We start from the raw sequence: 72,089 nt of genomic DNA, 5'->3' as shown, positions 1-72,089 counted from the left end.
TGATGGTGCATTGAACAAAAGCAACTTATATGGTGGTTGTTTTTTTTTAAAGATGTTGGATTTCTTGGGACTTATCACTTTATAACTTGGAAATTAAAAAAAAAGCAGGTGAGAATTCATCAGTTTTTCTCATATAGCAAAAGAACACATTCACCACAACCCGGCATTTTATAGATCTTAAAATCTTTGTGCTAAATTGATTCTGATAATAGAAGCTATGGATTTGGAATGGTGATTTTTCAAATAAATATCATTTCTAAAAAAGCAACCTTTACCTTTTTGTTTAAATTTGAGATTTTTTATATGTCTATCCAGAAGTAAATACCATTAGACCTAGTTGGATTTGTTCTCTGATCATTAGGCATATGATTGTAGCCATAGGTAAATCTAGCCCTGCTAAATTGTTATTCCCAATTAATGTAGCAAAATAGAAATGGAAAGATGAAATGGTTTTGTCAATAGTAAAAGTTTCTGAATTCAAACAATCATTAAAACACAAGGCACTAGGAGTTATTGTTTTCAATTCCTCCCATTTTATTGCTCAGATTTGGGTGTGATGCACAAATTGTAAAAGTTCATGATTTTTTCCCCTAATGTACCTACAGATATAGAAATTCTGCCCTTTATAACATAATCACAATTGAAGCCTGTCCTTCCCTCAATACTAAATATCTTTGCAAAGAAGGATAGGACAGAGTAGATCACAATAACAAATAATCAGGATATCAAAAACTACAGGAAACCACACTTGACTTGGTCCCTGGATGGTAAAAAAACATCCCTGCTATGACAGAGGTGCAAATTCAAACAGTCTTCTGATTTAAAGCTACAAAATCTGGACTCCACTAACTTCTGGATTTCAGCAAAGATTTACGGTTTTCTATACCGTACTTACTTGCTGTCACCAGCTGCATTTCTGAAGCCAAGATCTGATGGTCATACTCTGATCACTGATATATCCATCAGAACTAAGAAGAAAGTTTACTCAAGAATGTACACACCATTGTTAAAAGCAAGCCAGGATATACAAGCCCTTTCATCTAATTTAGCTCCTGATTTAATTAGGCCTCTAACTAAAAACAGGCCAATGTGGATTAAGAGGCAACATTATAAATGATTGGATATCATTCAATCTAGGGACCTTCCTAGAGCTATAACAAATACTGTGCATCTGACTGACAAATAAATAGATCTGTCTGAATGCATTTTCAGCAGTCCTGTTGATTTTATTAAATGTATTTTTTGTCTCAGATGCATCACCCACTGCTTTGTAAGTAGTACAAACAAAACACATACATATTTGCTAGTAGCTAATATAAGGAAAAAAAGGAAAACAAATTGTTTACCATGCAAGCAGATATGATTGTGTCAGCACAGTAATAATTTCTTAATGCAGAGGGGTTCCTACTACCGGTTCGGCCCGGTTCGACTGAACCGGTAGTGGTGGCGGTGGCGGTAGCTGGAACCAGCAGCGATCCAAGCCTGCCACACCCCCGAAGTGGTTCTCTGGTCAGCGCCATTGGCACTGCCATTTTGTTTTTAAGTTCTGAGCATGCATAGAACAATTTTAATTGAACTGTGCATGTACGCACACAGTACGCATCCAGCATGCTTCCAGAATGCATCCAGAACGCATCCAGCACACACACAAGCGAAACAACAGTAAAGCCAGCCAGAACCGACTCCTGGTGTAGTGTATCATAGAACCATGGCAGTATTGCTGTTAGGTGAAGAAGGGCAGAATACCAGGCAGAGTACCAATCATCATAATGATTCTCTTAGTCACTGTGAAAGAACACTTTTGAAGAAGCCGAATATAAAGGATATTGAAGCTATGGAATATTGGTACTAGAGAAGACTCTTCAGAATACTCTGAATAGCAATAAAACCAAATAGATCATAAACAATCAGAATTCTCACTCAGGTCACTCAACAAGGAAAGGTGGAAGGAAAGGAAGGAAGAAGCTGTCCAGAAAGTAGGTAAATATACCTTTTTACCTCAGAAATGGGAGATCTAAAGAGCCAGACTAGGAATAATTTATCATAGAAAAGATCTTTGAATGTGATTGCCAAGAGTGAATATTTTTATTATTGACAATGACACTTGATCAATCAGTCTTGACTGGTATAGGAGATTGGACAAGCCTTCATATAGTTGCAGTTATTTCTCTGAATAGGTCCTTCAAGTGAACCACAAGTTTAGAGATTATCTTCATCATCATCAAGCCATTGCCTAGGGACTGTAATAAAATTTATTATTTAAATAAAAAAAAGAGAGAGAAAACTATGATTATATGAATGAGCATTGAACGAGAGGGCAAATGGCTCCTCTCCAAAAATCAGATGCATTGCTATTTCCCCCATTTAAACAATGACTCTGCATTTTTAAAAGTTCGAAATTCAGAAATTAAAAATGTATTTCTGCCTCTCTCAAAGGAAATCATATTTTCTTTTGACATTTCTTACTACTTTGATAGCATTATTAAATGATCTGGGTACTATGGAAAAAGTTTTTTGTGGAACAGTAAATGAAGGGACAAATGCAAAAAACATCCAGTAGCCAATTACAATATTAAATCTTGATTATTATTTTATTGTGTTTGCTATTGTATCACAGATATATACAGGTAGTCCTCTACTTACAACCACAATTGAGCTCAAAATTCATGTTGCTAAGTGAGAAATTTATTAAGGGACTTTTACCCCATTTTCTGACTTTTCTTGCCACAGTTGTTAAGTGAATCTGCTTTCCCACTGACTTTGCTTATCAGAAGGTCGCAAAAGGTGACCATACAATCCCGGGACATTGCAACTGTCATAAATGTGAGTCAGTTGTCAAGAACCTGAATGTGAATCACATGACCATGGGGATGCTGCAACAATCGTAAGAGTGAAAAATGGTCACTTTTTTCACTGCCATTATAACTTGAAACAGTCACTAAGTGAACTGTTGTAAATTGAGGACTAGCTGTGCTACGTACATTTACAAAGATCATGTAGGAAAACCACCTATTGCTTTTGCTTTCCCCCACTAGGAATAGTAGAGAGATCATGCTCCAGTCCTCTTGTTCTCTTGTTGTAATCTTGTTGGGCGCTGGAGTTGTGCCTTCTCAGTGGCAGCGTCTGCCTTGTGGAACAGCATCCTCTGAGAGAACTGGGTAATCTGTTCCTGCTAGCCTTTCACAAGGCATTGAAGACATGGCTGATCCAGAGGTGAGGTCCGGTTCGGTTGAATAGATAGCAATTCCAGTGGACACATGACCGTACCGGTTCTATGATCGGTGGCACCATCTTTATTTTCTGTTCTGCACATGCGCAGAACAATCTTCATTTTTATTAGTCTTTTAGTGTTGTGTTCATGCACAGATTGTTTTAAATGAAAATGCGCACACAGAGGGTGTTTTGAATATTGTAATCTGCCCAAAGTAATTTGGCAGGTTATATGATTATATAATAATATAACATCACATATACATTTTTATCTAAATAATTTAAATAAATAAATAAAATCAGAATGAGCACTTATGGATAGAAAATACCAAAATACCACCAATAAGAATCATGGTGCAGTGGGGTTTGAATGCAATATTGCCGGCTAATTCAGCTCACTGCCAGAAGTTCAATCTTCACTGACTCAAGGTTGACTCAGCCTTCCATCCTTTTGAGGTCGATAAAATGAGGATCCAGATTGTTGGGGGCTCTGTTGACTCTGTAAACCGTTTAGAGAAGGTTGTAAAGCACTATGAAGTGGTATATAAATTGAAGTGCTCTTGCTTTTGCTGTTATAATCCTCATGGCAAAAGGGCAATTATAATCCTCATGGCAAAAGTCTAGTCACAATAAATATATACTTGTCAGACCAATCATTATTGTAAAGATGTATGTTACAAGGTTATGTCCTTGGAAAAAGTGCTCTGCAGTTTCATGGGATAGGGTGGAGGGAAAAGTCTAGATGACAGTCATGATTATGTGATTGAAGCTCCATCTGTTTTTCATGTGTGTGTTTTTATATGCAAACACATAAAACCAGCCAAAACGTCAATCACATCATTGCAGCTCCCATCTTAATTTTTTTTATGCCACACCCTGTGGATAGCCTTGGAAGACTATTGCTAGTTACACAAGGAGAGCTATTATTTTTCTCCCACATTTTATAGAGTCAAATTCTATTGCATATGGTTCTGATTCCAAAGTTATTTGGTGATATGAGAATGATAAACCAGCCTCCTAATAGAATGGAAAAAAGGAGAACAATGGAATTTCTCAAAATAATTTTAATTTTAAACATTTGCAGCCTTTGGAGCTGTCCTATTCATTTATCATTGAATTATGTGAAACATTTGTATGTAACAATCAGTTGGGGGAGAAAAATGTGAATATAAAAATACTGAAATCCATGAGGCAGAAAATAAAGCAGGAAATGAAAAGACTTTCAGGATTGGCAGTTGCAAATGCCTGAATAATCTGCTGATACGTAGAGCAAAACTCTTGAAGCTTAAAGAAAAAAGTCTATGTGCACTATTTAGATACATAGCAATCAAAATGTTCATCTGGAGTAAGAAATTGCAAGGTTGGATGCCTAGCTGAATCTGTGTATTTACTCATGAAAGAAAGGTACAATCACTCTAGTGATTGCATACATGTGTGCACACCCATGGATTTGTATTCATGTAGATGAGCAGCAGATATTCTTCAAACTTCATGCTCAACAGCAGGGATGACAGTGTAGCCAGACAGCAGGAACCAACCAGAGGGGACAGCTCCAGTCTATAAAAACCCAGACCCAAGCAACAGAGTCTATTTGAGCAGCCTGAGTCAATTCATCAGCATAAAGATTTAACACCTGACTTCTGCCTGCGTCCAAAAAGAGATCCACCTCCTTCGATTTTGCATTTATAGTCCGATGCTTATTTTAGGTCAATTTATACTTATTCTTTGCATTTTAAATATTTATTTTTTATAAAGAGTTAATAATAAGGATTAGAGAAAAAGAATTCTGCACTGAGACATGGAGAAATGAGAAGTCAGTATGGAATTAATGAAGAAGTAAAGAAAGGGAGAAAGGAGAAGCACTATTATTTCAAGAAGAAGCTTATCTTAAAGGATGGGTACAGAAGTGAAAAATGAAAATTAGTTAATCAAGCCATTTTGTATAGTCTGAATATTTGGAGGAGATCTGTAGTTTTTCTAGAACCATGAACATGCTGTTTAGAAATAATTGTACTGCTAATTACATCTGAATAAATAACAGAGCCAAATATTAACAGCATGGTCACTAAAAAAGAAAAAAATGGACCAAGATTGGGAAGTTAATCAGATCTATGCAGTTTAGCTCAAAATGCTCTATTGCTATTATACTACCAGTTTGTTCTAATTTTAAGAAAGAGAAAAATAGCTTCTCAGCTGCATAGAGTGTGTTCTGACACACTTCTGAAAAATCATCAAATATATAAGAACCTTAATCAATGGAGAGGAATACTACATATTTTAGGAGCTTCTTGGAGGGCTCTCTGCTGGAAAACATCAAGCCACTGAGTCGGGACCTCAACCAGTCTATCCTCCACACCCGAGATGAAGACCTTGCTAAGGTTGAGATTGGGATTCTGGCTGCCATCTTGATGGTGACTGTGGTGGGAAACCTGGGTATCCTTCTGGCCATATATCGCCTTCGGAAGAAGATGAGCCGGATGCACCTTTTCATTCTTCACCTGGGACTGACAGACCTTGGGGTGGCCCTCTTCCAGGTATTTCCCCAGATGATTTGGGAAATGACCTATCGTTTCCAGGGTCCTGATCTACTCTGCAAGGTTGTCAAGTACCTGCAGGTGCTAAGCATGTTTGCCTCCACATATATGCTCATTGCCATGACGCTGGATCGCTACATGGCTGTGTGCTACCCACTGCGTACTCTACGGCAGCCAACTTGCCAGGCATATCTGATGATTGGAGTCACTTGGTTACTAAGTTGCTTGCTTAGCATACCTCAGCTCTTCATCTTCTCAGTAAAGGAGATCCGCCAAGGTTCTGGTCTGCTGGATTGCTGGGCAGAGTTCAAATACCCTTGGGGTGCAAAGGTGTACATTACATGGATGACTTTGTGTGTCTTTGTACTGCCGGTGGTCATCCTCTCAGTTTGTTATGGCCTGATCTGTCATAAGATCTGCAAGAATCTTAGAGGAAAGACCCAAAGATGTGGTCTCTCTGCAGCAGATGCTATCTCATACACAGCCACTGATCAGAATGGAGCAGAAGGGTACCATTCTGGCTCCCGGGTTAGCAGTGTGCATACCATCTCCCGTGCCAAGATCCGCACTGTAAAGATGACTTTTGTCATAGTGATGGCCTATATTGCTTGTTGGGCACCTTTCTTCAGTGTACAGATGTGGTCAGTGTGGGATAACAATGCACCCAATGATGGTGAGTCACTTTTAATTGGAGGGACCGGGTACCAGTTTGAGAAGTTCAGTCTGCTGCCAGATTTATAGATTGGGTTTATAGGCAGTGCAATTACTGGATTTCGGCCAGGATTTCAGATGGAACAAATATGATTTTTATTTCAATTCCATCTAAGTAAAAAAGGAAATTGTGAACATATTTTTTAAAAAAATACAATATATGCAATGATGCTCTATTGCACTTGCTATTATATAACCTTTATCCATCTACTCTATGTTTATAAGCTGATGGAGAAATCTATCACCATTCACCATGCCTTGGCAAAAACGAAAGAGAAGTAGATATTCTAGAATCTATCTAGATATCTTGCATTATCTTGGTACTGTAAATACTGAGTGCTTCAGCTGCCACAAACACCCATACAGTAATATGTATTTTAATGTTTGCACTGCTCTACATGTGAAATTACTTTGAAATGAAAGAAAATTTGAGGTAAGTTGATTTTGTTCCTTTGGGGTATTTTTTTTAAAAAATGACATATTTTAATATTATTACAAAATACGCCTGCACCTAAATTATTCCTTTGAAATAATTACAGGCTGGAGAAAAAAGTGTTGTTTGTAACCTAGTTGAGAACATCTATCTGTTACAAATATGTGTAAATATGTATCTACAATTGTACATACAGGTAATCCTCAACTTACAACCACATTTAGATCAGAATTCATTTCTAAACAAGGAGTTGTTAAGTGAGGCATGCCTAATTGCTTATACTTTTTTGCCATGTTAGTTAAGCGAATGCCATGTTCAGTTAACAACTGCAGTTGTTAACTGAATCATTTGATTGTTAAATGAATCCAACTTCCCCCACTGGCTTTACTTATCAGAAGCCAGCTAGGATGCTGCATCCATCATAAATATATGCTGGTTACCAAATGTCCACATTTTGATCATGTAACTGGGCAATGTTGAAGTGGTCATAAGTGTGAGGACCAGTTGTAAGTTACTTTTTAGTGCCACTGTATCTTCAAACGGTCACTAAATTAATGGCTGTAGATCAAGGACCTGTATTAAATTTTTATTACATTCTTTGTAGAACTGCATTCAAACTAGCTATGTTACCTATAATCCTTTGTCACATACTTATTTTTTAATTACATTCGCAATATTGGAATTTATACTTAGAAGTAATAAAACTTTAAAAAACCATAATTACCTGCTGAAGATTTTAAATTAAAACTCAAAATAACAAGATCTACCAAGTTGCAAAGTGTGGGAACTGAGAAGTAATTGTTTCAGTGCTTATAATGCTAGCTTTAGATCTCCAAAGGCTCAAATTCTAATCCTTTTCTAAACATGCAAACAAGGCACCAAGTTAGCATTATATTCTAAATGCATATGTGAAACACACTTGATCTATTTACGTACATATCAAAATTCAAGCTAATCCCTGCTGCTGGTGCTCATGCTTCTAAGTTATAGAGTGAATTTTCTATTATGCATATATGATACATCTAAAACAGCCCTGTTTTCACAGTTCTTGCCAATGTGCATAGGAAGGACAAAGGACTGTTAAAGGAAATCTGTGTACCTCTTCTATCCAATATCCTATTCAGCTTTCTCTTTCTGGTTCAGTTCAAATTACATAATTTTTTTGAATTCATATAATTCAGTATTTTTCAAACATGCCACCTTATGATTTGTGTCATGCTGGTTGGGAAATTCTGGGTGTTGAAGTCCACATATCTCAGAGTTATCAAATTTGAAAAATATTGCTATAATTGGATTTTGCAGATCAGGGAGTGTCGCTGAAAACATCAGGCATCAAAAACTAGCCTCCTAATTTCTGGACACTCCTGGTGGATTGTGACTGCATATAAATTGACAGGTTGCAGTGGAAAGAGCACTGTTTTTTTAATACGGAGTTTAGTCTCCAGAATGATAGTTGTTGACTGCCTTTACATAAACCTATTATTATATGGAGATGGTCTTATTTATTGATGTAAATCATTTTATAGCTATTTCAAAAAATTATGGGTGAAACTGCTGGAGTCTGATGCATGTTTATATAGGTTTAAAGATAGTTTCTATCCTTGAGCTGTCAGACTTTTAAATACAACCACAATCACTCCATGCACATGCTAGTTTTTTTTCTTTTTCTTTGAGTTTTAACATGATTTAGACATTAAGAGGACAAACCCTTGTTTCTGTGATACAGAGTCATAACTCTTAGATGTCTGCAAACAATTTAAGCAGCAACAATCTCTTTGCTGACATCTAGTGGCATTTTGTCTGTATAATCTAGATTGCATCTGAGTAATTTGCCAGGCAAAAATCCAGATAATCACTGGATGGCACATTCAGAAAACTCTGATAGCCTAGAAATAAAGAATAAATAGATCAGGGGTATCCAAACTTGGCAACTTTAAGACTTGTGGACTTCAATTCTCAGAATTCTCCAGCCACAAATCTTAAAAGTTGCCAAATTTGAAGACCTCTGATATAGATTATTGGGGCAATTCTAACCTCTATGTTCATTGTTAGAGATACTGAGACAATTTGTATCTTGCCAAAGACAAATCAGTTGGACAGAAGTAATTAAGTGTAAAATGTAATCAACATTGGTATGGCATATATATTTGTATACTATTATTATTCACCCCTTCTGTATTTTGGGCATTTAAGACAGTTAACTGTAATTTAAAAAACATTAAAAATCATAATTATAAACTAGTTCAATTTGAAAGTGCTTGTCTAAGAGAGAAAAGACTTGTCACTCTTCCTAAAAACAGAAGAGCGAGAGTTGAGCACAGATCTGGAGGGAGGGAATGCCATGCTTTGGGAACAGGATCATTTTCATGTATTTTTTTGGAAAAGAATCGTGTTTACATGTGATCATGACTACATTATCCTTAACACAAGTGTATTTTTGCTAGTGGTGAAATTCAACCTTTTTTACTACCGGTTCTGTGGGTGTGGCTTGGTGGGGGTGGCAGGGGAAGAATACTGCAAAATCTCCATTCCCATCCCACTCTGGGGCTAGCCAGACGTCATATTTGCCAGTTCTCCAAACTACTCAAAATTTCTGCTATGAGTTCTCCAGAACCTGTCAGAACCTGCTGAATCTCCCCTATGATTTTTACTCTACACACGTGCCAAGATGCAATAACTGTATCCATGATATGCATACAGTGAGGAACTGTATAGGTACATCTGATCATTACACCTAGAAGTTCACCCCACTGTTCTTATTATGGTTGATACAGATCTGGAAGAAAAAAAAAACGTTTCACTTTACTTCTCTCTTTGCTCCAGAGTCAAGCGATGTGACTTTTACCATCACCATGTTGCTGGCCAGCCTTAGCAGCTGCTGTAATCCCTGGATTTACATGTTTTTCAGTGGGCATTTCTTTTATGGTGTCCCCCACTTTTTCTCCTGCTGCGGGAGTCTCCGGTCCAATCTCAGAAGGCAGCTGTCCAATGGCAGCCTCTGCAGCCATAAAACTACCATCTTGAGCCACAGTCCTCAAGGCACCCCAGATCCAAATGCTGCTGGGATCCAGATGCAAGTGGGAAATATGAAAGAATTCTACCAGCCTTATGAAGATACAGTGATTGATTCAGGAATACTTTAAAATAATGGAGCAGTGTAATGCCAATGAATGATACTGTAATATGATAATCTGTTATTTTGAAATAAGCAGAAATAGTAGAATAATGTAGTAGCCCTATAGGATATGCTTTGTGGCTATGAAACATAGCACACAGTATATAACATAAATCAGGCCTGATTCATTTTTTTAAAGACTGTTCTGAATTGTAGTCTTGTCTCTATTACAAGCAGTGCTACCTTGTTATTGATCGTACTAAACAGTTTATATGTTTTAAATTACATTTTATGGGTCACCTTATTTCAGATATATAACCCTAATTTCAAATATATGAATGAATACAGCATATGAAGGTAAGAATTACTTTTCAAGTCTTTCCTTTCTTCAATTATTTTTAAAACCTTAGCTTTCTTCTTGCTCACAAGACCCTATCTATACCTATACTAAAAAGATGTATTGATTAGTAGCAATTTAACTTACCTTTCTCATCTAATTAAGAAGAAAATAGTTAGCTTTGCTTCAGACTTCTGAAAATTGTATCAGAAATGCTTCAGCTCCTATCATATAAGTTAATGGTATTAATAAATGTATGCCATGCAACTAAAATGGTTTAAAACTGATATCAGTATTCCTTGAGGTACACTATTACCTAAGTAATAATTGTTAACTCTTCTTAATGTTAGAAATATCCTTGATCTCAGTTTGGAACAATAAACACTAAGCATGAAATGACATGTTGGCAGCAAAAGTTATTGGCTATAAAAGCACCTTGAGTATGAAAGGTAATTATTAGGTCTAAAAAGACCGTTATCTGCCACTGAGCACTGTCAAATTGCATGCACTCATTATGAATTAATGAACTCTCAAATATCATTGCTTTTACTCACAGGCTATTAACTAAGCCAATTATCAGCCATAAAGGCTACTGATAGCATCTAATTTCTGACATTCATTTTAATGAGCTGGAAGCTCGGCTGCTACTGGCTAGTAGTACCAACTCACACCTCAGCTAAATCTGATTGAACAATGTTTTCTTTAAGAAGCTGTACATCACTCAAATACTTTGGCCACCTAATGAGAAGGAAGGACTCACTGGAGAAGAGCCTAATGCTGGGAAAGATTGAGGGCAAAAGAAGAAGGAGACAACAGAATGAGGTGGCCGGATGAAGTCACTGAAGCAGTGGGAGTGAGCTTAAATGGACTCCAGAGGATGGTAGAGGACAGGAAGGCCTGGAGGAATGTTGTCCATGGGGTCGCAATGGAAAGTCCCATGGGTACTTCCTATCTTCTTTACCATAGAGAATAGAAGAACCTGGGATGGTGAGGAACAGAAAAAGGGCGTGCTGAAGATAATGATAACTTAACACCTTCAGATGAAACAGATAATTAATATGGTCTTTGTAGTCCCTTACCCTATCTTACTTCAGTCACTATTTCCAGTCTGTGAAATAGCTTCTAAATTGTGGAGATATCCCAAGGAAAAGATATTGTAATGTAGCTATCGCTCTTCCATCTATTGACATTTCCTGATTGTCATACTTTCAACTTAGTGTTATGTGTGAACTCTGCCAATTGTGGCTTATTTAACAAACCACAATTAACCAAAACTAACTTAAAGAGTAAACTTGATATGTTTCTGTACCTACTCAAACAAAAGAGAAGCAACATTCAAGGTATATGCACAGTGATTTAAGAACCAATGGACTGTCCAATTATTAAATACTTAACTTTACAGTTGACATTTTAAAGCCATTCACTTATAGCTGATTTTTTTAAAATAAAAAGGCAGCAAAACCAGTTTCCAATTAAAAAAGGAAAGAATTAAGTGTTTGTGTTTGTTTATGACATGTTTAAATGATAAGGACATAATAAAATTGCATTTCTGTGGAAACTAGGAAAATATAAGATGTTAGACAAACATCAAAGGACATTGAGTAAGTGAAGACTTTTGACATTTCTTTCTCCAACATGAAAATAAATAAGTAAATTTAAGATGAATCTTAAAATGTAAATGCTTGCAATTTCTAGATAAGGAAATATGATAAAATCAAGATTCTGCCTGTTTTTAAATGAGTTTTTACATGCAACATAAATAAAAAAGAGCAGCAATCACACTGTTGAAATCATCATCTTTACTTTAAAAAAAAAACCTTAAGTTTCCCCTTAATATGGAATGTTTTTGGCACAGATGGACTGGTGATTGAGAAGACAAAATCTTGTAATCTAACTACCAGTAGATTGGGAAGGCTTTGTTAATGCTTCTTTTTTCAGGACATTGTCAACTTTTAGAATGATCTTTGCCGGAATATGAACAATACGCTTCTCTGAGTCATTCAAACAGGTGTGTTTTTTGAACCCTGAGGCTCCTTGCAAAGCACACTATATATGTATGTGTTTCTGAGCAGACACAACTGAGAACAGCTTCGGAGGCAGCTACGGAAGCTTTGGAAACCTCGTACTACATTAAAATCATTTCTTTCTAGCACTGTGCACAAAACGGAATCTTAGCACCAAAGATTCTGTTGCATAAAATATAAAAAATTGTCTCCCATATTTTCTGTAACTAAGGGTTCTTTTTTTTTGTTCCTATTTAATTAAACTGTTTCTCCCTTTTTTCCACATTTTCATTCTTGAAGCCAGTCTCTCGAAAGCCCTTCACATAACAGGATTTCAAATAAATTATGTTCGATATTAACCAATAGAAAAGACTAGACATCTTATTGGGACTCTTTAGGACTAAGCACCCTCTATGTTACAGCAGATATTCTATGTTTTTTAAGCCTGAAGAGTTCAATAAACAGGAAATCAGTCATGTAGTGCCTCCTACTGCTCAGTTGCTAATATAACATCTAAAGCTATATATAAAACACCCCACCACACCCTTAAGGGAGGCAATCTTGAGACCTCTAACATGAGGCCCAGACCAACGAAAATTAGAGAACTGTGTCATATGACAAAACAGAAGACAGGGAGTTATACTTGCATAGCTTCCATGCAACTACTATGTCCAACTACATGCACATTCAAATTGTGGACAAGCCACTCATCCACTAAGTCTGCAGGATATAAACATGGGATCAATGTTCCCTCTAAGCTGCGCAGCTGCGCGGCTTCACACATGGCAACAAAACACTAGCAGGCAATAGACAATTACAAAAAGGAAAGCCAACTTTCTGAATTCTGTTTCTTTGCACTTAGTGACTTATAAATAGACTAAGGTTCTGAAAACCTGACTTAAATTACTATATATTTTAAATAGCTGTAAAGCTATGCTGAAAAAGTTGTTCTCAACGTATTGTGATAAATTCAATAAAAAGAAGGGAATTATTGATGAACTTAAGGAGAAATGAGAGTATTGGATATTAAATGGACAAATAAAATTACCAATCAAAGAGAATATTTGCACCTCAGGGTTGAAATGAGATGTTCTCTCTTATCTTTCCTCTTCCTTTCTTCTCTCTCTTCTCTCTCATCCTCTTTCTCTTTGTCTCTCTTCTCTTTCTCCTTCTTTGCCATTCTTCCTTCACTTTCTATCTCCTTCTCCCTTTTCTCTCCTCTTTGTCTCTTTCTGTCTCTCATCCTCTTTCTCTTTGTCTCTCTCTTCTCTTTCTTTCTCCTTTTCCATTCTTCTATCACTTTCTCTCTCCTCCCTTCTCTCTCCTCTTTGTCTGTTTCTGTCTCTCTCACCCTCTTTGTCTCTCTTTCTCTCTCCTTCTTTCCCACTCTACTGTCACTTTCTCTCTCCTTCTCTGTCTCTGTCTCTCCCCTCTTTTTTCTTCTTCTCTTCCTCTCTCCCACTCTTTTATCACTTTCTCTCTACCGCCCAACCTGTCCCCATACTTATCTTGGACTGATCATGTTTGCAATAATTTACCTTTTCTAAATAGGCGCAGTCCCTTTACCGGATCCCTCGCTCAGTCAAACACACACACACACACACACACACACACACACAAAACCATTTTTCTCCATTCCAATTCGGATCCTATAAATCAATTGCTCTGTGAAACATCTGTGAAAAAAATTCAGGTGCTCAGGAATGAAAATGTGCCACTCAAACACTATACTTTTCCGCACACACTGAAAAAAAATTAGAGGGAACATTGCACGGGATGTATTGAGATGAAAGGGAAACAGCATTAATTTGCTGATCAAACCAATTTAACAAAAGGAATTTGGGCTTTCCTTTATTCATGGAAGAAATAATTTACTCCATAGTATTTCATTCTTTAAAAGGATTGCTAATTAGGATTGAAATTATGCATACATTGTTATCAGCTTCTGTGTGCACTTGTTCAACCGGTAGGATCCCACCCCTGGTTACTTCCATCTACCTTCAGCTCTTTTTCACATTAACTTCTTCTGCTATGAAATCCTATCATTGCTCTGAGTTTATTGAAGTCCACTTTTTAAAATCTTAGATGTTGAGACTTTGGAAAAAGTGCAAAGAAGAGCAACTAAGATAATTAAGGGCCTGAAGACAAAAACATTTGAAGGAATTGGATATGGCCAGTCTAGAGAAAAGAAAGACTAGGGATGACATGATAGCAATATTCTAGTATTGAGGGGCTGCCATGAAGAAGAGATAAACTTATTTTTTAAAGCACCAGAAGGCAAGACAAAAAATAATGGATAAAAATCAAGGAAAGAAGCAACTTGGAATTAAGGAGAAACTTCCTAACAATGAAGACAATTAACCAGTGGAACAGCTTGCCTTTTTGGACAACCATCTATCTGAAATGGTACAGGGTCTCCTCAGAGGTGGTATTCAGTAGGTTCTGACCAGTTCTGGAGAACCAGTAGCAGACATTTTGAGTAGTTCGGGGAACCGGTAAATACCACTTCTGACTGTCCCTGCCACCATTTATTCTCTGCCTCCTGAGTCCCAGCTGATCGGGAGGAAATGGGGATTTTGCAGTAACCTTCCCCTGGAATGGGGAGGAATGGAGATTTTACAGTATCCTTCCCCTGCCACACCCGTCACGCCAAGCCCACCAAGCCCGTGGCAGGCCCACCATGCCATGCCCACAGAACCGGTAGTAAAAAAATTGAATCCCACCACTGGCTTGAGTTGGACTAGAGGACCCCCAAGGTCCCTTCCAGGTCTATTCTGATTGGTTGAAAGCCCAAGATAATGTATTTGACTATAGTCAGTTCTAGTTTTCTTTACATTCAAAAACTCCAGTATGATATGGTAGCTTTTGTACAACACTCCATTCCTACCATTCACCAATTTATTCTTTCTTTTTATCAGGTCAGGATTAGCTGAACACTTTTAGCTTCCTCAACTTGCTAAAGGAGGAATTGTCAGAAAGACAAATTAGTTATCTTCTGAAACTATTATGCTTAGCAGAATTTGTCTCCCAACTGATGTCAGGTTAATGAAAGGCCTACATCTCTATTATTACATGCCACTTTGAAAGAACTATGGTTTATTTCCATAAAGTGTAATCTATATCTTCTTGATAGAGAAGGCAATCATAATAATAATAATAATCAACAGCAGTATCATTTCTATCCATTCCTCCACTTATTTTAACTCATATGTTTTTCGAGTATTATTAAATTTACTCACTTTGATATCTTAGTGGATTTGCTACTTTAATCTGGCCACAATGATCTATGCTCTGGTAACCCTTCTATTAGATTACTGTAATATCTCACATGCACATCTGCCCTTGAGGATGACTCAGAAGCACCAACTACAGCAGAATTCAGTTAATGTGACTTTAACTGGTCTTGCCAGTTTAAATCATTCCTACCTTTAAAAAAAACACAGTTGTTTATTGCCTGAGCACAATTAAGCAGCCTAGCGCTCTTTAGAAAGATTAATATTCCAGAATTGTTAGCTAGTATGGAAGTAACCAGGTTGGAATTTTATTTTAAAGATTTCCAACATCTCTTCAAAGGTTTTTTCCACTCAACAAGCCCTTGTGCCCTTCATTTATGTGCCTCTGGGTTGTGATAGAGTGCACCCACTGAATTTGCACTTAATTCATTGCAGATTGCAATGTACTGATTTTATGAATGAAATCTAGAAATAGGTAGATTTTCCCATTTCAAAGAAAAGCTGGTTCTATCCAGTGTCAGTATGCAATTATGCAACTGCTTGATTATTATGAGCACTCTGACAAAAAAAAGTTTAAACCCAATGTAATTTAAAAAAAATTAATTTCCAAAATATATACAGTAGACTATACTGGATATACAACAAAACTGCAAACCACTCCTCCCCCCCACCCTTGCACACAAAACTCAAAAACATGCCTATTGAATAGTTTAATTTAGCCCAATTAAGAGAACATGTCCCAACAGACTGAGGTATTCTACAATTTGCTGAACTACCTGATTATAAGAAGTCTGAAAACTAATATTTCACAGATATACTGTAATAGGCAAAATCTTCTAACTAGGGAGCAGAGGAAATTAAGTTGGGATAGAAAAAGAAGAAAATCCAAGTAGCATATAAATATCTTTTTTAAACACAAGAGGGCCAAACTAAAAACCAGTTATCAGACTGTATTAGATTGCTATGAAACAAGCAACCAAAACTCCTAATAGGTCCTAATAGCTTTCTACTTTTTTTCAGGTGGCTTTCAGAGAACAGGGAAAAAAAAACCTACTTTCTCTTAGTTCTTGTCTTTCATCCAAAGAAGGAAGTATCTCTTACATGAATGGGAAGTATGATAAAAGACACTTAATGGAATAATGAAGTGAAAGAGGCATATAAGGAAATCTATTGCAAAGAATGAAGATGAGAAAAATATTATATAATCTGTAGAGAAAGAAAAACGTAGCTTTAAAGAATGTGTTCAAGAACAAGAAATGATTAAGATTAAAATAAGTAGAAAATGCAGAGTAATTTGGTAGGAAATAAAAATTACTTTGGAAGTTTGTAAAAAAAAAATCTCCAATAGAGTGAATAAGATTTAAAAAAATAAAGGTGTTAAGATTTTTGGTATGAACTAAAGTAAAGGAATTCTGGAATAAGTATTTGAGAAACTTGGAGCTGATATGGATGCTATAAATAATAAGAAAATTGATGAAGAACTAAATGCTGTGAAAATGTTTAAACATAATAAAGCTGCAAGTGCAGATGAGGTAACTGAAGACATATAAAATCTGAATGTTGTTGCCAATAGGATATATGGCCACACTATATGGGTTGCCAACATCTGGAAAGAGTAATACTTCAGGAACAGAAATGTTCACGTTAATTATATTAATGGGAGAATCAGTTTCTTGTAGTGGTTAAGTCATCAGGCTAGAAACCAGGAGATTGTGAGTTCTATTTCTATCTTATGCACAAAGCCAGTGGGGGACTTTGGACCAGTCACTTGTTCTCAGTCCGAGTCAAAAATTGATTTGAACGAACACACTCGGGAGGAGGGGAGTGGGAGAGAGAGAGAGAGAGACAGAGAGAGAGTATTCATAGTATGAAAGTATTATTATGTGTGGAAATAACTTAATATTCATCATCAAGACTCTTTAGCTAAGATCTGGGTCCTTTGAGCATGAACTGCATACTTCTCTCTGTCGATATACTTTTGAATGGGCTTCAGAATAAAAGGGTTATATTCAGACCCATAAAGATAAAGGAAGTTCTAAAGTAAGTCCTATAGAAAACACATTCTACTTTGTGATCACCTCCAATCAATTCCTCCAATCACTTCCTGCTTCACCATTAAAGAACTTTTTAATCTCTGATCACTGGAAAGGGGAACATGTGCAATGACTAATTTCTTTTCTAAAAGTGCCATATTGACATTAAGTGGTGTGGCTTTCACATTGTACATTTTCTCCTGGGATTTTATCTCAGTGACTGGGCTGATTAAGGACAAAACTTTCATTCAGTTCCTTCAAGTCAAGGAGAGCAGAAGTCCTTCACTGCCAGAATGAATTGGTTGATCTTTTTAACATTTTACATTTGGATGACCAGTGGATTGCAAAGGTAAGCACATTTCTTTTTCTTCTGCTTACTCCCGCTGCCCCCTGCCCCAATGTTTCCTATTGACCATTAGAAATTACAATTACAAAGCTGCAGTGGGCATAGCAGTCCCTTGAAACGTCTTTTATTTTCCTGCAATATCCGTACAGCACAGTTTCAGTATTAGAGCATAAACACATCAGTAATGTTTTGTGAATAATCTGTAATGCATTTAGATAAATGTGAACAAATTAATTGTTGGAACGGGAGGGCCCCCAAAACAACTATGACAGTGGTGGGTTGCCAATTTTTTTACTACTGGTTCGGGTGCACTCGTGTGCTTGTCCGAATGGGTATGCGGAGCTTCCAACCACTTCTACTACCAGTTCGCCTGATCTGGGCCGAACCGGGAGCAACCCACCTCTGAACTATGGGTATTATTTTACTCTCTTCAAAATATTATAAATCCATCCTGATGTACTGTACTTTCTGTTCCAAATTCCTGTATCCCCAAAACTACTGTTCATAAATATATTAAGGGTGAAGAATCATCGAGTTGCAAATAATCAAATATTGCAAGTGGGAGTCCCCTAATGGATAACACTGATTGCCAGATGAAAGATAAATCACAGGAGTTCTATTTGCTACGGTGATAGATTGGATTTATTTCAGAATTATGCAAAAGAGAGATTTGTTTTCAAGTATTGAATTTGATACATAATTACTTTCATGTGAAGCATAGGCAAAGTTTTCAGGTTATGAATAACCCATTACAATCCTAAACTTAGTGGAATTCCCATACTGCCTGTACTAGAATAAAATGCTTTCCAGATTTTCTTATTTCTGTTAATCAGTATTAAGCATATAGCTCCTTCTCTCCTCTCCAGAGTTACCCTGAAAAGACACCGATCTTTGCGGCAAATATTGAGGGAACGTGGTCAATTGACTCAGTTTTGGAAGAAATATAAGATAGACATGATACAGTACACCCAAGACTGCTCAGTATTTAAAGAAACCAATGAACCTCTCTTTAACTATTTTGATGTAAGTTAAAGCCAAAGCATGAATGAGACTGGGTTGGGGGGGGGATGTGTTAGCTACAAAGAAGACAAATGTCACCAGTTTTTTCAATGACAAAATTTAATTTTATTAAACTCTCACCCTGTACTCACACAGTGGTGGGCTCCAAAATTTTTTTTACTGGTTCTGTGGGTGTGGCTTGGTGGACCTGGTATGGCTTGGTGGGCTTGGTTTTGTGGGCGTGGTAGGGGAAGGATATAGCAAAATCCCCATTCCCTCTCCACCCTACCAACCTGCTTTCCAGCTCTATTCCCCTGTTCAGGGCAACAAAAGAAGATCATCTGGGAAGCTGGGAAGCAGCGGGAACAGAGCCAGCCTATTAGCCAGTTCTCCAAACTACTCCAAATTTCCACTACTGATTCTCCAGAACTTGTCAGAACTGGCTGAATACCATCTCTGAACACAGTTTATAGAAATCCAGGAGTTTATTATATATCATGAGGCCATCGAGGAAGGAATTGTTCAACGAACTCAATTTAGTTTATACATATGCATTATAAAAATTCATCATTTCTATGTTTTATTGGTATGAGACATTATGATCTGGAGAAAAAATATAATTACCTTAAAGAGTTGTAAACATGGGCTCTGTCTCTATATTTATGTGCTCCAATGCATTGCATTGCTTTGTAACTGTGCTAAAGTCCAGAGCCAAGGCCATGGATGTATACAACTCTCTGCCAAGAGAAAAAGAAAATATATTGCCCGATCTTTCTCCTTTACTCATCAGATGTTTCAGTAGTATCAAAGTTTTCACTGGAAGCTGAAGAGGACTGTGAAATATTTGGCTACATTTGCAAACATAAAAGTTGAATATAAGTGCAAACTGGCAATTTAGCACTTCTACAAACAAGAAATAAACTGCCACCTATGTCATACTCCATCACCTCCTGATATTCTTTTATGTTAGTCAACTCTGAAAGTGGGTTTAAAAGAAAATTAGGGTGTAATACAAGCACAGACATCCACCCTAAGTATTAAATGTGTCAAAAAAAACTTGCAGAGTCTGCCTCAAAATCTACTGGAGAATTATAACCAAGCTCAATGTACTTTAGCCTAACTAAATTGGTTGCTGTGATGATGGGAAAATTTGTAAATAAGTTGAATTGGTCTGACATAATTACCCTCCCTGCAAGTCTTAACATGCAAAGTTCTGAAAAACAGCAGGTATGAACAATGTGGAAGGGTAGGACCAGGCTTGCTTGCAAATTCATGCCCTATTACTTCTCACCTTTTCAGATGTGTTTGAATGCCTGCAGAGTGTTTATATCTACAACAGAAAACTTTTTTTTTAATTGTACACATATCTGAATTCTCCCTTTCTGCTGCATGCTTATGGTGGAAAGGCCGAAGAATGAGCCAACTTTTTTCTTTCTAATAAACCACTCTTTTTTTCTTCTTCTTCCATATTTCAGATTTATATAATAGTCTTGTTCCTCAAACAAGATTACATCCAGGAGCAAACTGATAGGAAAACAGAAGACACTTTACCTGGGAAAATAAACACATGTTTTTATCAAGAAAATGTTGCAATTAAAATACTAGGGGTGAAAATTAAAAAATGAAGGTGTAAAATTGGATTATGAGCAAGGCCCCTCCCAAAAAGCTAGAATTAAAATCCTATTTAAGCTCTTGATTCATTTATGCAAACATCTAGGCATGATTGGACAAGACTGCATTTGACAAAATTCCCCTCAGGTTTTGGAGAAGGTTTCCAGCTTTATGTGCTTCTCCAACCTAATATATGGAGTAGAAACACTTCTTCGTTTTCCTGTTTTTGGCAGGTGGAATACTTTGGACAGATCTCCATTGGAAACCCTCCACAGAATTTTACTATACTCTTTGACACTGGTTCTTCCAACCTCTGGGTACCATCTATTTATTGTGTCAGCAAGGCTTGTGGTGAGTATTGGTCAAGTGGAAAGGAAGGCATGGCTTTAAATACATCACCTTGATGTTTGCTCCATTTAAAGGGATAAACATTAATAAAACTTATAGAGAGGCTTGTTGGGTTTCTTAGATGCCAAACATTGATTTACACATGGCAGAAACCTTATGAAAATTATTTTAAATTATGCTGAACGCTGTGTTAACACTATGGAAACTGTTAACATTTGTTATGTTAGAGGTACCGATGCTTATAGAACTAACATTATTCAGATCAGTAAATGTTGTTCATGCTGCCAATAAGTCCAAATGTATAGCAATGTATTGTCATTGATAAATTGATAAACAATTGCACACATCAATCATTGCATAGCACATTTGCTATGTTCAACAGTGGAAATTCAGTTATTGAGTAGATTTTTAATACAATGGCCATTCTGTTGTACTTGTAGTATGCTGTAATATCCCTAACATTTTGTCTGCAAAACAGAAGCCAAATCTTGCCATTTACAGTGATAAATGCTAAAATAAGATTTCATTCAGGAGAAAAAAGAGCTTTCGTCAAGTGCCAGGGAGATCCAGGCAGTTGTGTATAAAGATTTATTGCAAGCTTAAGCTCGCTACAAGAATCTGAACCACTAATGATTGAAGCAATTTGGCAGTAGATAAGGAATTGATGGTGGGCTGGACTTAGGTCTCTTGTGGGCGTGAAGGGACTCATGACTGATGATGCCTTTGATCCTCCCTTGGGCTCAGCCTGGTCATCTCCTACAGTTTTGATATGAAGACAGAAGGGCCTATCTGTAAAGTAATTGGGCAAATAAAGGCTTGTAATAATGTAGTAGCACAATACTAAGTATGTTTATTCAGAAGCTTCACCATAAAAGATAAAACAGCATGAATGGCAACTTAAGGTAGATGTCCCTTGCATACTTTTTTGTAAGTATTCTCTATTTACAACTTATTTTTGAGAAAATATACGTGTGAAATATGACTATATGCATATGGAGTTTTTGTATAACTTAGATTAGCATAGTCAACAGTCATCAGTATATTTTCATTACTGGATCATTGGCAACTCTTGTGTGCGAAATGACCATCTTGTACTGAAGCTACAAGCAGGACATTCATATTGCTTTGTTTTAAAGACTTTATTTTCAATAGAGGCCGTTAACTGTATACAGCTGTGTGGATTCATAAGGTGGTAATCTTGTATATATTGTACTTGAATAAATATGCAAAGGGCTGGACTGAAAAATCCATAGGCCACAGATACGAGCATTGAGATTTCTTTTATTTTTTTTAATTACAGTTGAACACTCCAGATTTCACCCATCACAGTCCAGCACCTACACTGAAGTGGGTACTTCTTTTTCCATTCACTATGGCACTGGTAGCTTGACAGGAATAATTGGAATGGATCAAGTGACTGTAAGTGAAAGATGCTATTCACTTAAAAAGAATATGATGCTTTCTCATTTAACCAATTATACTCTGATACAGTAAGGCATTATCCAGCTTGTAGAGGCTACAGTATCTGAATTTTCAACTGAGTTCCAAAGCACAGTTCTTTACAGTGTCAAATGTCCTTTCAGGGAAAATGAGTAGCACATTACAAGAATGAACCATAAGATATTTTTGGTGGCATGTCACCAAGGAACCATGTAATAAATTATCATCATTAGGCTTTGTTTTTATTTTCTATGTGAGTGCATATGATTTATTAGGAGAATACTGATGAAATATACCTTCTAGAGTATTTGAGCAACTGTACTTTCTTTTCCCTTTTTTTCCTCCTGTGGTCTTCCAAGCCCCAGAGGGGCTTTGCCCCAATGACTTGGTGCAGATTTTAAAGATATGCATGGAGCTGCAGGGGAAACCTGTCCCTATTCCATCATGGACTCTTTAGTCCTTGTGTGTTCCTCCTTTTTTTAGAAGCATTTCTCAACATGAGTGTTGTTTTCTGCAAGTTTTAAGATAGATGATATGAAATTCAACCTGACTTTGAATGATAATATGCTGGGTCAGATGTGGTGCAGTTTATTCAAAATAGCATTTTAGCTGCCCAAAATCTTCATGATGAAACACCAATTCAGGAATGAAGGGAGGGAAGGAAGGAAGGACAGAAGGCTTTCTCTTTTATAAAAGAATTACATGGCCCATTACTATGGTATGACTAGTTTCTTGCCACAGATTAAAATTCATATCTGGGATTTCTATTTTTTTAGGTTGAAGGACTCACCATAGTAAATCAACAGTTTGCAGAAAGTGTCTCTGAACCTGGTAACACCTTTTTGGATTCAGAATTTGATGGGATACTTGGTCTGGCCTATCCATCCTTGGCTGTGGATGGTGTGACCCCTGTATTTGATAATATGATGGCTCAAAACCTGGTGGATTTACCAATATTCTCAGTTTACATGAACAGGTAATGTATAAAAAGGTGACTCTTCCTCCCAATACTGTAAAAAGTTTGCCATCCAGACTAGCACCTGCTTTTTTTGAAATCATTAAAAGCCAATACCAATGGCTTCCTTTGGCTATTAAAAAAACATTTCTGTAGCAGGAAAAGGGAGGCTTTTCTCTTTCCCTATAAATTAGTGAACATCTTACTTCTGGAACCAGATTCCATTATTTTTATTTAGTATTGGAAAGAATAATTGGTTATATCTGTGTACTTTACTTTCTCAGACTCAGTCAATATTCCATTCATCGTTGTGCCCAATGTACGGGCATGATCCAGATACAGCCAGGGGGCTGACATGAGAAGTGTGGAAAATGTGGAGCATTAGAAAATGTGGGGCATCAATTATGTTCTTCAGGTTTAGAATTTTGAAAGTATGACTATGTAATAGAAAAAAACACAAAGCAAAGGCTCATGCTCAATTCAATTATTTCTTCTTTCTCTCCTCAGAAACCCTTATTCTTCTGTTGGAGGGGAACTGATTTTTGGTGGCTATGATGAGGCCTATTTCAGTGGAAATCTGAACTGGATTCCAGTCACTAAGCAGGGATATTGGCAGATCCAACTGGATAAGTACATATCTTATTTGGAAGTAAGGGGGGATTCTCGGAGATAATAGCTACTTTTCTATCTCTGATAAATGCTAGAATTCAGGGTAATTGCACATTTAGGACTCAGACTTGCCAATCTTTACAGAAGCACCACATCTGCATCATAAATCTCCAGCCTTTTACTGTTACAATGAGCTGCAATCATCTTTTAACTATTTGGCTGGATGTGCTATATATTTATCCTTTGAGTTAGACAGTTTTCACTACTTTAAAAACCAGGAAGGTGATTTAGGTGATTATATATATTAATTACATCATTGTCTGCAACAGATGTCTTTACAACAATATTTGCCAATTCTCGAAATGCTGTAAATAATTCTATCCCTCCATCTAAATCTTTTTATATTGAAAAGCAAAGTAACAATGCTTTAAATGTTGTCGAAGTTTCTACAGTTTGTAAAATCCCAAGTTATGCTGAGGTTTCAGAAAGTCTTCAAATTTAATTGCTGTCTTTATGGAGGGATTCCTGCTTCATTCCAAAAAGTTACAGAATCTAAAACACCAAGACTTCCCCTATTTACTGAGCTTTGCTTCCTTGATACCAAAATTCCTAGGAAAGTTTGAAATCAGAAACCATAAATTCTAAACTTTCAGTGTCTATGGAATGCCTGAACTATATCAAATGTGCAAGATAACTCTTGTTATTGAGAATGAAGAAGTATTTGCTTTTAAACTAGGCTCATGAAAGTAGTAAGACTGCAAATTTCCAGACAATTAGATAATAATTTAGTACTAGATTTACTATATTAAATATAGCATTTTCTGCATCTTGTTGTGATTTTTGCAAACAGAATAAGGTCACTCTAGACTATCCGTATGTCAAGAGAAAAAAGGAGATTCCTGCAGGACCATTATAGTCACAGGTAGAGGCAAACAAAACAACTTTGTGATATGCCAAATTCCAAGTGTGCTCTTGGAATAAGCTTGAACTGATTCCAAGCAATCAGTTTTTAATTACTCTTAGCTAAGCAAGAGTATTAATTACTCTAAGCTAAGCTCACTATTGTCCCCATTTTAGGAGACGTACATTGTACAACCAGAAATATTGTTCATTTAAAATATTCTAATATCCATCACCACATATCTCCGCATAGATCTTTGCAAAGAGGAATCAGTAATGAAGTGATAGACATTAAACAAATATTAAAAAAACCAGTGTCAGGATCAAAGTCAACCTATAATCATGCTGGGAGAAGAGGTACCACTATAAATATTTTGGAGAGGCATTACCACCAATAACCTCAAATTTATTTCCATCTTCTCTTCAGTATCCAGGTTGGTGGGAATATTGCATTCTGTGCAGATGGATGTCAGGCTATAGTGGATACAGGAACATCTCTCATCACAGGCCCTTCTAAAGACATAAAGCAAATGCAAAAATTAATCGGGGCACAAGCTATGGATGATGAGGTAAGTCCCAGCTTGGAAATCAGTAACAGAATCCTAATCCTTGTGCTAAATCTAGGATAAATTTAAATCTAAAATTATCTCTTTACGAACCTAGTTTATTCTTTCATTTTCTCTTTTTGTTTCTTTCAATTTCATTATGTTCTAGTTCTTTGAACTTTAAAGAAAATTTACACTGCCATTTTGCAAAAGGTGAAGCAGATCCTTTAAAAAGATGGCTTAGGAGAAGCAGTGGATTTAGGCCAAGTCTTATCCTGATTTAGCTTCTGAAGCATCTGTCTTTTTGCCCAACATTGTATAACTTTTAAGCGTGGCTTGGCAGCCCATTAGGTGCCTCATAGATATTCTGAGAGGAAGACCCTCTAAGGCAATTGGTGGGTGCTACCCAGAGAGTGAGAAATGGGGCTATAGCTGTGGAGCAAAAAAGTGTGGGAGGCAGGCAGTGTATGGAGCAAGGGGTTTGGGGAGTTAGCCCTGGATCCTTCTCTCGCCTCAAGCTATCAGCCTTTAATTACTCTCTGTATTAATATATTGTGTGTTTGCATATTAAACACGGCAAACTTCAGAACAATTTCCTTAAATAAAAAAAACAGCATTTGATGGGAGATAGATTGAACAAGACAGAAGTAAAGGTAAAAAGGGACACCTAATTCTTATCGCATCTTATCTGTTTTTGGGTTGAAACCTTGCTCAATGTTTTAGCATACTTGAAGACATCAGTTCACATATGTGTGTAATATCTTATGAGGGAAGCATAATTAAAAAGAAAAAGATTGGAGTGCAAAATAGATACTGTCCATCTTCTTAGCTAGGGTTGTTTATTTTTTAAATTGAAATATTGGGTGTTCATTATTGCAAAGATATACCAATTATTTACAGTATGCTGTGGAATGCAACAATCTCAATGTGATGCCTCTTGTCACTTTCACAATCAATGGAAACGCTTATCCTCTTACTCCAGAGGCTTACACTGTCATGGTAAGTGCTGCCACTCATTTCCTCCTGTACAGCATAGCAGAACATGTGTCATTCTTGGGAAAGAATGGGTTATTATCTGTAACTTTGTATTGGGACATGGGGAAAGAACATTGATGTGTTAGTAAGAGCTTCCTATTCAGATGCTCAGTTGCTTTTTTACTGCTGAGATTCAGAAAAGACAAGTTAAAAAAGGACAAAGTAGACTTTTTGAGGTTGCACTACATAGAAAGCAGAGGTGGTATTCAGCAGGTTCTGACGAGTTCTGGAGAACCGATAACGAAAATTTTGAGTAGTTCAGAGAACTGGCAAATACCACCTTTGACTGCCCCTGCCCCCATCTATTCTCTGCCTCCCAAGTCCCAGTTGATCAGGAGGAAGGGTGGAAATGGAAATTTTACAGTATCCTTCCCCTGTCACACCCACCAACACACACTCACCTAGCCATGCCACGCCCAGAGAACCAGTAGTAAAAAAAAATTAAAATTTTACCACTGTTAGTAAGGTTGCTTAATGAGAATTAGCTAGATATTTAATGCCTTTTAATCACCATTATAATAAATACAAAATAATGATACCAATAAAAAAGAGCGAGCTTGGGGTAGTGGTTAAGATACCAAGCTAGAAATTGGGGGACAATGGGTTCTAGTCTCACTTCAGGCATGAAAACTTGCTGGATTACTTTGGACCACGCACTCACTCACTCTCAACCCAATTCACTCATAGGGTTGTTCTTGGGAAGAAAATAGGCTATGTTTCCCCCTTGAATTGTTTATAAAAATGGGATATAAATAAAAATAATAAAACTAAAAATTGAGGAAATGACAGATTTCCCTAATTCCCTTCATTTACTGGGAAGGAATGAAGGGAGGGCAGAGGGAGAGAGAAAGGAAGGAAAGAAGGAATTGTGGCATATGTGTTTGGCAAGCTCTGTTGCTGTTTAAAAAGTATAGTGGGGAAAATAATATTTACCATAATGACTGTTTGTCCATAAGGGCGGGGGGATTCGCATTTTTACTACATCAAAATCTTTATTAATTTTGTGGCTAACCTATAAATTAAGGTGTAACAAAAAATAAGTAAAAGCTTACTTGATCTTTATACGTCAATTTACAGAGTAAGAGAACATTTAAGGAGCAGTTCTCCAAGCCTCCACCTCTATTCTAGCCTTATTAAATAAATAACGATGATATAAAAAGATGCACAGTCTTTGAATTTTCCAGGCATCTCAATAAATTGAAGCTAATCCAAAAGATTAGATCAGGTGATTTAGCTGTGAAGTCTAATAGCTTCATTTTAACAATTATTTCTAATCCTTTATCTATAATAGTTATACATTTAGCATTGACAAATCCGGGGTCTTTTTTCTCCTCTTCTTTTTTTGCAACACATTTTCTACTTGGGAAAGGAGATGATCCCTTCCACCACAATAAAGCATTCTACTTCCTCTTGCCAGCATCTTAATCACTATTAGAAGTCATATATAAAAAGATAATAAAGAATATATTCATTCCAAAACATAATATAACACTGACTTGGAGGCATCTATATACTGTATAAGCTTACATATACCTTTCAGACTTTACTTCTTTGTTATGGTAGGGAGCTATTTTAAATGATAGTGCTAATGTCATAAATTATAGATTTGACAGCCTACTACAAGCCTGTCTTGTCATACCAACACAAGAATCCTTTGAAGATGGCAGTGCAGAAACTCTACTTCTTTTCTATTTGAATTCTTTGAGATGCAGGGCTATAGATCAGCCCATGAAAGGAGAAAGGGAAATGAATAGGAAGGATCTGTAATATTCAGATACGAGAAAATGGCTAAATGGAAGGTACCAGTGGAAACAAACATTGAGAAAGTTAAAGAGAGAAATAGAAAAGTGCAGAAAGAAATTAACAAGGGAAGAAAAAGGTAGTGGCTTCTGACTTTTCAGTGTAGTAGCATGCCAAAAAAAAAAAAAAAAATTACAGCCCCAACTTTTTGCTATACATTTCTATATATATCAAGCCATTTCTGTAACAACAAAATAATTCTAATCGTCAAAATCTAAAAATAGGGTTTCAATTTTTTTCCAGTTTCAAATACAAAATCCAGAACTGGTTTCCAAATGGAAATAAAACTTGATAAGTTCTTTTCTTTAATTAAAACAGTTGCTTTTACCTTCTCTGCCCACTCCATCACCTTTACCATCCATTCTTCCATTATGGAAATCAGTGTGACATTCCATCTTGGGCATATAAAATTCAATATATATAATAGAAAAGTTCCAAATTTTCTTTCAAGCTCTTTGTACAGCATGAATACACTCTTCTTTAATATGGCACTTTCAAAATATTGGATTAGTGCTGCTATTATTTTTATTTTAAATTTACAGACTAAGAAACCTGTTATTACATGTTTCACATCCAGGCTAGAAATGCCATAATTGCTTCGTGTGTGCAAATCACAATTAGAATTTTTTAAATTTATGCTAAAAAGCAATTGGCTCAATGTCCAGTCATTGCCTTCTTCCTTCTACATCAGTTCTTAGTTGTGCTTGGTAGTTCTACAATAATCTTTCCCAACAAAATCATCGTCCAGATATAAGGACTTCAACTTCTAGCATTTAAATTCCTGCATTTAAAACTGCCTTTGAGTGTGTGTAAATGTTGGCATACAAATCTGAATATGATTTGTCGTAATTCAATATTAATTGCTTTTAAACCTATATATCCTCTTTCCCCTAGGTCAATAGTGATGGGATAAACCTGTGCACCAGCGGCTTCCAAGGTTTAGATATAGAATCTGCAACTGATCCACTCTGGATTCTGGGAGATGTTTTTATTGGCCAGTACTACTCTGTCTTTGATCGGGGAAATAACAGAGTGGGGTTGGCTCCAGTTGTCTCCTAAGAGGCTTAGAGAGTAAAGGAATGACAGTCTATTCCTTTTCTTATCTTCTTTTGAGCAGCAAAATCAAGTTTCCTATCTCTTTTTTTGTTTCCAACGTGAAATACAATCAAGATTATGGCTTTTATCTATAATCACAAATTCCTTGAGATCCCCTGGAGAAGAGCTGTTTAGATGTGTCAGTTCTCAGTATACAGATATGTGTTGATTTTATCTTCTCTCATCAAGTAAATTAGATTAAATAAATCCTGAATACTTCAAACTCAAAACACTGTGTCAATCTCAGGCTGGGCTAAGCATGATTTATTGAATAAGTGCACAGGACTGAGTTGATCCACCATGTTAACTTATATATCAAACTTTATAAACTACATGGTTGGTTTACATAATATTCTTATCTACACTAATCAAAATGCATTTTGACTGAATATCTTGTGTGAATCTAGTCTGATTTGTAAGATTTGTTCTTTGTAAAATAAAACAGAACTGCATCTTGCAAAAGTATTTAACATAAATGATTTAAGTAAATAGATGAATAACTAATATTTCTTAAACAGCAAAAACTTTTAATAAAAATATTTTTGTACTCCTAAAGCAATACATTGTGTGATAAATAATACCTCTGTGTGATTTTCTGAAATGAAAGAATCAAGAAGCACTGAATAATGCATCAACATTCTAAATACATCAACTTTCTCATTAAGCAGATGTGGGCAGATTAATATCCCAGGGCCAGATGTTACTCTGCACCTTTTTTGACGATCTCAGAGCTTCCCAAGACCACAACTATGAATACTGAGTGACATTTTTTTGCTATCTTCAGCAAAAAATCTTCTGCTCTTGATTACATGTCCCTAACTCTTTATACCAATTCATACTGAAGATTCATAGGTATCTACTGCAGTTCTCCTCCTAGAGAATGTTAAATGTGGTCCCCCCACCCAAATGTAGTTCCGTCTATCCTAAAGGATAATATTATGTCTCCCCCCCCTTTGTGTATGTGCGCACGCACATGTTTGTGTATATGTGTGCAGTGGAATTTGACTTTAAGGAGGCAGTAAAAATGAAGATGTTATCTATGGACCTTTTGGTACTCATTCAGATTCTTTACTGATCTTGATAAGCTCATTAAACCACATTCTGTCTGGGAGTTCTCAGACAAATTGTCATACTAGATAGAAGATAAGATGGGGAAGGGGAAATCCAAGAAAGGGGAAATACAGAGCTACCATTATACTCAGAGCAATATATACTGTACATATGGTAGCAAAGTGCAGAATTTAAGAAGGCCAGCTACAAACATAATCTTCCTTGACATGAAGAACACTATAAAAATATACCTATTATTGCTATAGCAATAATAAAAGCGTGTGTTCCACCATATCAAACAGGTTGCTGGGTGGGACAGGGCAGGGCGAGAGAAAGAGTTCAAATAATGTACCTTTCACACCAACACCCAGCATTTACTTACGGAGACAGCCACTGCTTTCTGATATGGTGATTCTTTACACAATCTTTTTAGATAGGCAAAAGTGAATAAAGACATCACCCATGATTATAAATAGCATTTATTTTTTTAATCTATAAAGGAATCGCTTTCGGCAAAAACTCATTCAGAAATGATGAAAAAACAAGAATTGCAGATTTATAAACTTTTTTCCTATATTGGTAAAAAGATGCTGATTACTCCTCACAAAACAGTATTTTTCCTTGAAACTTAAGGAGGGCTCCAATTTGTTATATGTAGCAGTTTTTCCTTTAAGCCAGAGTTTACATATAATACTAATAAATTTATTTTAGGATACATTAAAAAGAAAACAAAGCAACATATTATAGATCTTTAAAATCAACAACAGAAGTGCCTTAATGATCAGTCTGATGACATAAAGTATGGTATGCCAGTAGGATTTTAAAAATGTATGCCATAATCTTGCAATGTGCATGTGTAACATTATTGAATAACATAGGATTTGTCTATAGATCTCATGATACCTGGACTGGTGGACTGCTTGGAAACCTTGTCCCTCTTGTCTGTCCTCAATTTGATCACTTCCATATAATGGTCACTCTACCTAACATGACTGAAAGGATCATTCTAGGATTAGTGACTTGAAAGATACCCATTTTTTTTCTCCTTTACTTCACCATGCATACAAGCTCATAAACAAAAGTGCCAGTCAAGAAGAATCACGGCTTCTTTTGCTCTAGTGCCTTTCCATTTTCCTTGAGTGTCTAGGTATTTTGTGTGCTGAGTTGATACATAATCATTGTTTTCTGTTGCTGATTGTGTCTATTTTACCATTGTCAGTTATGAAACCATGTGTTTTAATTTTTTAAAAAAATGTTTGTAACTGTTTACTTGAGACGTCTACTCACCAATGCAGTACTGGAAGAACACAGAATTTATAGGTGAAGACAAATAACAAAATTAAATTTTGTAATTTTGTAATGATAGCAGTGTTCCAATACCTTAGAGGGTTGCCACAAAGAAGAGGGAGTCATACTATTTTCCAAGGCACCTGAGGGTAGAACAAGAAGCAATGGGTGGAAACTAATTAAGGAGAGAAGCAACTTAGAACTGAGGAGAAGTTTCCTGACAGTTAGAACAATTAATCAGTGGAACAACTAGCTTCCAGAAGCTGTGAATCCCCTAAAACTGGAAGTCTTTAAGAAGATGTTGGATAGCCATTTGTCTGAAACGGTGTAGGGTTTCCTGCAGAGGGCTGGACTAGAAGATCTCCAAGGTCCCTTCCAACTCTGCTATTGTATTATATTGTATTAATTAGTTTGCCAATGGTACATTGCTTTTAGAAGTGGAAATCACTCGCATGAGCAATGAAATATTCAGGAGAGGTGGATGCAGAGTCCTTTACTACATCTCAGAGGATTTTTTAGTGTACTTGTCCAATGTGCTGTATCAACATTTGAAAAGATAAAATGTTCTGGCTCATCAAGTTTTTATTAAGAGGTGGAACTGCCTTCCACTCTGTTGGGCTATAAAATACAGGTAAATGCCTTTGTTCTGACCCAGGCTTCCCAAGAGCATGAAGCAAATTCCTGGCCATGACAATAACCCCTTTTATTAATTTACTGTGAGTTCTGCTCATTCATATTCAGCAAAGTCTTTCCAGGGAGGATTTACAGTCACAGACCTTATCTGGCTGGGAAAGCTGCCAGGCTGATATCTGAAAAACTTGGCAAGGAGTCTCGGAGAGTCATGCCAATTAAGCAAAATCCACTCCCCTTTTGTTCCTCTTTTATTTCCTCTGGGAAGGGCCAGTCATTGTTCACCTGTGGCCTTACTCCCAAGTCGACCCTTGTTTTTTAGCTGTTCCCTTCGTCTGGCAACTCTGCGCATGTGCACATTGGGAGCAGGCTCCAGCTGTTCGTCTGCCTCACTGATGTCTGACTCTGAAGGCATCTGATAACTGGCATAGGTCTCTGGCTCCCTCTCTGCCTCCGGCACAGAGTCCTCATCAGAGCCTTCTCCAGACTCCAGAACTTGCCCATGTTCCTACCCAACCTGCTCACTGTCCAAATCTGCTGCCAGCTCCGCTGGCCACTAGCGGACCACAACAGCCTTTGAGTATTTGTATTTCATTACGTACCATGCAGAATGAAGAATCATCACTGCCTTTTATCTAAAACAATCCTTTCCCAAGTTTGTGCCTTCAAACACTTTGGTTGGAGGATTCTAGAAATTGTACTCTGCCACATACAGAGACCACCAGACTAGAGAAGAAGGGCCTGGATATGAGTCACAAAATCTTGGCAGAAAAAGATATGAGAACAATGCCACCAAACAGGATGCTTGCCAAGTGAAAAGAAAATTTAGTAAATTTCATTTGCATCTATCCTATCTATACTGCAGGTTGGTATTATAACACATGTTCTAAAATAATATGCTGTACATTCTTTCACATTTCATTAAGGTAATGAGCATTTTTCCAAATGGAAGCGTATACAGTTCTTCAGGAGGAACACAAATTTTTCAAATTAACTTACTAGATAGGATGAAATGTTATGAAGGAAAAACTGAAAGAAACACAACTTTTTTCTTTTTTATGGCTGTTCAACACCCATCATAAACTCTGTTGCTGCAATGAATTACTCATTACAGTTGACCTTAGGCAAGATCATCAGATCAGCAAATTATAATGAAACATGTGATTTCAGTCGCAAAACTGATTTATATTATTTTAAAAGTCACACATGATGTTCTTGGAGTTTGTAAAACAACAATTTTAAGGATGTTTTGCATGTTTAAATTTCATGTAATGTCAAAAAGTCTGTACATAACAGAGTCCCATTCCAGAGGCTCAATAGATCTCTTGTTCCAACAGGTTCACAAGTAGGATTGGTAAACCAACTGCATTTAATTTCTCATTTTATCTTACTAAGTTGACACAGGTTGGTCATTTTATACACTGCCCCTAATTGTACAAATAATAAAAATGTGATACAAATATAATAACCAAATGAATAAATAATATCACAGTATTTTAAGGACATAGGGATTCTAGACAAAATCATGATGTCATCAGGCATAAAACTCAGCTCAAAGAAAAATAATTTTGCAGTCCACTTTAAGTTCCCAGATACAACAAACCAAATTAAGATTTCAAAATTATAAGTAAAAGGATAAAAATATTTATTTAAGAAATAATGCAAATTTTATATCAATCTTATGGTTTTTGAAAGACTGATTGCCTTACTCACTAGACCGTTATAATTTTTGTTATCATAGGATTCATATGTAAAAATGGTGCTTACTTTCTTAGTTCTTTTTGCATGGACTTATCATACATAGTTTAACAGCAAAGACAATGGTTTTCATCCATGTTAACCTACTAACAATTGGTGCAAAAAGCTTTTAGTTTTGATGGAAGACAATTTTAGGCAATCTCAAAGGCTGCAGTGCATCATGTTGCAGAACACACATTATATTTTTTCCCCAGGAACAGATTTTTAACATTGTTATTCCCTTTTATATTAATGTAACCTCTGTTTTTAAAATAAGAGATTGTGAGCTAGTAATCAGCAATGATCTGAGAAAAAATGTATTAGATTTTTTATCCCACCTTAGGTTACTTTATAAGTAACTCAAGGTGGTGAACCTACCTAATATGCCTTCCTCCTCCTCTTTTCCCCACAACAACAACCCTATATTAATCATACTTCCAAAACAATGAATTCTATGAGATAACTTGGAATGACAGAAAGCGACTGGCGGCTGGCCCAAGGTCATCCAGCCATCTTTCATGCTTTTCTATGTAACAAACAAGGAATACTACTTTTGTATATCTCCAGGAAATGTCAGTATTATAATCGGAAATTTGAAAAATTTGCTGGCAAAAGGCCCTAATACAAATGAATTGAAAATAATTTGGAAGTCTGGATGTGCAAGCCAAGTGAATTCATATTTCATATTTATTATCAGCTATATAAAAAACATATTGCTATTATATAAGATTCTCACCAAGGAAAAGTGATGAAATGTGCTGTGTGTGTGAGAGGGGAGGGGAGAGAAAGAGAGAGAGACAGAGAGCATTGAGAAAGGTTTTGATATGAAGACTATCATATCTAAACAGTAAATGTCTTGATAACTACTTGATGGCATTAGAAAGAAAGGTTTCCTAATTGCTTTTCTCTTATCTAGCAATTATCCCAATTTATGCAATCTAGATATTGTAGGACTGGCACAGTTGCCCTAACGTTTAAAATTATGAATGAAATCAAAATGAGCACACTGGATCAGGCCCATATTTGCATCCTTTTCCCCTCTTCAATCTTCTGCCATTATAATGAGAAAATCATCACCCTTCTCTATTAGTATATTTCCATATTGGAAATATTGTACTAACTGGATTCTTTCTAATCACTAAGTAATTCAGAGCCTACAATGCCATGGCAACAATGCAGAGAACTCTGGGTTTTCATAAGCTATTTTCACACAATATCTAATGTAGCTTGTATGTATGGTAGTCTACCATCTTATACCACCATAATCAGAACCATCTGTGTAGCAAGATTTATGGATAAGCATGGCGGGAAAACTAAGACAACTCGGCTCATTCATTCATTTGTTAGATGTACATTTCATCTTTCCTTCAAGAGGTCAAGGCAGGGCTTGTAGCACTTCCACCTCCAGATACCTTGATTACCTTCCTTCACCAGGAATAGATGTGGCACTTCCTGGAGCCAGATTTTTGACAAAAAAGCGTTGTCAAAGCAAAGATAAGATATGGGTGATGTTGCACTTTTGTTATCATTCCAAGGTGATCGCACACAAAATCATCCCCTTCCTTCCTTATTAAACAGTGAAACTTAATAGCACCTCTGTTATCTGCTGTTCGAATAATCATTTTATGATTTCAGCAGCAATACAGTGCTAAATGCACAGCTGAGTGGCTAGATTCACACAACATAATTAATCTTGTTTTAATCAATAAACCATAATTAAGCAAACATGAGGCCATATATAGGTAGTACTCAACCACAATTGAGCCCAACATTCCTGCTGTTAAGCGAGACATTTGTTAAGCGAGTTTTGCTCCATTTGACAGCCTTTCTTGCCACAGTTGTTAAGTGAATCATATGGTTATGATTCTAATCATAATGATGATACTAATATGGTTGTTTAATGAATCTGGCTTCCCCATTTATTTTGCTTTGTCAGAAGGTTGCAAAAGGGGATCACATGACCTTGGGACACAACAATGGTCATAAATATGAGTCAGTTTGCCAAGCATCTGACTTTTGATCATGTGATCATGGGGATGCTACAAAGTTGTTAAGTGTGAAAAACAGTCATAAAGTCACTTTTTTCAGTGCTGCAGTAGCTTTGAAGAGTCACTTAATGAACTGTTGTAAGTTGAGGACTAATGTACAAGTTAATAAGCATACAAACAAGATCAGGCATATACTGCATAATACTTGATGTGTTAGGGCTGATTGTAGTCCTGTTCAGTGCTGTCATTAAACTGGTGCATACATTTATTTAATCACATCAGTTGGCAAGTGTATCACACTAAGCTTTAAAATATATCTTTAGCAAAAGCAAGAATTTTTTTTTCCAAACTTCATTTTTTAAAATTAAAAATACAAACAATCCTGCAAATAAACACTGATTTAAACTACCAAAACAGGAAAAGAAAATTTGTGACCTACCAGATACTGTTGAATTATAACTCTAGGTTGTGTTCATATATAATCGGGTTAACAAGTATTTATTGAATAAATCACAATTAGCTGGGGTTTGCAACACGCTAAACTATTAAGCATAATTTATTTATCACAATGGCAGAGTTCATACAACATACTAAGCCCCAACATAAAGACTCTATTGTGTCTTAATCCAGTCTTAGTCTCCTGTAATACTGCTGTGCTGGCTGGAAATTTAGGGATATCAATTCAATTGAAACGCACTATGCTAATAAGTCTCTATGCTAATAATTTGTGTAAAACAATATTTTTATTGCCCAATCTGTTTATGAAATTATGGAAGTTAAAACTACAACCAATAGGTAAAAACTATATGCCAAATAAGGTTTTCCTTACTATATTTTGGCAGCTCCAAATGAAACTACAGAACAGTTGAGTAAAATTCTACCTTTACCCTAATCTACTCTAGGGAACATAGGTAATTCTCTTCCTCTCTTGCTCCCTCTCAATTAAATACCTGGGACTCTAGAAACTGAGCCAAACTGATCGCCCATCAAGGTCTGTAGCTCACTTGGCATCTGAATTACACTCCTGTTCTCATTGCAGCACATGACCTCTCTATGCTTGGATTTGTATGACGCATGCAAGCAGAAAGCAGAAACTACATTTTAACCCCCTTATTTTAGGCTGTGATTGCATTTCAAAATATCCCTTTTGAAATTTATTATCCATAATAAATTAACTCTGGAGAGTTAACCATGAGTAATTAACAAGCACATCGGATCTCCTAAAAATAGAAAATCAGAAAACAGACGGCTAGGGGGAAGGCTGCCTTCTGGATGGGGTCGACTCCCAGCATTTGTTTGGAAATTAAATCGGGCACCTCGGGCAGCAAATGGGTGAGCGAAGGCATATCCTTTGCATGGGGACTTCTTAAAGAATTTGAACAGCGCTGCCAACTCTTTTCCGCCCTCCTCCGCGGTTTAAAGGGGAAAAAAACCCCAAGTGCAGCGAGACTGTCCCCCGACTGAGAGTTCCCAAGCGCCCGCAGCAGCGAAGTCGCAAAGGTCGGGCTTTGCTTTGGCTCCGTCCCCGAGAGTTGCAGCCTCACGGACCAGCAGAGATTCCCTTAGGGGACAGTGCTACTTTCGACCACCGGAGTTTCTAATCCGACTTCCCCAACAGGAGATCTCCACATAAACAAGTTTACGAGCCGTTTGCCAAAACTTCACTTCCTCTTCTTTCTGCACGCTGTAAAAATCTGCAAGCTAAACTCTTTACAGCCTCGTCATCGGTGGGCGGTCTTTTGAGTCACCCTCCCACTCTATTCTTGGGGACGGGGGGGGGGGGGGAGGAAAAACAGATCCCAACAAAGAAAGCGCGTGTTTGGAGGAGCTGCTGGGAGGTAGGATCCTGCCCTAAACTTTCGGTTGAGTTTCTTTTCGTTCCGATTCGGATTTTTCCCGATCGCTTTTGGGAGCGGAGAACTCGGAGGTGTTGTTCCGAAGTTTCCCGGGGGACCAGCCTTTTTGCACAAGCTGGCAGAAAAACTTCAAATCCGGCAGAAGCGACACCAGTAAGTAACTTTTGGCTGGCTCTCCCTGAGCCAGGTGTATGTCGTCTGTGACGGCGGGTTAGGGTGTGACGGAAAACATCGCTGCAGAGGAGGTGGCAGCCGAGTTGGACAGGTGCCGAGGCAGATCGGCGTGGAGCTTTAAGCATCCAAACCAAATCCGGACATCTGGCGAATCGTGAGGTGTTCCGGCCTGGCAAGGGTCGTAGCACAAAATTACCTTTTAAATTCTTCGAGCGCGCCTGCAGATCGGATTTTGGCAGGAAAAGAACAAGATGCACAGTGTTAGGCGTGGGGGAAAAGGGAGTTTCTGAAGCCACCGGCATAATATAAACACTCATTTTGAAACTATGCATCTAAAAGAAAGGGAAATCTGTTATGATTCACTCAATAATGACTTGAAATAGGCTTGGTTGGGCTGTTCCTCTTTGGAGCCAAGACTAACATGGACAGCTTGGGAGAAATACATTAGAAAAAAAAATTGAATGATTTCATCTGATTCTTTGCTTACAGAATAGTCTGGGCTTTGTATTTTGTGTGGGTGGCTTAGTTGCCTTAGAAATATTCCACTTAGAAATAGAGATGTGTGATTGGAAAGAAAAGATTTTAATTTGTTTATAACAAATTTGTTATAACACAGTTCTCTTTTATACAGTTTAATTTGTTTATAACTTAATTCTGTACAGTTTTTTGCAAAGGAAAGTCCTGTTTGAGTTCAAAAGAAAATCCTTACATTTTATTGAACCTGCTTCCAGATAAGCAGATTCACTTGAATTCAAAGACTTTCTGAGCATGTAGACGCCTACAAACTATGCCTACTATAATCAGGTTAAACTTTTGCAGTGGCTTAGTCCCAGGTATAGTCATCATGATAGGGCGGTAGCTTCAGTTTGGCATGGCTGTGAAAAATTTGGTAGCAGGATTGGCAAAAACAAACCTGGTCACCAAACATCAGTTGTTTCACTTCGCATGCCAGCCTGTCTCCTTATGAAACTGAACATTAAAATTTTTGCCTTGGATAGCAGATAAGATACTAGAAATGAGTTATGTAGGATACCAAACCTGTCATTTAGAGAAATGCAGGCAATACAATAAGGTTGAATATGAATAAAAACATAAAGAGATGAAAAGTCTGTATTGTAAAGCAGGGTGTGTTTCAGATGTAACATAAGAATTGCCCAAGTATAACTTGTTTCTGCAGCAGTAATGTCAGTTTATTACACTGCAGCCCCTAAAGCTTCCAATTGCAAAAGATTGTCAAATGGCAATTGGGGGGAAGGGTCATTTGGTTTGTATTTTATTTTTCAGTTTATCCTTCTTGAGCCAATGCACAAACTAAAATATAATTTATGCATTTCACAGCATATCAACATTTTTCTGGATTTTAAATACACACAATTTGCACACATTAGGGATAAATTAACAAAACACTAAAATACAATAGGGAAACCTGCTTGCAGAAATATTACCATATTTAATATATATATATATAAAATTATGGAGTGTGTATATGTGTGTGTGTGTTTGTATGTATATGTGTGTGTGTATATATGTACATATGTTTGTGTGTATATGTATATATGTGTATATATACATATACACACGGACATATGTATATTTAAAGTCACAACCCCTGGTATGCCCCAATTATGGGAGGAAACTAACTGCTTCCATTCTCTGTCCATTGGCTCGTCACAAGAGACCATCCAGACAGAAAGCCCAATATTTTACTCTTCCCTTTGTTACATTTGTGTAGTATTTGTGCTGATAAATAATCTATACTAGTCTCCCTTTATTTATTTATCAGCACAAATACTACATACATACATACATACATACATACATACATACATACATACATACATACATACATACATTCCATAATTGGCAATTTTTCATAGACATGACTCTTTGGATCACACTGGACTTAGTAGTTTTTTGGACACTACTGCTATGCTGCACCATCTAATAATAACCCTCTGAAGTAATTTTGTTTTTACCTCCTGAAGAAGTGTCCCAAAGGTGCTTTTTCAAGAGGCAATGGGACTTCCTTGTTGTTGTTTTTTAAAGTTGTTTCACTTCTTATCCAAGAAGCTTCTTGAATGAGAAACCAAATGTATTCAAAGAAAAAACAGGAAGTCCAGTTGCCTCTTGAAAGAGCACCTTTGGGACAACCATGACCTGGATGACAGAATCTTCATAGACACTCCTGAAGAAGTACATATAAGATGGCTATTATGTAAAGATACTTTTGCCCCATTTGAAAGTCCTCAAGAAGCATGGCAAGAAGCATTCATGAATCCCAGAAGATAGCAAAAAGCAGCCACAAGTTAAATCACAAAGAGTATAAAAGTTATTTGTATCTCTTTTGTGCCATGGGCAATCAACTGTTGTGCATTGTATTATTTGAGTTTATGCTACAGATTGTAATACATGCCTGTGAATTTTTTTGTCAAGTAAAGGAATTAAACTAAACCTTGAAGTGTTAGGAGATTTGTGATTTAATCACTGAGTCTAATCCAGAGAAGCCAGTTATCAGGAGCTCTTAGGTAGCTTAGAAATTGCTTATCTTGCTCCTTTTGAGAATGGTTCGTGTCTGGATTTGGGATGTAAATGGCCTTGGTCACCCTAATTGATTAGATCATCATGGAGAAAAGAAGCAAATGAAATGAAGCAAATCCCTATTGGCAGGATCTTGTAGCATTTCAAGAAGTTGAAGGTTATGGTGGTTCTATTTCTCTGGGTGCTATCAGACCATTTTGGGAAATTTCCTTGGGAATATTTCAAGGCCTCATGTTATTTAACATAATAATCCACAGGTTTGGAGCTGTCATAAATATGGCAATAATAATATATTCCTTCCATGTGCTTTCATGGTTTGATCTTTTCAGAATCTCCATGTGTCCAGGTTGTAAAGGACTGGGAAAATAGTTAACCAAAGCTGAATTCAAACAGGATCAATAATACATAGACCTTCTATTGAGGTTGCATTGCCTTTTATGGAACATACAATATTCACAGTTTGGTGCCCTCTTGGATCCAAAAATGAGACTGAGCAATCACTTAACATTAGTGGCAAAGATACACATGTAATACAGGGTAACTTCAAGTCTGTGACAAGATTGAGCTGAAAAAAATCAGAGATGTCATTTCATAAAAGAGATGGACTAAGTTTGGTGATTCATAAAATGGTAACCTGAGGGCTGTGCAGTAATATGTGTTATGTGAGGTAGCCCTTGAAGATGTCTGAAATTGGAATTGGACCATAAATTAGAAGCAGAGTAAAACCAAATTTGATAGATTTTCCTATTTCCGGCCAGATTCCTGTGTTTTTGTTAGTTAACTAGTTAACTGTTCATATACGGGTAGTTAAAAAAATGAAAACATTACCTACATTTATTTATTTCTTCTTTCTTCATCTTTTACAACTTCAGGTGTTGAGGGAGATACAAAGTTCTGTTTCTTGCACTTCTGGTAGCCTCAACCATTGTTATTTGATGTTGTAGCATGTCTTTGATATTGTCTCCCCATCTTCTTCTGACTGCCTCAATGCCTCATGTTCTGGCCTTCTCCTCTTTTTCTATATGATTTGTATAGAATCCCAAGTCATTCTCTCCAAGTGAGCAAACCATTTAACTTGCAGTTTTTATATGTAGTTTAAGATTGGTTCTATTCCTATGTTTATTTATTGATTATCATTATTTGAGACAATTTACTGGATAGTATTTGAGACTCATTCCTAATATTTGGCCTTGATCAATACATTATTTATTCTTTAGTGTTATATGTTAGGTGTTGTAAGCTTTATAGGGTTATTCGGTTTAAAGAAAATGCAGTCAAATTGAAGCAGATCGATAAACTTATGTTTTTACTTACCAAATAGTTTTGCATAAATTCTCTTCAGCTGCTTCTCTACTACTTCAGACATATGTTGTGTATATATAACAGGCAGAAGAAACTTGCCCTGATACAAAACAAGCCAGGGAGAATTAAATCCACCTTGATGTTTATAAAGTACAGTATATTATCTTCCCTCTATGCTTCACTGTACATCCTGAGAGGGATTAGATACATTTTATACATGTATATTAGGTGTACTTTGTTCTACAGGTTGCCTTGAGAGGATTTATGTTCTTAAAAATGGGTTAAAATTTCTGTGGTTTGTCTACTGTCACTTTCAGATCAGGATCTGTGTGTGGTTTCCATATATGGTTCCATCTCTGTAGGCCCTTAAAGCTAGAAACAGCCCAGAATTGAGTTGCCCCATCTCTAGGTCCCCTAGAGATTTGAGATCATTTATTATTTGCTCATTATATTGATATTTCTATTCAAGGCCTTTAATAACAACACATTGCTTTTTTTAACTTAGTTAAAAAAAGAAATTAACAAGACTCAATTTCATATATGATCATACTTTTAAAACTGCATGGACAATGATGAATGTACTTGTATCCATTGTCTTCTAAGAACTCTGTAGCGCTCTATGCTAGTCCTTAATGCTGAAGGTGAGGTGGCTAGTGAAAAAAGACAATGTTCTCGTGGTTGGATACTCAGCTGCCAGCGAGAGCAGCCTTGGGTTTTCTCTTTATTGTTGTTATTTGTAGCACTATTTAAGTAGTATTTATTAAATTATTTTTTTATAATCAATGTTGTGGAGGCGTTGATGAATAATATGCAACTTCATGAAGGGATTGATGAACTGAAGAATTTCAGGATTGCTGCTTAAGGCATACATTGGGGAAATCTTGCAAAACTCCAAGTAGGTTAATAAAATACCTATCTGCTTCAGTTTTAAACCTAACCAAGGAGATAATAAAATGAATAAACATAAACTTATGCAACCAATTTAATTATATCTGATGCATAACTAATTCATTTTCTCATTGTGCTGCATATTTGAAAGCCTGCCTCTTTCATTTTGTTTAGTTTGCACCATTGGGAATATTAATCTAAGCTAAATATGGTTTCCATGGTTTCTAGTACTGTTTTTTTTTTCTTGACCTGGTTTTTTTTTTGTGACTAGAATACAGGTTCAGGAGCTAGGAATGGAATTACAAAGAAGGAAAGAATGTTGATTCATTTCAGTTGTATGTCTAGTTGTTTGTTACATCTTAAATTATAGTAGATTGTGTGGGAAGAGACAGATTTCACGAGGAAAAGAAAACCTTGTGCTTGTCACACAATTTTGAGAAGCATAATAACTTTGCTTTAAAAAGAGATGGTAATCTTACATAGAACTGGCCTTTAAAAACCAGGCCCTTCAACCAAGGTGGTTGATGCCTTTTGGATTTAAACAGATTTATCCAAACATCCAAAAAATATGTTAGTGCTGCATCTTATGAAAATATTGCTGAAACTTCCATCCACCTAATAAATGACTTGGATTGGATATCATTACCAGATGCATAAGAATGACGGTAGCTGAAATTTTCAGTAGTAGTAACAGTCTCTTGCTTACTTGCTTGACTTTCAGCTATGTTGGGCAGTAATGGGAATGGAAAATGTCTATGTAATTAAATAGTGACAAAATGTTTCCCTGCATACTCATTATTAACCAGTTAACTTCTTTCAAAAACACACATAAATGAGTCATATGTTTGTTTGGATGGCAAGTTTTACCATGAGATCTGGAAGTATAGTACTTTAGTCTTCTGGGCCTCTGGGATCGTTCATTTTACATGGTGTTTGTTTTAGCATAATATAATGGATAAGAAAGCTTTATTTAAAATCAGAATGATAATCACTGTGTATCCTGTTTGAAAATGTTACCCATTAATGCATTCATGTTTCTCCCACAGAGTTCTTCTGTGGAAATCTGGCTGTGACCATGGGTTCTTGGACCAATGTGGATTAGGAGGATGGGGCTCCAGCTCTGGTTACAGCTGGTGATGATCTGTGATCAAGCTTTATATGTTTTTTTGTTGATTTGTCTTGGTTTTTTGTACAGTAGGTCTGTGAGCTATACAGGTAGTCCTTGACTTATAACCACAATTGAGCCCAAAATTTCTATTGCTAAGCAACACAATTGTTAACTGAGTCTCACACCATTTTACAATCTTTTTTGCCATGGATGTTAAGTGAATCACTACAGTGAAGTGAATCATGTGGTTGTTAAGCAAATCTTGCTCTCCCCATTGTTTTTGCTAGTTAGAATTAGCCAGGCATTTAGGCATTGATCCACCTATCAAGTTATTCTCTAATAATGTGATCAGAGATAGGTGGCATAATATTATAATAGCACTTAGGCTTATATATCGCTTCATAGTTATTTAGAGCCTTCTCTAAGCATTTTACAGCATGTTGCCTCCAACAATCTACTAGTAATAATATTCCTGATCAATCACAGTTGGGGCAATCATGGGAATTTAGAGACTATAACTCTATTCAGGTATTTTGCACACCCTATATTTTGATGCATTAGAAATTGCAGCTATGAGATGCATAAAATAAGCTATACTCCAATTTATTTTATTAGATAAAACCATTTAAGGACTTACAGGGATTTCTAAAGAAGGACGCTGTTTATTAAGGTTACATAATATAGAACCTTGGCTGAGAGAAAATTAATTAATGTAAGGCCAAGAAGACAAAATGTTTTGTTTTTTTTAATTACAGAAGAAATAATATATCCATGGAGAAAGCCTTGGTAAAATGACAATGTATGGTGCTATCTCCCACGTGCAACAGCATCACTGGTAGGTTTGTTTAGAGCCCTTTGAGTGACAATCACCTCCTTGTCAGCTCTATATAAAAGGTGCCCCAAGTTCTTTCTCCTTTCATTGCTGCAGAAGCTACAACATAAATGTGGGAATTATTTGTAGGAAAGACAGATGGAATCAAAGTTATAAAAGCATCTTATTATTTGTGTTCACATTTTTCTTTTTATTCAATACTCATTTTTTAGTGCATCTTAAATCATATAATAAAAATGAATCCAAACAACATAAGCCACTGTCAGCAGAGCAGTACAATCACAAATGCTCTTGTTCAAGCCAAAATTAGCTGCTGATATTATTACGTGCACAACAAAGTAAAATCATTATTAATATTATTATTTGATACATGCGTCTTATGGAGAGAAGGTAGATTACCTAGGAAACAGTCCACTAAGATGGACATTGCTACTTGCTGAACAGAATAACAGAGTTGCAAGGGACCTTGGAGGTCTTCTAGTCCAACCCCCTGCTCAAGCAGGAGATCCTATATACCATTCCAGGAGGAGCTGCTCTGTGAGGGGATCCTGCTCCAGATTAGGGGCTTAGTCTCCTGCTTGTTTGTTCCTCCTCCTTCAATAACTACATCACTAGCTACAAGTCATTTCATTTATTAGCAAAAATATCTTTCATTTAATTTAACAACATCCTCACTGTGATTATACACTTCTTTTGCATGATATATAAGTGGGGAAACATGCTGTTACAGCATGTATATGCCCCACATACAATAGCTTGAGATAAGGTGCAAATATACTGGTATATTTTTTTGCACAATTTTTTTTGTTACAAACTTCAAAGCCTCTTTACAAACAGAGTGTTGACTGGGTTTTTTTCCACCTCTTTACATTTTCTCTTATGCATAATTAATTTCACATCACATCATTTCTAATTTCAGCCCCACATTTTTTTCTCCAAATTATGATCTTATTTTTTATTTTTCTTAACAAATAAACGTAATCATTTTTTGCCCTTCCATGAATAATATATCAAGTAGCAAATATATATTGATTGCATAGCAATTGATGGCTACATAACAATAGCAGGAACTAACCTTATCCAGGAAGCAGCAAACAGTCAGCTGTAGACATTGGCTGTGGATACAAGATGAATGGAACCATAAAGAATAATAGTTGAATGAAGTTAGGAAGAACATTTTGCATAATTTTTAAGTTGACAGGTCATCCATCCTGACCCCACTTCTTGTTTGAAGCATGGAAATAGCAATTGTCTCATTATATTATTATGAGGATATTACCCAGGATCTTTCTGGGGGTACTTACAAGCAGAGAAGTCCTTGTCATGAAATCTCAGTTGCTCTCCAGGCATAAGTATGAGCAAGAAATCCCCTCCTTATCTCTTTTTCTTTTTATCCCTTCCTAGCTGGCAGGATTTAAACCACACTGCCCCTGACACTGCTTAGAAATATGACTTCGCTTGTTAAATCTTTGTGACAAACAAGACATTAAATCCTATACAGCATAATGCTTAGGAGAAGGTTTATTAAGGGGTCTTATCCAATGTTCCCTCTAATTTTTTTTCAGTGTGTGCGGAAAAGTATAGTGTTTGAGCGGCACATTTTCATGTCTGAGCACCTGAATTTTTTTCACAGATGTTTCACAGAGCAATTGATTTATAGGATCTGAATTGGAATGGAGAAAAATGGTTTTATGCATAAGTGTGTGTGTGTGTTTGAGTGAGCGAGGAATCCGGTAAGGGAACTCTGCCTATTTAGAAAAGAAGGTAAATTATTGCAAACATGATCAGTCGAAGATAAGTATGGGGACAGGTTGGGCGGTATAGAGAAAGTGATAAAAGAGTAGGAGAGAGGAAGAGAGGAAGAAAAAAAAGAGGGAAGAGAGACAGAAAGAGACAGAGAATAGCAATAGCAATAGCAGTAGACTTATATACCGCTTCATAGGCCTTTCAGGCCTCTCTAAGCGGTTTACAGAGAGTCAGCATATTGCCCCCAACAATCTGGGTCCTCATTTTACCCACCTCGGAAGGATGGAAGGCTGAGTCAACCCTGAGCCGGTGAGATTTGAACCGCTGACCTGCTGATCTAGCAGTAGCCTGCAGTGCTGCATTTAACCACTGCGCCACCTTGGAGAAAGTGACAGAAGAGTGGGAAAGAAGGAGAGAGAAAGAGAGACAAAGAGAAAGGATAAGACAGAAAGAGACAAAGAGGAGAGAGAAGGGAGGAGAGAGAAAGTGACAGAAGAATGGAAAAGAAAGAGAGAGAAGAGAGACAAAGAGAAAGAGGATGAGAGAGACAGAGAGAGAAGAGAGGAAGAGGAAAGAGGAAGAGAGAACATCTCATTTCAACCCTGAGGTGCAAATATTCTCTTTGATTGGTAATTTGTACATTTACTATCCAATACTCTCATTCCTCCTTAAGTTCATCAAGAATTTCCTTCTTTTTATTGAATTTATCACAATACCTTGAGAACAACTTTTTCAGCATAGCTTTACAGCTATTTAAAATATATAGAAATTTAGGTCACGTTTTCAGAACATTAGTCTACTATTTATAAGTCACTAAGTCAAAGAAACAGAATTCAGAAAGTTGGCTTCCCATTTTGTAATTGCCTATTGCCTGCTTAACTTTTTACCTACATTTTTGATAACTGATATTCACTGTTGACCCAAGAAGCCCATCGTAGAAAGAAACCCTCCATATGAACTTTGTTTGGTTTCCATGGAATGAAGTTTGGTCTTTTTCTCAACCATACAGTAGCATATTCTTTCTAAGGACGATATAATCAAGATAGTCCATAATTGCCTAGTTAGTTTAGTTTAGTTTTTAGTTTGTTTATTATTTATAGGCCGCCCTTTTCCCTGAGGGGACTCAGGGCGGCTTACAATTTGTGGGGAGGGGAATACAAGACAAGACATGAGACAATACATAAGTAAAAATAGAACACAACATTCATTCATCATTCGGGTGGGGACAGATTAGAATCTTTATCCCCAGGCCTGACGGGATAGCCAGGCCTTGAGGGCTGTGCGGAAGGTCTGGACGGTGGTGAGGGTGCGAATCTCCACGGGGAGATCGTTCCAAAGGGTCGATTGGCCTACCAATCTAACAGTATGGCAATTGACAATCTCTTTATATTTCAACTCTAACTCTTTCAGTCTTAAAGGTTTGGTGAGGAGAAATCCAAAATTTCTTTTAAAGAAAAAAAATGCTTGCACAATTGCACCCATGGAGACATGTATATATGCACAACACACAGAGAAACAAACTTAACAAAGTGCTAAGTCTGCCCACCAACACTCTCTCTCTCTCTCTCTCTCTCTCTCTCTCTCTCTCTCTCTCTCTCTCTCTCTCTCGCTCTCTCTCTCTCTCTCTCTCTCTAAGTGCTAAGTCTGCCCACCAACACTCTCATTGGCATCCAGGCTAGACGAGAGGGACTGCAGAGGATCTCCTAGAGTCTAGGGCAGCGAGTCATTCGATGGGAAAGTTGCCTCTTGGAAGGAATGACCCGAATTGGCTTCCGCTTTCGATCTGCCGCCCAAAGACCGAACGGAAAAGCAAAGAGGCAGGAGAGACGAAGCAGAAGAGATGAAACAGGAGCCAATCTGGTCATTCCTTCCAAAAGGCAACTTTCCCATCGAATGACTCGCTGCCCTAGACTCGAGGAGATCCTCTGCAGTCCCTCTCATCTGGCCGGGATGCCAGCGAGAGTGTTGGGCTGAAGGAAGGAGGGATACTCTCTCTCTCTCTCTCCCTCCCCCCTCCCTCCCTCTCTGGCAAATCTGAGCAGCTGCTGCTGGGAGCCCGCCCCATGCCTTCTCCCAACCCCCCACACCCCTTCTCTGAGCTACTTACTTTCTGCCTTGTGGACCTAGAACTGATTGTTGTCTCCAGGCTGGCTCTCCTCTCCTATTATGGTGGAAGGCGTCTCATAAAAACCACTGTGCGGCAGTTGGGAACTGCTGTGCGGTGTTTTGTTGCCACGTGCGCGGCCGCGCAGCTTAGAGGGAGGAGTGGTCTTATCCAAAACCAAACATTCTTTTTCTGATGTAAAGCAAAGTAAGTAAGTAAAACAGTAAGATACCTGGGATTTAATGCTTACCGCTGCTATACTATATGTGTTTCTGGATGGATTTCTGTCATTTTGATGATTTGAGATACAAAATAATAGTTTCTCTCCTCCTTTTTGCATTGTAGGTCCCATTCATGGGTCCAAGTAAAAGAGTGGATTTGAAAATCGTAATCATTGGAGCTTTGGGGTAAGCATATTTTTAAAATCTTTAACATTTCTCTCTCTTATCCCAAACCTTCATTTTATTCTCACAATAAGTTTGTGAAATAGATTAAGGAGACAGAAAATGAGAAAATGGAGACTGGCTGAAAGTCACAGAGCTTACCTGTCCCTTCTGACTTTGGGTTTCTAGTGACTCTCCCTGAAGTGTTTTTTTGTTTATGTAATTTTGATGGCTTCTCATCTCACAGCAGTTATTTCTAACTAGCAGTGACAAACAATAATCCATGATACTCAACTGGAATAATACACCCCAGTCATAAAACCATGCCAACAGCATAACTCACCGAACCTCCTGGCCCAAGTATCAGTCTTCAGAGCCTCACGAGAGATAACAGAGTCTGGATCTCCAGAGGGATGTTGTTCCACACAAAAAGAATGACTCCAATAAGATGACATTGTTGAATAGAGAGGACCTGGAGCATGTCCTCTCTGAGAGTACTTAGTGGAGCAATGTAAAGAGTAAGGAAGATGACTTGGACAGAGATATGCAAAATCCATTGCTAAGGCAACAAAGGATTAAATATATTTTAAGTCCACAGCAGGCAGATAGTATTCTTTTATGATAATATGCTTCTGCAGCTCAGATACTGCCTTATTCCTACTGCAAATAGGAGAAGGAGGTACTACATAATCAGAGTGTATCTATCCACTAGGTAGACCAGGACAAGTAATCAAATCCACAGGAAGGTTAAAACTATTTTTACTGGTTGTAATAGAATCTTGCAAGTTTAGAACAAGTTGAGATAATGGTGTAATTTTTTCTGACATTGGAAAGAGGAAAGAAATATTTCCATTAGAAATGAAAGCAGATTCACATACTGAATTGTGTAAAGTTAGAGTGGGAGAAGAGGAACATTGTGGTTTTAAATTTCAGGCATTTGTGATCAGAATGGAAAAAAAACATGGAATTCCAGCTTGAATATGCTACATAATGTTCACTAGCAAATCTTTATTCATTACTTCTGTCCTGGCTATTTTTTTTTTCCACCTAGAGGGAATTTTTTTCTCTGAAGAAAGCAGAAGGGGTAAATTTTAAAGAATAGGCAGGTTTAATTTAATTAAACCTGCCTATTTAATTCCATATACTTATTAATGGACTGCCTGTTTAGTGGACTGCCTATTAGTGGACTGCCTGTTTAATTCCATACACTTATTAGTGGATAAGCCTTATTTGTAAGTTCTCTGTTCCTTGTTATTGATGAATCATAAACATACATTTGGGGGAAATGTGTACTTTAAAAAAAAATATTTTTCACATTTCTGAACTGTCCCTCTTCCTCAGAGAGAGACTGGGTGGTGTACAATGAAATGTTAAAATACAATTAATTTTTAATTAAATAGTGCATATACTCTTAGAAATGGAATTTCATGTCCATGAATATTTAAAATACTACTTCAATTCTTGGAATTCCCTCTTTCAAAGATAATGTATAAAAACTGTGCGATTTTTTTTTTAAGGATTGATGATAGATATGTGAAACATAACTGACAGTACATCATAAAATGTTCAATTTCTTTTTTACAAAAGACCCTAATTTTTTTTTTAAACCACCATAAATAAAGTCAAGGAAAATTATGGATGTGACAAATGACTTTTGTGATTCAATAAAGGTGCTCTTTAAGAAACCGTCACTATCAGTTTAGAAAAAGGTCCTTTGACATATAACCATTGTAGTTAACCTATTTTTAAAAAGATCAAAGTACAAAGATGAATGTTCGATGGATTTATTATCAGTTATTCCAAAAGAAAATGGAATTTCTACTTGCTGACGTTAAAAGAAATATTACACTACAACTATCCACTTTGAGCTACTAGTATGACCAGATCGAGTTAGTAATTTGTTAGTGTTACGCTAGAGATCAGATAAATAACAAAGCAGGCAAACCGAAAATTTGGGTTTTTTTTAAAGTTGTAGTTACTACTGTACAGTAATTGCTATTTTCTTCCAAATAAACAATCCATAGGATTATTTTGTGAATTACATTTTATATCAATACTTGCAAATATATGCTATACAAGATTCACTTATAAGTGATTATCAGAAACTAATTTGATGGAATCATGTCTTTGAAATAAATATTTGAATCTCCAAGTTCATTGTTGAAACTGGATTGCTACAATTTTAAATGGGTTTTGAGTTATTCCCACAACCACCACCCCAACAAACTGTTATGGCTGATTTTTTTTATGTTTTCTAAACTGCTGTGAGTGTGCATTGATTTAGTGATATATATGTAGCCAAAAATTAAAAACATTTATTAGTAAGTACTGTATACTATTTTTTTCTGAAGAAATGATCACTAAAAGTCCACATAGACTTGCTGACAGATAATCATTACATTATAGTCTTAGTACGTAGCTTTTCTTCTTATTCCCCCCACCCCCCAACAATAACCTTGTTGTGAGAGAGGGCTGAAAGCGTGCTTGGCCTAGAGTCACCCAACAAACCTCTGACTGAGATGGGCTAGAACAAAGCTGTCCCCATTTGTAGTCCAGCACTTTCACCATTATGCCACACCAGTTCTCATTGTACCATTTGTCATATAATATTTTGAGCATCCATATTTTTTTTCTGAAGCTGGGAGTTGCAAGGGAAGAAAATTTGCTGTCCCTGATCTAGTGAGAATTATTGTGTTCAATTGAGTTTACATTTCTTTTAAACTGTTTGCATATTGATTAGAGATGTTCCATTGTCTACTCATTGGCTTCCAGATGAAGCAATTAGAATATGTCAGAGTAAATATATTAAACGGATGTTGTATAAAAAATTCATACAGCACAATAAGCAGAAATCAGGGGACAAAGCAAAGAATATAAATGGTGTTCTGGAAAAAATAAGAAAATGCCTACTTACAAAAATTACAATAAAGTTTAAGAACAGATTGCAGTCCAAATATATAATTAAAATGGCAACTAGTTGCAACAGCACCAGTCAGATAGGTTATACTGAACACCTTAACTTAACCACAGCAGGTGAAGAATCTAATACAATACAATACAATACAATACAATACAATACAATAGCAGAGTTGGAAGGGACCTTGGAGGTCTTCTAGTCCAGTGGTCCCCAACCTTTTTATCGCCGCGGACCAGTCAGCCTTTGATAATTTTACCGTGGCCCGCTGAGCCTGCGCAGGGGTGGGGGGGGCGTTGTTCACAACGACACATTGATATTGTTGTGGGGGAAATAGGGGGTAGGAGTATTAGGTATCTTCACTACCATATATAAAAGGAGATACTATCTTAAATAACAAAGTGGGCCCCCACCTCCAAAATATACTGAAAGAAAAAAGATTCCATGTGCTCAACTAATTTTTTTTAAAATAATCACTATATTATGGACTACAGACATATATATATATATATATATATATATATATATATATATATATATATATATATATATATATATATATATATATATATATACATACATACATACATACATACATACATACATACATACATACATACATATACATATACATATACATATACATATACATATACATATACATATACATATACATATACATACATGCATATATACATACCGTACGTATATATATAATGTCCAAATAACAGGAAAAGCGCTTCAAGGACCAAAGTATATTCCTTTTTTGCAGCCTTAAGAGAACTCTCGTTTTTTGAGGCTCGGAACCAGGCATTCTCGTGGGCTGCAAAAAGGAAACGCGACCCGGGAGCGCAGCCTCCAAGAGTCCATATCGCCAATAACTACGCGTGGGGGGAAAGGAAATGTGTTTTGTGAGGAAGAGAAAGAGCGCGCTTCACCGATGCCCGTTGGCGAAATTTTGGAAGAGAGGCAAGAGACTTCAGGCACCGAGCCCCCACCCCTGGCTGCGGCAACTGGAGCGGGCGGGAGGCAGGGAAGGGGTGGGCAAGACCGCCGCTTTTCCACCGTGCGCTGCCCCCCATCTCCTCTCAAAAGACCCCCCCCCGCCCTCAGCTGCCCGACGTTCTCTCTCTCTTTCTCTCTCTACCTCTCCCGCCGTTCCTTCTCACAAGCCAAGGCCGGGCGGGGAAGCCGCCAGGGCCTCCAAGGGCTCCGCTTCCAGCACATGGTCCGCCCCCTCCTCGCCTCGCTTTGCTTCCAGGCGAGCCGACTGAGGCGAGAAAGGAGAAAGAGGCGGAGGCGTTCACTGAGGGGACGGCTGACTCGGGGAGGGGGCGGAGGTGGTGTAGTAGCGGGGGATTCTTCCTCCTCGCCTCACTTGCTCCTGTGCTTCCACGCAGCTCCCCCCCTCCGGCGACGGCGCTGCATGAGTGAAGAGTCGGCCGTTGCATGGTCCCCGGCCGCTGCAGCGATCATGGCCCCCGGCCGCTGCGCGGCCCGGTGCCAGGTACTCCACGGCCCGGCACCGGTCCGCGGACCGGGGGTTGGGGACCACTGTTCTAGTCCAACCCCTGCCTAGGCAGGAAACTACTTGGATAATAATACTTGCTATTCAGATCCTGGATCATCAAACAAACAAATCTGAATTATAGCACCATTATAGTACATAGCGTGAAATGTCCAGATCGTTCTATTTTAAACACAAAAAAATACATATCTTCTATAAATTATATAAAAACCTAGTTAGCAATAGCAATAGCAGTAGACTTATATACCGCTTCATAGGCCTTTCAGGCCTCTCTAAGCGGTTTACAGAGAGTCAGCATATTGCCCCCAACAATCTGGGTCCTCATTTTACCCACCTCGGAAGGATGGAAGGCTGAGTCAACCCTGAGCCGGTGAGATTTGAACCGCTGACCTGCTGATCTAGCAGTAGCCTGCAGTGCTGCATTTAATCACATCGCCACCAGTGAGGAGATGATCTTATGTTTGTTGCTTCCAGAACAGATATAAAAGCAATGGACACAGGGTCTGAGACGAAGCTATACTGGTCAACTAAATTATATAAAGATTATAACTAAATAGTTCTAACATTTCTATGGGCTTACTTTAGTATAGGCCCATGATAGCAAACCTATGGCTTGCGTGCCATGTCGGCCAGCACGTACAGCCTTGCCTTATTTGTCTTTCGAGTTTCTGGCGTGCATGAGCTTGAGACGATCAGCTGTCCTTCGTACATGTGGCAGTGCCGAAAACCAGTGTGTACATGCGTGCTGGCCAGCTGATTGTTGGGTGTGCATGTGTGCCAGAAGCTGGATCTGTCCTTTCCTATCTGTTCGGCTTTTCTGGAGCACGATCCCTTCCCGTACATGGCAGTGCTGAAAACCGGCCTGCGCATGTGTGCCAGCCGCTGATTGTAGGCACCCAGAAGTTTGGCTTTTCCAGAGTGCAGTCCCGATGACCGTGCATGCGTTACATTTCCACGCAACCTTTTCAGCACTTTAAAAGGTTTGCCATCACTAGTATAGGCAATAACTGATTAGTATTAGAATTAGTCTTCGATTAGGATACTCTAATTTCATTAGTTCAAGTGAAACAGAACATTAATGGATAATCTTTAAAAAGTTCGAATCCAAACTTCCTGAAATGAAATTTGCATGTGTTTCTTTTTTCATTCAAGTGTAGGAAAAACCTCTCTTCTCCATCAGTATATTCACAAGAGATTTTATGAAGACTATCGCAGCACCCTGGGAGCTAGTGTTTTGTCCAAAGTTATGGAAGTAGACCACACACCACTGAAATTGCAGGTGACAAAAGTTTTAATATCTCAGATTTCTTATTCCATGGTTAGCAAATATTTATAGCTCAGTCAAATATACTGCAAAGAAAGGACAGATATTGTGAAATATTTTCATATGTTTATATTACTGTTGACAGCAAATTTCCAAGAGAGACCAGGGTTTATGATATTTTAGGAAGAAAATCATGTTAGTCTAAGGTGGCAAAAAAAATCAGGAGGAGTCTGGTAGCTGACATCTAATGAAGTGAGCTGTAACTTTCACAATTACATGCTTTTTAATAAAATTTGTTAGAAAAGAAACTCTCAGACTCCTTCAGAGCTTAAGGATATCACTTTGTAATTCATCTCTGACTAAAATGCTGACTTTGTTAATGACTGTGTTTTCACATAGTCACCTTTAAAGCATAAGATGTTCCAATGGCATTTTGGTTTTCCTTTGAGAAGGAGAATCACTTTCCTATATGTCATTGACCTATTGGGAGAGGAGGTAGGAGTTCAACAGTATAGCACTGTCTTTTGCTATCTGAGCGGGCACCATTTCCTTACTATTTCTTAATTGACAACACCACATCAAAGTCAATATTCATATTTCATATAAATAATTAAACCTTGATTATTGTCACCTGCTCATTCATTCATACTCTGTTTTCCTTCCTTGAAGTATGTGGCATGGCCACATGGTTCAGAGGTTTCCTTCAATAACAAACAAGGGAGGCTTTGCTTGTGTTATGCAGTGTGCCTCACAGATAGCTCCTTGTTTGACTGTCTTTTTTGCTTAATATTAGGAAGGAGACTTTATAAAGCAAAGCATTCACTTCCGGTACCCTTTGACTTAATATGAATGCTTTTGAGACCCACATTAGCCCCACTAGCAATAGCAATAACACTTAGACTTATATACCACTTTACAGCACTTTGCACTGCTTTACAGCCGTCTCTAAGCGGTTTACAGAGTCAGCATATTGCCCCCAACAATTTGGGTCCTCATTTCACCCACCTTGGAAGGATGGAAGGTTGAATCAACCTTGAGCCTGGTGAGTTTTGAACTGCCAAATTGCAGTAGGCTGGCAGTCAGCAGAAGTAGCCTGCAGTACTACACTCCAACCACTGCACCACCGTGGCTCATTACTAGAATGGTATTCCAAGGGCTAGCTTGCATTCTGATATGTAGGGATTTTGAAAATATCACTCCCCACTATAAGATCCATTTTGGGAACAGGTAAATATATTCTGATAGTCATGTAGTGAGTGCACTTATCACATACTTCAGACTTCCAAATATGGACATCCAAAAGTTTCCTATCTCTGCTGCAATGGTTACTGTACTGATGTTAATGCAGAAAGACGTCTTGTAGATGGAGGGATAAAATATAAATATGATTGAATTGTAGAATAGTAATGTTTTGGAGACTGCAAATGCTAATGCTTATATGTTCCTCCTCCTTTAGATTTGGGACACTGGAGGCCAGGAACGATTCCGGTCTATTGTGTCCACTTTCTACAAAGGTTCGGATGGTTGCATGCTGGCTTTTGATGTCACAGATATGGATTCTTTCGAAACCTTGGATGTTTGGAGGAAAGATTTTCTTCAGAAAGTCAACTCTACAGAGCAAGGCTTCCCAATGGTTGTGCTGGGGAACAAAATTGATCTGAAAGATCGACAAGTAAGAGCTGGAAGTAGAAATAGGGGTGGAAATTGAATATAGAGCTCTCCAATCAGGATCTGAGAACAAATTTTGAATTTGTTCTCAGACAATAAATATAAAAACTAACATTTTTGTACTCAAAGAATTCTTTGCATCTTTACCATGTTTTATAGGATTTTGCCATCTCCAGCTATTGAATATTGAAACTGAACTGTGTTTGTGCACAAGCCGTGCATTTCTGTGCAGTCCTTTTCCAGAGTGGGAGGAGGGAGTGGTCACGTGTGGGTTTTATCTTAGCCTGATTGGTCCAAGACTGAGAGCAAAGTTATAAATACTGGTGCCTGTCCACTCCTGGCCCAGATTCTCTCAGTCTGGTCCAAGTACTGTTAGATAGGTGTTTAGGTAGGAATTTTTTCCCCCCTTGTTTAGTCCTTTTGCGATCTGGTTTCCATTTGGCTAATTGGGCACTTTAAAAATTTCAAACTTCCAAATTGTTACTGCTGCGGCCCCAAGGGACAGATCTCTGCCTCGGGCGGCTGGGGGAGGGCCCTGTGGGGCGTTTTGGTCTCCCCCTGCGGGCCAGGAGCCTCAGCCCTATCCCCAGGAGCGCGGGGGTGCCAGCTCCGGTCTTCAGCTGCTTCCCAAGCAGCTCTCTGTGCAGCAGCGGCGGCAGGAGCGGCTTCGGTGCCACGTGGAGCGCGCGAGCCGCCCGCATCACAGCTGATCGGCTCGGGCGGCTGTGCGGGGGTGAGGAGAGCATGCCTAAGCGCCGCGTGGCTCTTCCCGATCCGATTCAGCGCTGCGCTGGCTCCTGGAAGCCGAGCTGAGCCGCTGGTGTCTTTGCTGGCCTTTTCGCCCACGCGCGGGGTTCACGCGGCCATTTTGGTGGTCGCCACGTGCGCGAGGCCTACTTTGGCCTACCTTGGGGGTGAGGCCTTGCACGAGGCTTTGGGCCTGAGTTTCCCCACAGACCCATAGGCCCTGGTTCCAGTGGGACTTCGAGGCCTGTGTTCCAGCCCCTTCGTCGGACATGTGAGTTGGCTATGGACGAGGGGGCGGAGATTTCCCAGGGCCAGGTGGTGGGCCCAACTGGGGGTGAGGAGGCCCTGGATCAGGAGGTGGGGCGGGGGGCTCCCCCCCAGGGATCCTTGGGCACCAGGCGCCCCTCTAGGTCATCCACTAGGGAGGAGGCCAGGCAGCATAGGGCGCTGGAAAAGACCTTTGCGATGGCGGAGAGGCAGGCCCTGTCGGCAAGGCCTTCTTCCCGGGACAGATCCGGGTCTAGGTCTCCCCTTGGGCCTGTATCCAGCAGATCTTCCCCTAGGGGGTTTAGCCCGGCTTCTTCCTCAAGTTCCCCTGGCAGGTCTCGGGCCTACTCCAGGAGGAGGCGTTCTCCATCCCCTGTAGGTGATCCCCTGGAGGGTACGTCCAGGGGCCCCTGTTCCTCCCAAAGGTTGGCTCCCCAGGGGCCTGGTTCTGTTTATGGGGATGTGGAGGATCTGGATAATCTTCCTGAAGGAATTAAAAGACTTATTTCTGCAGCCATTACACGGGGCATTGCCCAGTGAGACAAGGGCTCCCTCTCTTCTAAGCATGGGGGGCTAGGCAGGGTTCAGTATCGAGCTTCCTCTCCTTCCATGGTCAGTGAGGCTTTGTTCTTGGGGGGGGAGATTCCCCAGGAGATGGGCTTCTCGGATGATGAGAATACAGCCCTTTCTGATGAGCCTTCTTCCAAGGGCCTCTTTGTGCCAGCCATGTTTAAAATTCTCTTGGACAAGGCACGGCAGACCACTAAGGTTGGGACCGGGGACCCTTCAGTGCCCCCCCCCCCTAGGAATCCTGACATGCCCATGTTTTCTGCCATGGCCACCAACAAGGAGGAGATCCCTGCTCCTCCCCTGTTTTTGGAGGTTTTGACTGACCAGTGGCCTCGCCCCTCCAACTTCTCAGCTCCTGGCAGTAATGACCGCCGGCACTATAACGTAGAACAGACCTTTACTCAGGCCATTCAGCTGCCTGCCATTGACACCCCGGTGGCCGCCCTAGTCTCCTCCTCCCCGGTGGTGTCGGGCGACGCGGCAGATAAGATGAAGCCGGAAGATAAGCGTGCAGAGCTTACCTTGCGGAAGAATTTTAACGCCACGGCGTGGGCTCTTAAGTCTGCGGCCTCACCTTCCTACTTTAACCGTGCCACTGTCATGTGGCTTAAGAAGCTTCAGGAGCGCATCCCTATCCAGGACGACCGGATCCACCACGATCTGTTTAAGATCATGGCGGCCTGCCAGTTCTCGGCTGATGCGACCCTGGATACGGTCAAGTTTGCCTCCAGTGCCTTAGCCACCTCTGTCACTTCCCGTAGGCTTCTTTGGTTGTGCCACTGGCAGATGGACAACAAGGCGAAATGGGATTTGGCGGCCGCCCCCTTTAAAGGGCCCAATCTTTTTGGGGAGGCCCTTACCCCCATTCTGGTAGAGGATAAGGACAAAAAGAAGGTCCTTCCTTCCACGGCTAAGAAGGCCGAGGCTAAGTCACGTCCTTTCCGTAGGCAACGGTATAGGGCTTCTGATTATGGCTATAACCAACGCTTTTCTTCCTTCCCTGCTGATAGACAATTCTCCGGACAGTCCTTTCAGGACAGGAATCGCTTCCAGGGCCAGGCTCGGCGGCCCTTTCGTGGAGGAGGCGGCCGACCCTACCGCAGAGGGAAGTGACTCGAACCCGAGTCATCCCATCGGCGGCCGCCTCTCCCTCTATGTGGATCGGTGGGACGAGATCACGTCGGACGCCTGGGTCCGAGCCACGGTTCGTCACGGGCTCAGGTTAGAATTTCTCTCCACTCCTCCAAACCTCTTCCGGTTGTTCCCTCTGTCTCGGAGTCGGGAGCGCTGCTGCCTGATGGTTCAGGCGATCGCCCACCTCCTCGAAATTCGGGCGGTGGAGGCGGTTCCCTTAGGGGAACGAGGCCTGGGCCACTACTCCAATCTCTTCGTGGTTCCGAAGAGCACGGGGGGCTGGAGGGCAATTCTAGACCTCAAGCACCTGAACAAGTTCCTGGTGTACAGGCGCTTCAAAATGTCATCCCTCAAGTCTATCCTTCAGGGCATCAGAAAAGGGGACTTTCTGGTCTCCGTGGACCTCACGGAGGCCTATCTTCACATTCCCATCCTGCCCGCTCATCGCCGGTTCTTGAGGTTCTCTCATGGGTCCCGCCACTTCCAGTACAGGGCTCTTCCCTTCGGCCTGGCCTCGGCCCCGCGGACCTTCACAAAGGTTCTGGCTGCTCTGGCGGCTCATCTGTGGTCTGTGCCGGTTCGTATCCAATGCTATCTAGATGACGTCTTGGTTCAGGCGGGCTCCCTTCATCAGGCCGTCTCGGATCTTCGGCTCACTATCCGGAGCCTTCAAGGGGTTTTTGGTGAACTTCGCCAAGAGTCATCTTTCTCCCTCCACCCGCATTCTGCATCTGGGGACAGTCATAGATTCCAGGTTGGGGGTGGTGCGTCTGTCTCAGGAACGGCAGGTCAGCCTCCGTCGCCTGGCAGAGAGCGTTCGCGCAAGGCGGTCCACTTCCAGCCTCTCTCTGTCACAGTTATTGGGCAAGATGGTCTCTTGCATCGGGATTGTTCCATGGGCCAGGCTTCATCTCCTGCCCCTTCAGTGGGAACTCATCCCCTTTCAGAGGGGACGCCTGAGCAATTCTCTTTGGACTCCCGGCGGGGGTCTGCGCCTCTCTGGCATGGTGGCTCTCCCCGGCCATTCAGCGGGGCTGTTGCTTCTGGGAGCCGGACAGGGTGACCGTCACCACGGACGCAAGTCTGTTTGGGTGGGGGGCCCTAGTGGGCCCCCGGATGGCGCAGGGCAGGTGGACGGCCTCGGACCTCCGCCACAACATAAATTGGCTGGAGCTGAAGGCTGCGCGACTGGCTCTGCGTCACTTCCGGTCCTCGGTGGAGGGGCATCATGTGCTCCTCCTGACGGACAATGTTGCCACCAAGGCACACATCAATCGTCAAGGTGGAACCCACTCGCGGGCACTCTGGCTGGAGGCTCTGCGGCTGGGGTCCTGGGCGGAAAGACACCTGCAGTCCCTGGTGTCGGAGCACATCTCGGGACTCTCCAACGTCCAAGTGGATTGGCTCAGTCGAGTGACTCTGGACAACGGCGAGTGGCAACTCCACCCGTCGCTGTTCCGGAAGATCTGCCAAAGGTTCGGGTCTCCTCTGGTGGACCTGTTTGCGTCTCCCAAGAACTCCCAGCTTCCATGGTTCTTCACCCATTTCCAGTCCAGGTCGGCGGAGGGCACGGACGCCCTCAGGAGCCGGTGGCCCCCAGGCCTTCTCTATGCCTTCCCTCCCATTCCCCTCATCCCGGGAACCATCAGGAAGGGGGTGGCGGAAGGGGCCTTGGTCATTCTGGTGGCCCCGTTTTGGCCCAGGAGGCCCTGGTTTGCGGACTTGGTACAGCTGTCGGTGGCTCCCCCGTGGAGGATTCCGCAGGGGGAGGTGGTCTAGCTGCAGGGGGCTCTGGTTCACCCGGAGCCTCAGTGGCTCCAGCTGACCGCGTGGCTCTTGAACAGCGGCTTCTGAGGGAGTCTTATCTGTCCTCCGGGGTCATTCACACCATCGAGGCGGCTCGGCGTCCGTTGACGACCCGCATTTATAACTCCACCTGGGCGGCGTTCGTCCGATGGTGCTCTCCTAGGGGCATTTCTCCCGATAGGGCCACCATTCCCAACGTCTTGGATTTCCTTCAGAAAGGTCTTGAGGACGGGCTTTTGCAGAACACCTTGCGTCGCCAGGTGGCGGCGCTGTCTTCGGTCCTGGGGGGGCCGGGGTCTTCTTCCCTTTCCCAGTTACCTCTGATCAAGCTTTTCCTGAAAGGGGCGGCCAATCTCAGGCCTCCCCCCGTTCACAGGTTCCCCATGTGGGATCTTCCCCTGGTCCTCAGGGCATTGACGGGAGCCCCGTTTGAGCCCCTTCGCTCAGTTCACTTACGCTTCTTGTCGCTGAAAGTGGCATTCCTGGTGGTGATTACATCCGCCCGACGTATTTCTGAGCTAAGCGCCCTGTCCTCCAGGGATGACCTCTGTCACTTTCATCAGGATAGGGTGGTCCTTCGCCTTGACCCGGCCTTCGTCCCGAAGGTAAATACTCCTTTTCACAGGGCCCAGGAGATCGTCTTGCCCGACTTTTGCCCGGGCCCTTCCAATGACAGGGAGCGTCTCTGGCATCGACTAGATGTCCGCCGCACTCTGCGGATCTACATCCGGCGGACAGGTGACGTCCGTATGTTGGAGGCCCTGTTTATCTCCTTCCAGCCAGGGTCACTGGGGTCGAGGGTGTCTTCGGCCACCATTGGCCGTTGGCTGCGTCAGGCCATCGTGGAGGCTTACACGGCCTTGGGTCGGACAGCCATGTCGGGGATCATGGCTCATTCTACCAGGAGTGCCGCGACCACGGCGGCATGGGCCACGAGGGCCCCATTTGAGGACATCTGTCGTGCGGCCACTTGGGCTTCCCCGACATCTTTCATCCTGCATTATCGTCTGGATGCTTTCGCGTCTGCGGACGTGTCCTTCGGTCGGAGAGTTTTGCAGGGGGTGGCAGCTGAGGCTCCCCTTCGGCCCTAGTGGTTCTTACTCTCCCTCCCTGGGACTTTAGCTTGGGTATGTCCCACACGTGACCACTCCCTCCTCCCACTCTGGAAAAAGGACGTTGGTCTTACCTGAACGTCTCTTTTCGGAGGGGAGGAGGGAGTGGTCACGACCCGCCCTGAGTTCTGTTGTTTGGGGCCAAGGGGAGGGCCCGGGCGTTCCCGGGGTTTGTTGTGTTGTTGTTTTTGTCATTTCAGTTGTACCGTTCATCTTCGAGAATCTGGGCCAGGAGTGGACAGGCACCAGTATTTATAACTTTGCTCTCAGTCTTGGACCAATCAGGCTAAGATAAAACCCACACGTGACCACTCCCTCCTCCCCTCCGAAAAGAGACGTTCAGGTAAGACCAACGTCCTTTTTGTTAGATATCTATTCAAAAGGGATAGGATCTTGTTGAGTCTGAGTCTGGTCTCTGAATAATGCAAGAAATCTTGCAGAATGTCTTCTGAATAAGTCTGAGCTTACTAAAGTATAATTGTTCCTCATTCAGCATAAAACAAAACCCCACCTGACACTTCCATCCTCCATACACCCCATCTTCCCCCTCCAACTTTCCTTTCCTCCCTCTAACACTCCCCTTTTCTACTTCCCTTTCCCCTCAAACCTTCCTTTCTCCCCTTCCTCCTAGCATTCCCCTTACGCCCTCCTTACATTCCCCTCTTACTCCCTCCTTGCTCCTCCCTCTTCTTTCCTTCTACCTCTCCCCTTGGTGTATTCCTTTATTCAACTCTTATTTATTAATATTGAGCTATAAAGATAGAAAATAGGAAACAAAATATGATAAAAAGAAAAAGAAAAAAACCAAGGAAAAAAATATAAAGAAAGAAAAAAAAGAAAAGACAACCGTATACAAGTGCATTCTTCTTCTTATTGAAACTATATTACCACCCACCCACCCACCCCCCATAGGTCCCCCTCCCTAGTCCCCCCCGACTTCCCAGGGCCCACACCTGGCACTGCCCTCTGTCAAACCCCTTCTAAAGTATCTTGTGATCCTATGAATTAAAAATAACAGTAATATGAGAAAAAAATTGATACAAAGAAATTACAAATTATAAAAAGGAAAAGAAAAGGAAAAAAAAGAAAAAAGAAAAAAAAACTCTTTGTATTAAGCTCAGCCCCCCATCTTTATTAATGTTTAAGTAGTATAAATCATTCTATATATATTTTATTCTCGTCTCTTGCTTCTTTGTTATTTACCCCAACTTCCTGTAGACTCCCCAGTTCATCTTCCTTAACCTTATATTCAAATAAAAATTTATGCAAATTTATGCAGACATCAGTTTGCGATCTAGCTCAAAATAATCTCACCAAACTTTCCCTTCTAGTAGGATTTAAACAGCGTGGATCATTCCACCTATTCAAATAATAATTTACCCAAGAATCAGTTTACATTCTGTCTCGAAATAATCTCACCAAGCTTTCCCTTCTAATAGAGTTTAAACAACGTAGATCATTCCGCATGAATTTTACCCTCATCCCTTGCTTCTCTGATATTTACCACTACTTCCTGTAGTCACTCCAACTAATCTTTCTTAACCTTATTTTCGAATAATAATTTACACAAGAGTCAGTTTGCCTTTTAACTCGAAGTAATCTGATCAGGCTTTCGCTACCCCTCCACCTACCCCGCGTTACCCGGCTCCCTTCCTCCCAAACCAAAATTCAGTAAAATTACCATCTCCACTCTCTTCACTTTAAAGTCCTGGACAATTTAAGTTAAAGTTCAAACATATAAGTCCCGTGAAATGTGTTCAACATCCGCTCCACGTAATTCAGTCCCAATATCACACCACCAGTATCCAATTCCGCTTTTTCTACCGGAGAGAGATCGCAAACCCCATGCTGAATGATGATGAGTTGTGTTTTCTTTTTTCTTTTTTCTTTTCTTTTATTTCTTTTCTTATAGCAAATATCCAGTATATAAGTGATTGTAAAATTGAATGTGAAAATGAATAAAAAATATATTTGAAATTAAAGTATAATTGTTCCTTATGTTTAAATGAAAAATGCCTTTCTACTAGATTGAGATCTGCATTAAAACAGATTTGTGTACCATGTAGTCTTTGTCCATGGGCTTGTCTTCTCCAAGCAAAGCAAGGATCTCTGAGGCTTCAAGAATATATTTGTTTAACCATTATATAAAACTAGTGCAGCTCAAAATAACTTTATTATTGTTTATGTATTATATTATAATTTATTGTGTACCACAATATATCATTTTTTTGCCATTTACTATTGCTTTAGCTCAGTGGCCCCCAGCCATTTGGGCATCAGGGATTGGTTCTGTGGAGAGAGGTTTTCCGTGAATTCCCCATTCTGTGGATGGGGTTTTGCTTGTTTACGTGGCCTGGTTGTTGGCATGATACAGCCCAGTGCCAGTCCATGGACTGGGGGTTGGGGACCACTGGTTTAGCTGGTGTTGGCCTTCATAAGCATCGAGTTCAAAGAACCTAGTATATTGTAATGTATTGGCATAATGCAGGTAGTCCTCAACTTATGATCACAATTGAGCCCAAAATTTCTGTTGCTAAACAAGACAGTTAAGTGAATTTTGCCCCAATTTACAGACTTTCTTGCCACAGTTGTTAAGTGAATCATTGCATTTGTTAAGTTAGTAATCCAGCTGTTAAGTAAATCTGGCTTCCCCATTGACGTTGCTTGTCAGAAGATTGCTAAAGGTGATCATGTGGTCCCAATACACTGCAACCATCATAAATACAAGCCGGTTGACAAGTGTCTGAATTTTGATCATGTGATAATGTGGATGCTGCAATGGTCCTAAGTGTGAAAAAAAGACATGTCACTTTTTTCAGTGCCATTGTAACCTCAGTCACTAAATGCAAGGTTGTAAATCGAGGACTAACTGTGCATAGCCAAGCAGTGTGGCCTTTTACAATTGACAGATGGAAATTTTGTCAGTGTACATATTTTCTAAGTGCAGTTCAGGATTCATGATGTTACGTTATATATTTAATATTATTTATTATTAATATTCCATTATTTGGGGATGACAAATATAAATAACATTTTCATTGCATTCATTTCATTCATTCTTGAAAGAAACAAATTTCCATGTAATATTATATTTAGAACATCTAATCTCATTTTTTTTAGGTGTCCAAAGAGGTGGCTTTGTCCTGGTGCAAGGAGAAGGATATAGCATATTTTGAAGTTAGTGCTAAAAATGATATTAATGTGGTGCAAGCTTTTGAGACCCTGACAAGGCAAGCACTATCAAGAGTAAGTAGCAAATTGCTTATAAGAAATAGAAAATCTGTTCTCTTTTGAACAACAAAGAAATGCCTGCAATTCAGAAAAACAGTTCATCCATTGCAAACTATAATCTTCAAATAAGTATATGCTGTATAAATATGGAATGATCTAATTTGCTTTCTTCCAACAAACCTCTGAAGATCACAAAAGGAAAAGGTTGAGAAAGGGAAGACTGATATAACTGTGTAAACAAACCCTCATGTCTTTGCAAATGCTAACCAAGATTAGTGAGACTGTCATTTTTAAATCATTATCTAAAGGGAGATGTAATAACTAAAATTAATTTTAAGATGGCCTAAAGGTTGTACATTGATTTTCTTATCTCAGCAGTCCCCAATCTTTCTGGCTCTGCAGAACAGCAGCAGAGGGGATGGTTTTGCACACACACACACACAAATCCACAAATCCAGCCGTACAACACCTACTTTCCCTGGAAAATGAACAGCATTTCTGCATTATCTTCCTTTATTTGATGTCTTCCAGATAGATGGGTGTTGAGGATTCATAAAATCCTCCACTTACGACCGGGAGGCCAGCAACAGTCTAGGCTGCGCCCTGATTGGCTGAGGCACAGCATAGCTGTTGCTAGCCAGCCGAGCCAACCTGATTGGCCAGGGTACTGCGTCAGCAGTTGCTAGACGCTACCCGGCCTCCCATTGGTTCCCCCTGTTAAACGAAGCTAGTATAAATAGCTTGGCGCGGAATTGTTACTTTTGAATCGCTGTCAGCTCCTGCTTCTTCAATAAATCTGTTCTTGGTTGAAGTCCTGGCTCTCGCGTCGTTCCTGCCTCGATCCTTTAAACTGGCGACGAGGATGGGATTCAGCGATTCCTGAAGCAGAGCCTAGGACGGAGCAAGAAGAGATTCAGCCATAGCCGTTCAAGCCGCGTCAGACCGCCGGTGCGACGAACCTCTGAATTTTTTTCTTCTCAACGCTCCCCGACTACACTCTCTCAAGTCTACCGATCTGAACTGAACTGAACTGAACATGGCATCCACCTTGCCGCCCTTCGCACCCTTCGGATCCGCTGGTGAAACCTGGGAAGGTTTCATGGAGCGATTCAAATGCTATTTAATAGCATCTAAGAACCACAGCCAACCGGAAGAGGAAAAATGCAGCTTCTTTTTGAGTTGCTGCGGGGCCGCGATGTTCGCGTCCGCCGGGGCTTTAGCCACCCCGCGGCCTGTATACCAGCTCAGCTGGGACACGCTAATGTTCTGGCTGAAGAACCACTACGCCCCAGTGCCTTCCCGCATCGCTCACCACTTCGCGTTCCGCCGGTGCGTTCAGAAGCCGGCAGAAAGCATCAGCCAATTTCTGGAGTTGCTCCGCGTAACGGCGGCCCAGTGTGACTTCCAGAATTTGGATGAAAATTTGGTCGAGCAATTTGTGTGCGGGCTGAAGGACATTAACTTGCGGAGCTGCCTCCTGCAACACCCTGACATCACGATGCAGCAGGCCGTGGAATCTGCCAGAGAAGCCGAGCTCTCTGAGCAGTCCACGGCCGATATGCACCGCCTGCAGCTCTCCATGCCACCACCTCCTACGCTGCCTGGGTGCCCTCCGCCTTCCGCGCAAGCCTGCCTTGTGGATGAACTGGTGCCACCTGAAGACCCCTGCTCTAAAGTGGTTGGCCAGCTCCGGGCGCAGCCTTGGCGCCCTCCACCGCCTTCTCCAGCTGGCCCTGCCACGACCGGGTGTGTGGGTTGCGGTGGTCGCCATGCCTGCACGGCTTGCCCCTTCAAGGGCACAGTCTGTCGCCGTTGCAATAAGAAGGGCCACATTGCCCAGGTCTTTGCCGTGCCTCTCTGCCCTCACCATCCTTCTTGCAACAGCCTGCCGCTTCCCAACCGCAGCCGCGCCGCCAACCACCGCGGCCTGCTAGGTGGGCTGAAGATTGTCACACCGTCTACCAGCCGGAGATCGTTGGTGAAACGGTCAGCCAAGCGTCCGCCGGAGCCCGGAAGGTTTCTGCCTCACTCCAGCTGGAAGGTCAGCTTTGCCGAATGGAGGTGGACTCTGGCTCCTCCCGCTCCCTGATATCCCGCCTGTGTCCCCACGTCTCCTGTGCCCAGCTGCAACCTGTGGACACCTCCCTTAGGGACTACCAGGGGACTCTCATTCCCACGCTGGGTTCTTTCCCTATTCGGGTTGACTATGGGGATTTTCACGGCCGTTTGCCTATTCTTATTGTAAAGAACTCCCTGCCTGCTTTACTGGGGCTTGATTGGTTTCCTACCTTGGGGCTGTCTATCGGGGGGATGCATAGGGTGGTTCCCTCCTCTTTGGAGGATGTCCTCTCAGAGTTCTCTGACGTCTTCGACGGCCAGCTGGGTTCTTACAAGGGCACCCCTATCTCCCTCAACCTCGACCCCCAGGTTGCTCCAATTCGGCTTAAGGCTCGCAGGGTGCCTTTTGCCTTGAGGGCTAAGGTTGATGCTGAGCTTGACAAACTTCTGGCGCAGGGTATATTCGAACCCGTTGACCACTCGCGATGGGAGACCCCAATTGTGGCGCCTGTCAAGCCAGACGGGTCGGTGTGGATCTGCGCCGACTACAAGTCAACTATCAACCTTGCCCTCCAGGCAAACCCCTATCCAGTCCCTGTGGTGCAGCACCTGCTCCATTCCCTGGGGCGGGGCTGCACATTTGCAAAACTGGATATGGCGCAGGCCTACCAACAGCTCCTGGTGGATGACGATGCGGCGGCCGCCCAGACCATCGTCACCCATCATGGGGCTTTTTGTTGCCGCCACCTCCAATTTGGCGTTTCCGTGGCCCCGGGGATCTTCCAGAGCCTCATGGAGCGGTTGCTCCATGGGCTCCCTGGCGTGGTACCGTATTTCGATGACGTTCTGATCGCTGCCTCCAGCCACTCAGAACTCATCGAAATGCTTAGGAAGGTCCTCCTCCGTTTCAGGGGCGCGGGTTTAAAACTCAAACGCAGCAAATGCTCGTTTGCTGTTCCTAGGGTGGAGTTCTTGGGTTTCTTGATTGACGCCCAAGGAATCCACCCCACACCTGCTAAGGTATCAGCCATCAGGAATGCCCCCACTCCCTCCTCCAAGGCGGAGCTGCAGGCATTCCTAGGGCTTTTGAATTTTACGCGCCATTCGTGCCACATAAGGCATCACTAGTCGAGCCGCTGCATCGGTTGCTTGACTGATCCGCGACCTGGCACTGGGGCAGCCATGAAGCGCATGCGTTCGTGGCTGTCAAAGACACGCTTACATCAGCGGCTGTCTTAGTACAGTATAGTGACAAGCTGCCGCTGACGTTAGCCTGTGACGCCTCCCCCTATGGTCTGGGGGCGGTCCTGAGCCATGTCCTCCCAAATGGCTCAGAGGCCCCTGTGGCTTTTTACTCCCGGACACTCCTCAGCGGAGCGCAACTACAGCCAGATAGACAAGGAGGCTCTGGCTGCAGTGTCTGGGGTTAAAAAGTTTCACGACTATTTGTATGGTCGGCACTTTACTCTTGTCACTGACCATAAGCCGCTCCTTGGGCTTTTGGCCGGCGACAAGCCGACCCCCCCCCCCATCCTCTCTCCCAAGGTCCTACCCCTCCGATAACTGCAGGCGAACTGCGAAGATCAGGGCGGGTCCGGCACCGCCCCGCCTACCTAGATGACTACACATGTTCCAATCAGGGGCATGCGCTCTAAGCCGGGGGGAAGGGGTGTTGAGGATTCATAAAATCCTCCACTTACGACCGGGAGGCCAGCAAGAGTCTAGGCTGCGCCCTGATTGGCTGAGGCGCAGCATAGCCTGTTGCTAGCCAGCCGAGCCAACCTGATTGGCCAGGGTACTGCGTCAGCAGTTGCTAGATGCTACCCGGCCTCCCATTGGTTCCCCCTGTTAAACGAAGCTAGTATAAATACCTTGGTGCGGAATTGTTACTTTTGAATTGCTGTCAGCTCCTGCTTCTTCAATAAATCTGTTCTTGATTGAAGTCCTGGCTCTCGCGTCATTCCTACCTCGATCCTTTAAAATGGGGACTTTCATTCCCAGAATTCCCAGCTATAAAGGCTGAGCTATCTGGAAAGGATCAGGCTGAGAAAGAAAAAATAAACAGATAGATGGGGAAGTTCAAAGTCTGGACTGGTGCTGATGCAGTTGATATTTACTTACGTATTTTTTGGCGTATAAGATGCACCTTTTTCACTCAAACAAGAGGCTGAAAATCTGGGTGCATCTTATATACTGAATACAGCATTTTTGGCCTCCTGAAACCTGCCCCCTTTGCAAAAATGGCCGTGCATAGCCTTTAGAAGGCTTCCAGAGTGCTCCTGGGGACTGGGGAAGGCAAAAATGAGTACAAAAACAGGTCGCTTTTTGCCCACCCAGCCCCCAGGAGCACTCTATAAGCCTTCTAAAGGCTATGCGTGCCCTTTTTTTTTTTGACAAAAAACGGGCCTGTTTTCATGAAAAATGGGCCGTTTCTTGCTCATTCCCCCCCTCCCCCCGCCTGCAGGAGCACTGTATAAGCCCCCTAAAGGCTATGTATGCCCTTTTTTTTTTTGACAAAAAACAGGGCATTTTTGGGAGGTCTGTAGAGTGCAAAAACCTTTTTTTTTTTAAATTTGCCTCTTCAAAATCTTGGTGCGCCTTATACTTTGGTGTGTCTTATACTCCCAAAAATATGGCAGTTCTGGAGAGAGAACAAGATTATTTCAAAGATTATATTAAACCTCTGTAATTCCATGCTTGCCTACCACTTGGGCAGCCCAGTTACTAACACCCCGAGACCTGGCACCAGGCCGTGGACCAGGGATTGAGGATCCCTTCCTTATCTCATACATTTTATGCCAGCTGGCCCTATCAAACGTTCTATCCAGCATCAAACTTTATAGCATTTTAATGAAGATGTTGTCTGGTTGTGGATTTTACTTCCTTTTTTCCTCCTCCTGACCAAGTAAAAACCATCTGTTTTGCCTCATGAAACATGATGGATGAAGAAACTCTGTTTGACCACAAGGGGTTGCTGTTTGCTCACATTGCCATATGCACAAATGGAAAGCTTTTCCTTCCACAGCCTGGCTTTTTTCTTTGACAAATCACATGATTAGGTGATTTCATAAAAGCAGAAATCTATGACCAAAAGTTGCAGTGGGTAAGAAGGCTTTGATGCTCTTTGAACCATTTCCAAAAAACGTGATATCTTTGATTTTCCTGCAACTAAATGATTTTGTATTGTTAAACAATATACGCCTTTCTGCCTTATGCTTACATTGAGCAGGAATGTTCTAGGACACTTCTAAAATTCAGGAAATGGCACTGAAAAGTTTATCCATTTTTACACATGTAATTTTTTAGTGAAAAAATCATTGAGTGGTTTTTTTTTCCCCTCTAAGCAATATAAAGTCCCTGGCTTTCAATCTTGCTTAAGAAGTTTAAGAAAGAGCTTTGAACTGAGAAAGAAATCTGCATTTGTGTTGTTCTGTATTTCAGAAAAATGTATGGAAAATCCAAGTGACATAATGAACAGGGGATAAAGCTTTTTTCCAATTGGAAGGCTCTTAACAACATCAATTAAAACACGTTGGACAGCCAGCTTTCCCTTAAAATAACCTCACTCATTGTAATAAGAAAAAGAAAATAAAGCAGCAATGGAATCAAAATGGAAGCCGTACATTTTTTAAAAAATTAACATTTTATAAATTCCATGAATGTACCAAGCAGTTGCACAATAAAATCCTCATCTGTCATTCCTCATATATCTATTTCTTAACGGAGTTCTCCTTCTATACAGTTTTCAAATGATTGGCCAGGTGAATATAATGGTCTTATCTTGCAAAGTGGTTTTTTAGATTTAAATTTTAGATGTTATGTTTTTATGTATTTATATTTTTCTCTTAGTATCAAGGGGTGATTGAGAACTACCTAACCGAATCTATAAAGCTCAGTCCGGAAGATCAGCCCACAACCAAATGTTGCTGACATCCCATTTGGAATGATTGACATTTGGATACAGTCTGAAAGTTGGCACATGGAACAGCTGCTGCTCCTGGGGAATGCTGCCCATCAGGGTAAAAGATGAACTGATATAACAATATTGCCCTCTGGCATCCCAGCAAAGATGAAACAGACTGCTTAACACAGAGACATTTAGGAATCAGCATCAAGTATTGAGAAAATAGTTACCAAGCTGAAAGATTTATGACCGTACTGTATCAGTCAGACCTTTCTCAGATGCCACTTTGAAGTTCAGATTTATGTTCCAGTACACTCCATGGAATGACCTGATCTCATATTGAAATTGACTCCTAGATTTTGTCATGCTCTTTTGGTAAAACCATAGTAGATAATATCTGGTCCAGTTTGATGTTTTCTAGATACAGCTTAATTCCCAGATGTGCTGAAGGTGCTAGAGTGAGTTGGGGAAAGCTGATCTACATAGTTCAAGCTCAAGCTACATACATACATACATACATACATACATACATACATACATACATACATATATACATATATACATATATACATATATACATATATACATATATACATATATACATATATACATATATACATATATACATATATACATATATACATATATACATATATACATATATACATATATATATATATATATATATATATATATATATATATATATATAGTGTCACAACCCCTGGTAAGCCCCAATCATGGGAGGAAGCTAACTGCTTCCAACATCTGTCAATCGGCTCGTCACAAGAGTCCATCACGACAGAAACCCAATATTTTTACTGTTGCCTTTGTTATATTTGTGGTTTTTTTATTTGTGCTGATAAATAAATAAAGGGAGACTAGTATAGATCTAAATAGATGAGAGCTAAATAGCTTGAAATAGATCTATACTAGTCTCCCTTTATTTATTTATCAGCACAAATACAACAA

At 39.9% G+C, this 72,089-nt stretch overlaps 3 protein-coding genes across 4 annotated transcripts; all 3 read left to right on the top strand.

Annotated features, from left to right (window-relative positions):
* Positions 1 to 5,465: 5,465 nt before the first annotated feature.
* AVPR1B (arginine vasopressin receptor 1B) lies at positions 5,466 to 10,031 on the top strand. Its single transcript, XM_087720814.1, has 2 exons — positions 5,466 to 6,417; positions 9,712 to 10,031. The coding sequence occupies exons 1-2, from the start codon at positions 5,466 to 5,468 to the stop codon at positions 10,029 to 10,031; spliced, it is 1,272 nt and encodes a 423-aa protein (XP_087576940.1).
* A 7,827-nt stretch (positions 10,032 to 17,858) lies between these two features.
* Positions 17,859 to 29,847, top strand: CTSE (cathepsin E). Its single transcript, XM_014054159.2, has 9 exons — positions 17,859 to 17,958; positions 18,822 to 18,978; positions 20,799 to 20,916; positions 22,214 to 22,332; positions 23,130 to 23,329; positions 23,816 to 23,938; positions 25,245 to 25,386; positions 26,263 to 26,361; positions 29,092 to 29,847. Exons 1-9 carry the CDS (start codon positions 17,903 to 17,905, stop codon positions 29,254 to 29,256), a joined length of 1,179 nt encoding a protein of 392 aa, XP_013909634.2. The 5' UTR covers positions 17,859 to 17,902; the 3' UTR covers positions 29,257 to 29,847.
* A 7,916-nt stretch (positions 29,848 to 37,763) lies between these two features.
* On the top strand, positions 37,764 to 71,620 carry RAB7B (RAB7B, member RAS oncogene family). 2 transcript variants are annotated; one of them, XM_014054158.2, is made up of 6 exons: positions 37,764 to 37,993; positions 48,878 to 48,939; positions 54,510 to 54,636; positions 56,078 to 56,293; positions 65,046 to 65,171; positions 71,064 to 71,620. In XM_014054158.2, exons 2-6 carry the CDS (start codon positions 48,887 to 48,889, stop codon positions 71,142 to 71,144), a joined length of 603 nt encoding a protein of 200 aa, XP_013909633.2. In that variant the 5' UTR covers positions 37,764 to 37,993; positions 48,878 to 48,886; the 3' UTR covers positions 71,145 to 71,620. The 2 variants fall into 2 exon arrangements, with proteins under 2 accessions (XP_013909633.2, XP_087576201.1); XM_087720075.1 differs by lacking the exon at positions 71,064 to 71,620 and adding an exon at positions 70,656 to 70,874.
* The last annotated feature ends 469 nt before the right edge of the window (positions 71,621 to 72,089 follow it).

This window comes from Thamnophis sirtalis, unplaced genomic scaffold, assembly GCF_051295495.1.
Source record: "Thamnophis sirtalis isolate CommonGarterSnake01/CBP01778 unplaced genomic scaffold, rThaSir2_p1.2 scaffold_7, whole genome shotgun sequence".
NCBI classification, from domain to species: Eukaryota; Metazoa; Chordata; class Lepidosauria; order Squamata; family Natricidae; genus Thamnophis; species Thamnophis sirtalis.
The sequence above is the reverse complement of the archived record's forward strand: the minus strand, read 5'-3'. Positions and strand labels throughout refer to the sequence as shown.

Coding starts and splice junctions, on each gene's coding strand:
- RAB7B (XM_014054158.2), top strand. CDS start 48,887: ATGGGTCCAAGTAAAAGAGTGGATTTGAAAATCGTAATCATTGGAGCT. Junction 48,940..54,509: donor GTAATCATTGGAGCTTTGGG/GTAAGCATATTT, acceptor TTTTCATTCAAG/TGTAGGAAAAACCTCTCTTC. Junction 65,172..71,063: donor CAAGGCAAGCACTATCAAGA/GTAAGTAGCAAA, acceptor TTTTTCTCTTAG/TATCAAGGGGTGATTGAGAA.
- CTSE (XM_014054159.2), top strand. CDS start 17,903: ATGAATTGGTTGATCTTTTTAACATTTTACATTTGGATGACCAGTGGA. Junction 18,979..20,798: donor CTCTCTTTAACTATTTTGAT/GTAAGTTAAAGC, acceptor TGTTTTTGGCAG/GTGGAATACTTTGGACAGAT. Junction 23,330..23,815: donor TTCTCAGTTTACATGAACAG/GTAATGTATAAA, acceptor TTCTCTCCTCAG/AAACCCTTATTCTTCTGTTG.
- AVPR1B (XM_087720814.1), top strand. CDS start 5,466: ATGGAGAGGAATACTACATATTTTAGGAGCTTCTTGGAGGGCTCTCTG. Junction 6,418..9,711: donor TAACAATGCACCCAATGATG/GTGAGTCACTTT, acceptor TCTTTGCTCCAG/AGTCAAGCGATGTGACTTTT.